The following is a 72,089-nucleotide window of genomic DNA, read 5'->3' as shown; positions in this document are numbered from 1 at the left end:
TATTTAATGGTACCCTCAGGAGGAGGGCTTGTTAGACATTAATCACTCAGCCACTTTTTTATCAATGAGCATATAGAAAATGTACTTGATACATTGATGTGAAGTACTTTAATGCAGGCTTTCTTAAATTTTTCCAATTTATCGCCCCTTTTCATGCAAGAAAATTTTATGTAATCCTAGATATATATATATATATATACATGTATATATATATACATGTATATATATATATATATAATTTTATACAAAATAAACATTTACTGAAAATAAATCACAATTTCACAACATCTGTATTCAGTTATTAGACCCCATATGAGGTTGTGACCCACAGTCTAGAGTTGATCTTGCACTTTTAAAGAAAAGGATCATTTTTGGAATGCCACATAATTTTAAAAAGACACATTGGTCTTTGATCAGATGTCAAAGACTATGAGAAGGGTACAATCCCAATTAGTATAAGCTATAAACCTAGAGGGTTCGTGTTAAAAAAAAATAGACTTACTAATGTTATCATATAATGATTCACTTCAGAACTTTCTGAATTAATTAACAATACTAAAACATGATAGGTTTACTAAACATCTAGTAAAGGCCGCCTACCATACACAGGAGGGAATAAATCAGTAGGAGCAGTGCCACGGCATCCTCCAAAGGTCTTTGTTGCTTGCTAGAATCAATAATTTTTCTATTGCATATATATGTTCCCTGGCCATGTGTTTTCCTTCCATATGTGGCCCCCTCCTCCACAGATACCAAGTAGCCACCCACATTCCCTACACAGCTCTCTACACATGTTACTTAAAGGTTATCTATCCTTCCCACTGACAGTATGTCTATATTTGTTGGTGCTCCATCTTTAAGAAGAAAACATTTTCTTACTATGTTGTATCATTAAGTGCCTTTGCTGAGGACTAATTATGTCCTCTGGCAGACTAGTAAATGTAAACACATATAAAGGAACTCATGAGCTATAATTTTGAATGGCTAGAGATCCATAGAGACTTTGAACTTAAGGTAGGTTCTATTGGAGAACCCTTGATTTGAGGAGAGGTATAGGTGATTATGTGTATATACACATATATAGGTAGAAGTATGTACACCCTATGTCATCGAATTTTCATTCAGTTTGGAGTTAGCATGCCATTTCTGCCTTCTAGCCAACTGGAGGATGCACACCACTTTTTAGAATGAATGGGTTCTTGAACTGGTCTTTTGTTTTTTGAGACCAGAAAATTTCAAGTTATGAGTGGTCAAGGTAGTACCAATTCAGAAATTATGTTACATTTTGCTTTCCCCTTGTCTTGCCTTTCACTCTTTCCCCTTGTACCGGTTGCTAGAAGGCAGGGTGGGAGGGAGAGGGAGGAGGGGAAAACCCAGGACATAATCATTTCCACAGCCTCTGCCTGTTCTGTGTTGCCAATTCCAATTTGCTCAGAGTCCCACAAAGCAGATATAGGAAGGAAAGGGCCTGGGGCCATGGTATTATCACCCCCCCTACTCCCCAGGGGCAGACTGAGAGCTTATGGGGAGCTCTTCTCAGGAAACATGGAAAGTAGCATCTCAAGGGCCCAATTATTCACCGGAGCTGCTGAAATGAGAAGATTTGTGTTTGCAGCCTAGCTGGCCTAGAAATAGTAACCCATTCGTTTACATTTGGATCTATGGGAAACAAATTTTTTCCTTGGAAGGAAAGAAAGCCTGACAAGTGAAGAAATTAAACTCTTATGCATTTTGCGGAAGCATGGGAAGAGACTGTATTCATGTACATGTGAGACAACTGAGTAAAGGGAAGCAGACCTTGAATTGAAATAGAGAATTGAGTTCAAATCCCTGCCCTGCCACATGATACCTGTGGGACCTTGGGCATGCCATTATCCTCTATAGATCTCTAATTGAAGATTATGAATCTGCCCAATGAGGAGCTTGGGCTTCATGGCCTCTAAGATCCCTTCTAGCTTTGCATTACAGTATTAGCCTTTGTGCTTCTCAGACGGCTGTATTCAGATACATGTGAACAATCAAGAGATTCAGGGGACCAGGGTTCAACTAACTACCCTGCCACTCCACATCTGTGTAACTATCTGTACCTTTGTCAGGCAGGCCTCTTTATCTGGAATATCTTCCCCTCCTTCCAGTAGAAGAGGTAGCTTCTCTCAAAGCTTCCCTGTTGCATACCAGATCTTTCCTGATCTCCATAATTTTTTAGCATCTTTTCCCTTTTGAATTTTCCATTTCTCTGTATATATACCAAAAAGTTCTTTAAATCTTATCCATTTTAGATAGGGCCCCAAAAAGTTGAAGTGACTTGCCTGAAGTCACAGAAGCAGTAAAGACCAAAACTGAGATTCAATATTTTTTGGCTCCTCTGCTATAACAAGCCGGAGACTGTAAGCTTTTTGAAGGCAGAGGCTGTTTTGTTTTTGTCTTTGTATCCTCAGTGCCCAGCAGAGTGCCTCTCACATCATAGGTATTGTATAACAGATTTTCACTATTGAATTAAAATGGAGATAATACCTCTCTTCAGCACTATTGATTTGTCGTGGTAATCAAAAGATAATAGATGTGAATTAATTTTGTAAACAACAATGAACCTTTTAAATGTATCATTCTTAATAGTAACAAATGATTGTTTCTGAATGATACATCTATATTTTATTAGTATCTCATGAAGATAAAAGAATATGATCTTTGAAAGCAAAATCCTTATAGTCTTATCTTAGGAGATATTCTGAACTAATATATGGGTAGAAATTAGATTTACTAACTACCAGAAACTTACAGGTTCAAACAAGGTATGTTTGATGAGTATTGCCTATTTACATGATGATGAAATTAAACAATCAATAAACTAGCATTTATTAAGTACCTACTATATACACTATTCTAACCCCTAGAGATTGCTAAGTGGAAGTAAAAAAGAGTTTTCTAGGCCTAAAGTCAGGTGACTTGCATTCCAATCTGGCCTTAGACACTTACTAGCTACATGATCCTATCTATCAGGATAGTTATGGGCATCAAATGAGATAATAATTGTAAAGCACTTATCAAAGTTAAATGCTATATAAATATCTTGTATGATGATGATGATACAAAGACAAAACATGAACAGTTCTTGCTCTTAAGGAGGTTATACATTCATAATGGGATATAACTTATTTGGTAGCTAAGAAAATGATATTTTAGTCTAAACTGTCACAGGGATTGTTGGGGAAATGATATGGTAGTAGATGCCATGCTCTTTCAAGTAGCAATGGTAGCATCAATTTAATCATTATTCCCTGAGTAAGAGCAAGATATTGAAAAGGAGGTGGAACAGCAATATAGTACAAGAGCAGAGACATTGTTAGAAAATCCTGATATATATTGATGAATTACAAGTAGGATGTGAAGTATTTTCTGTAATCAGAATAAAAATTACACAAGTCCCAAAAATGATATAATGTCATAATATGATATTTTAATGATTATTTTATAATTCATGATATTTTTAAATTATTACAGCCTGGACAGAGAATTGTACATACCCTACACTAAATATCCAGAGATATTGATATGCATATTCTTTTAAAAAATGTTCCATTAGATCATACAAAAACAACAACAACAATCAATCAGTTCATTATGTAATACAATTTTTGCTTTGACCTCTAGGAAGACTACAAAAACTCAGCTCTATAGCAACTACATGAAACAACTAAGGTATCACTTATATGTCTGTATGATGACTTGTTCTAAATCTTGAATGATCTCAAACTAGAAGTATTTTGGACACCATCAGCTCAAACATTCCACCACTGGACTACACCACAACCACATGTGTGGTATCCTTTTAATACTATGTGGGCAGTATAATTATCATCTAGCTATAAGACATTTTTATAGTTCTAATAGCTTCTATGCACCATATGGGTGGCATATTTATTTTACTGAAAGCCTATAAGTATCTGTATAACTAGAGTGACTTGTCACTGACTAAATATACACATTAAAAGCAAACTGACTTAACCTATATTGTATTACTTGCTGTCTAGGGGAGGGAGAAGGGGAGGAAGGCAGAAAAATTTGGAACACAAGGTTTTACAAGGGTGAATGTTAAAACCTACCTTTGCATGTATTTTGAGAAATAAAAATTTATTACTGTAAGAAAACTTTAAAAAATAAATAAAAGCAAACTGAAATTAGTCAAGAGATAAAAGAATGATGTTGCCCTCTAATTTCAGCTTTGGGTCTCTTCAGATATATTTACATAAAAGACTAAAACATTTGGGGGTCTTTAAAAATCTTCAGGGGTTCAAACCTATTTATTGCTCTTTGGATTTTCTTTGGAAGAGGTCACATGGTTTGGGATGCAGGATGCCCATGAAAAAAAAAATGAAGGAAGGGGATTTCTAGCTATACATCAGACTGAGTCTTCACAGAAATGTCCCTTGCAGGCAGGAAGTTGAGGATAACATAAGATTTAAACCAAAGAGTGCTATATAGCTATTCAAGGCTAATTTGTATTTCATAGACTTTGGCTCTTAGAATGAAGAATCAATTTCTGGAAAGGGAATCCTGTTTTACCAAGACGGAAATCTGAGGACAGACAAACCTTCCCTCTAGTCTCATGGAGGAGTAGTCATAAAGTTTTTTTTTTTTTTTTCTTTAGGCAAATAAATGATTAAGTGACCAGAAATTTTGACTTTCTTTTTTTTTTTTTTTAGAATTTTTTTCCACAGTATATATGCATGAGCAATTTTTTTATAACATTATCCCTTGTATTCATTTTTTCCAAATTATCCCCCCCTCCCTCCACTCCCTCCCCCCGATGACAGGCAATCCCATACATTTTACATGTGTTACAATATAACCTAGATACAATATATGTGTGTAAATACCATTTTCTTGTTGCACATTAAGTATTAGATTCCAAAGGTATAAGTAACCTGCATAGATAGACAGTAGTGCTAACAATTTACATTCACTTCCCAGTGTTCCTTCTCTGGGTGTAGTTATTTCTGTCCATTATTGATCAACTGGAAGTGAGTTGGATCTTCTTTATGTTGAAGATATCCACTTCCATCAGAATACATCTTCATACAGCATTGAAGTGTACAGCGATCTTCTGGTTCTGTTCATTTCACTCAGCATCAGTTGATGTAAGTCTCTCCAAGCCTCTCTGTATTCCTCCTGCTGGTTATTTCTTACAGAGCAATAATATTCCATAGCCTTCATATACCATAATTTACCCAACCATTCTCCAACTGATGGACATCCATTCATCTTCCAGTTTCTAGCTACAACAAAAAGAGCTGCCACAAACATTTTGGCACATACAGGTCCCTTTCTGCTCTTAAATTTTGACTTTCTAAAAACAAAAGAAACAAACAAAAAAAGCTATGGACAGAAAACCCCCAGATTTAAGCTAAATAAAAGTTGGCAGAGCTGACTTTTCCTCTTGCAGGAAAGAAATAACACCTCAGCTTACAGCAGTAGCCCAATCCAATGGATCTACACCACTACCAAGGATAATGACACTATCAGAGCACTATTGAGAAGTAGCCATGTTAGCCATGACACACTTACAAATCTGAAAAATATTACAAGCCCAGAAAAATAACATTGTTCATGAAACCAGCAAAAAAAATTAGGCATAAAAGGAGCAGCAAAAGAATATTTCCAGAAGGTCTTGGTGAATGTTTAGTGTTGGAACTATGAGTTGATCCTCCACACACTTGCCCTGGTTAGATGTGCTCTCCATGTATGTCCCTCCATGTTTCACACAGTGTTTGCTATGCATGTTTCTCTCCATGCATATTCCTTATATGTGTCCATTCTTTTCACTAATAACATGAATCTATAGGAAAGCATGATCCAGAGTTATAGAGAGAAATGCTTTATTGCTGCTTTTCTTACTATGCTCTTTCATTAATTGACTTCATTTAAAGCTAATTGTGTTTCTGACTGCTTAGTAAAAGTAAACATATCAGTGAGGACCCAAGGGTTATGGTTCTGAGCAGATGCCAGCCCAGAGAGTATTTCTGAACCTTGAATAACTGTATCTGGGAGGACCACTGTCATAAACAAATGAAAGATCTGTGATTTCATCAGTGTGAGAAACCCTATGAAGACAATCCCTCCACCAAGGCAAATCATAGCCCTTCTATGGTTTAGTAATTCTACATAATTGTTTGAAGTATGTAGAGATTCTGGTTTACCCAGGAACATATTACAGAACTAGTAAGTGTTAGTGTTAGAATCTGAACCCAGGTTTTGCTAACTGTAAGTCTGAAACTGAATTCACTATGTTTCTCTTCTTCTTTATCTGATTCTCTCCTTCCTTGCCTTATTTTCTCCCTCCCCTCCCCTCTCTTTCTTTCCCTTCCTAATTGTTTTTTCTTTTCCTCACTACTCTTTTTCTCCCCTTCCTCCTTCTCCTCTCTCAATTTCCCTCATCCCTAACAAATCTTCTGAGAGATTTAGATTTGAGCCCTCTGTTTTTGAAAACAAAAACCTAAAGAATTATCGGATTGAAACAAATATCCCTCCATCTTGGAAGAAGAAGAAATTTTGATCAGAATAGAAGCAACAAAGTTAAAGATTGTAATGGCACATCTAGATAAGAAGGGAGATAATAAAAAAAATATCTAGTTACCAATGAAAAGTTCAGATTATGAGCTCCAAATGAACCAAATCTGAAAAAAATGGAGGATATATAATTGCTGAGCTACATAAGTAATTTGACAATAATGAAAGTTACCATAAAATTGGAGAAAGGAAAATATCACATAGCTAGGCAGCATCAAAATTGGAATTTAAACAAAGAACTCCTGACCCCATGTCCAGTATATTTTTTACTTTCCTAAAATCTCTTCAATAGCTACTGATCAAATGATGCAGAGTAGCCATTAGTAAGTTGATATCAACATAAAATAGAATCCTACAAGACATGTTCTTGGCCTGTGCTTTTAAAAAAATATTTATTATTAACACTAGATGAAGTTATGTTACATTAATATTAAATTTCACATTGATATAGAGTTGGAAATAATAAGTAGCATATTATCAAATAAAATCATCTGTTTAAAGTGCTATGTAAGTGTCAAATCATAAAGTCAGGATCCAAAGAGAATTCAATGGGATAGATCATAAGGATAAATCAAAAACACAAAGTTTAAGGAAGATAATTGTGAAGTCCTACACTTGGCTTTGAAAAAAGTCACAACAATCTGTAGAGAAAAAATCTCATGTATAAAAAGCCTAATATAATACCAAAAAAGCTATTATTATTGTAGGTCAAATTAAGATAGGCAAATTATCATGAATTAAAGAAATAATGGACTCTTTCCACTCTTCTGCCCTAACATAGTCAGAAAAAAGAACATTCATATAAAAATGTGCAACTGGAATATTGTCTTTTAAGGATATTTAACAATCAATTATATTGTCTAGTGAATGACACATTTTTAAAAAAAATTTATTTTTAATACACATTTCTTTATGAATCGTGTTGGAAGAAAAGAATTAGAACAAAAGGGAAAAATTATGGGAGAGGAAAAAAAACATAAAAAAGAAGTAAACATAGCATATGTTGCTTTACATTCACTCTCCATAGTTCTTTTTCTGGATGCAGATGACATTTTCTGTCCAAAGTCTATTGGAATTGCTTTGGATCACTTAACCAACAAGAAGAACCAAATCTTTCATAGTTGATCATTGCATGTTCTTGCAGTTATTGTGTACAATGTATTCCTGGTTCTGCTTGTTTCACTTAGCATCAGTTCATATAAGTCTCTCCAGGCCTTTCTAAAATCAGCTTGTTCATTTTTTATAGAACAATAATATTCCATTACCTTCATATACCACAGCTTATTCAACTATTCCTCAATTGATGGACATCCACTCATTTTCCAATTCTTTATTACCATAAAAAGAGCTGCTACAAACATTTTGACACATGAGGGTCCTTTTCCCTCCTTTATGATTTCTTTGGGATAGAGACCCAGTAGTGGCACTGCTGTAATATCATATCCATATTAATGGATATGCCCAGTTTTATAGCTTTGGGGGCACAGTTCCAGATTTCTCTCCAGAATGGTTGGATCATTTCACAACTCCACCAACAATGTATTAGTATCACAATTTTCCTACATCACCTCCAACATTTATCATTATCTTTTCCTGTCATCTTAGCCAATTTGAGAGGTATGAGGTGGTACCTTAGAGTTGTTTTAATTTTCATTTCTCTAATCAATAGTGATTTAGAGCATTTTTCATATGACTATAGATGTCTTTAATTTCATGACATAAATTCTAAATGATAAATATACTACCTATATCTTGATTTCCATAGGATGCATAAAATTCAGTATTCATTCAACATATATTTATTAAGTATCTCCTTCATGAATCTATACTAAAGTCCTTATTCCTCATCATAGCATGGAGATAACTCTTAGTTGAAGGTTATATGTAGAGGATGAGCTCTGGCAGCTCAAAAAGGAAAAAAAAAATTCATCTGTGGAAGGCAACTTATGTTTGAAAGGGTTCATCTTATGTTATTATTATACATACATAGACACACACACAAAAGAAAAATATTCACACATATATGTACATATATACACATACACATATGCATATTTATATAATGTGTGTGGGTTTGTACATATACATTTAATACATTATATGTATTATATGTGTACAATTGTATACATATATACATGTATGCATATATTTTATATGTGTATATGTATACATACATACATACACATATATACACAGCAATTCTATAATACCGGCTACTACAGAAAGATTGTGATTTGAAGGGTAGGAAATGATCCCTACTAAATATATAATTTCCAAGGATTATATTTATGGACTTGCTCTAGATTTTATTGGTGCTGTTGAGTACATTAAGATACAGTCTCTGTCCTTGGGCTTGAAGACATAATAAAATAGATTGTCATAGAAAAGCCAGAAGTTCTTCAAAAGTCCCAAAGAAATAATGATCATTATGAGGCTGAGGTGATCATGGAAGTCTTCATGGAGTACATGACATTTGAATTGGTCTTTGAAAGATGGATAGGAGTAAAGAAGAAAAGAAGAGGGTATTCTTAGTGGCAGGAACAAAAAGAAGTGTGTCCATTCTGGTTATACCCTAGAATCCATATAAGTGATTAGAAGAAGCTAATTCTGGGAAGATATATTGGGATCAAGTTGTGAAGGGCCTAAAATGTTAGGTTAAAAAATCTGGATTTAATTTACATTGACAATGGGGATTGATTGAAAGTTTTGGAGCAGAGAAAAGGCAGGATTAAAGAGATTTTTTTAGAAAGTTTTACAATTGTCCAAGTGTAATTTTTGGAGTCCAGGGCAACTCTTTAAGACTTTAGCTGGTCTTGATTGCTCAAGGGAATTTCCTTACAGCAATAAAATCATAGGCCTAGATTATATATATATATATATATATATATATATATATATATATATAGGTGTATAAGTATATGTATATATAATATATAGATTTGTGTACATTAAATATATAATATATTGTGCATGTTTACATACATGCATACATACTGCATGTATATATGGATTAAAATGCTTTTCTTTAACCATATCATCATGCTTTCTTTCTATTAAAATATATTAATTTTTTCACAAAGGTTGCAATACAAACACATAAACAATTAATTATTGAAAATAGATATCCCTCTGATATTGAAAGACTTTCTCTTTCAAGCAGGTGATGGATTTATATAACCCCAGAAGGAAATTATGAATCTTCTGGGCCCTTGATCAAAATTTCCTTCTTAATTTGTAATGAATAAAGATGATTCAAACTGAGAGTGATGGGGAGTCTAATGAGAGTTGGCTGGCCCTTCCTCACTTTTGTAGAGAATGTGGATATGAGGAATATTTTCCAATCAAAGGCTATGTCAAGCCTTTGATCTTGCCTCCACCCCTCAAAGTGGTGCTGCTTTGAATTGACTTATAACAATTGGTTGAGTTAGAAGGGATTGTCTTGCACTGGAAGGGATTCGGTGAACATGGATTTAGAGCTAAAAGCGTCACTTAGTTTAACCCACTAGCACAGGAAGAATCTGAAACCCAGAAAAAGTTCAATGATTTTCAAAATTCTCACTGATAGAAAGCAGAAGCACTAGGAATGCAACCCAGATTCTCTGTCTCCAGATCTAGTAGAATTCATGGGAATCCAAACTAAATGCAGTGAACAATGCACCAGGATGAAATAATGTTTGCAAAGCTCTTTGGAATCCCCAACGTATGAATGAAAGTATTCATGATTTCAGTACTGTGGGAAAATCATGGTATGGGAACTGGCTCCACAAATTGTCAGAACTGCATGAAGATTAAGCAACTTAACCAGTGTTGTTATGACGATGATGATTATTTCCAAAACATTTTCAGATTTATCAAGTACTTTCCCTATGATCTCATTTAATCCACCCAATAACTCTGTGATATGATGAAAACTGAAGCTGACTTACTCAAGATCACATTGCTAGTGTATCAGAAGCAAGTAGTCCCAGATCTTCCTAATTTCAAACTTAACTTGTTCTCCATGATGCAACATCATCATATAAAGTGTCACCTTAAGATAATATTTAAATATCATAGTTCAATGAAAATAGTACAGAATTTCTCTTCAAGTGATCATTGATTTGATTTTCTTATCTGAGCCTCAGCTTCCTGACTTATAAAATAACAATATTAGGTTTGATGGCTTTTAATCTAACCAGACTTCTATCTTCCATTTCCCATGGCTGATGCTGCTTTAAGTGAGGCATTCCTTACACTACCCTTATCTCTCACCTATCTATTCATTTTTGTTGTTTTTTTAGCTATTATTTTTTATTTGTTTCTTTGCCTGGCCATTTTAATTCATTTTTACAATTATTTATCTTTCCCTCCCACTGCCTTCCCATTAAAATTTATTGAAAAGAAAAATAAAACCCTTATATTAAATATGCACAATCCAGTAAAGCAAATTACTACATTGGCCATGTCCATAAATATGGCTCATTCCATATTTTAAGACTCATCTTTTTGTCAGGATATAAGTAGAATTCTTCATTTGTTTGGAGTTATGTTTTGTTATTGCATCAATTAAAGTTTTAGTAACTTTCACAGTTGTTTTTTGGTATAACTGTTGTCATTGCATGAATTGTGTTTGTTCAAAAAGAAGTCTTCTCAGTTTCCTCCGAAACTATAAATTTTGTTATTTATTATAGTATGACAGTATTCTACTATATTCATATAATATAATTTGTTAAGCTATTCTACAATAGATAGGCATCAAGATTTTCAGTTTCGGACTATGAAAAAAGAGCTGCTATGAATATTTTTATACAAATGGGTTCTTTACCTCTTTCTTTGATCTTTTTGGGGACAGGCCCCATCATGAGTCAAAAGGTGGGCATAATTGGGTAACTTTGTAAGTATAATTCTAATTAGCTTTTCAGAATGGTTGGAATGACTCAATTTCATCAATAATGCACCAGAATGCCTTTTTTCCCTAAGTTATTCCAACAATGGCATCTTCCTCTTCTTTTGTTTTTGTCAATCTGATGGATATGAGGTAGAATCTTAGAGGTGTCTCTTTTGTTTCTAATCCTTGAAGGCTTCTCCTCTTTTGAATCAAAAATTTCTTCCATCTCAACTCTAATCTTTCTCTTTCTAGACAAGTTCTTTTTTGGCCTTAATCTTTTCCAAATTTTCAAATCTTTTCCCCAAATTCAGTTTCTGGTATTCTTTAAAAGAAACCGTCAAAAATTCTTTGTGATTCTTTCTCCTCCCTTTTCAACTCAGGCTTTTATCTTGCTTCTTCTCCCTCACAACTTTCTCCTACCAAAATTGTAAACAGAATTTCTTAGTGAAATGCTGTCACTGAGTCTCTTGCTACTTATTAGACTGGGCCTCCAAAATTAGAACCCGAACTGTCACTTCATCTAAAAACAAATTCTCAAGCATGAGTGAATCTGTAAAAACTTGTTCACTGGCATCATCTTTGAGAACCAAAGGTGACCTCCAAACTTCAATGAGGTGCTAAAATAGAATTGTCTCTAAGGAATTTATGCCCATCACACCTAGTTGTCATTTCTGATGCTACATAAGGAAAACAAAAAGATAAATTACTTTTTACAATTTGCAAAAGCAAAATCACATGTAAGAATATAATAGTCCTGCAGGTTATTAAAGATGGGAACTGATGACTAAATATCAATGTAAGAAAAAAAAAGTGAAGCACAGATAACCAAGTTTTTGAGCTTAGGTAAGTAGGAAAATAACAGTGTTATGTATGGAGACTGCAAATATGAGAGGAAGAATTGATTAGGAGGAATTAGTTCAATTTGGGAAAAGTACAGTTTAAACTAATGGCTTATTATTTATATTGTAGAAGAATTTATTAGATGGTTGGACATATGCATAAGCTCCATTAAGAGGAAGAGGCTGCAGATGTAGCTTTGGAAACTTTCAACATTAAAATTAGTCATTAAGTGCCTCCTATATATTAGGCACTATGCTATACACTGGGGATACAGATATGGCGATACTCTTTGCCCTCAAGGGCAAATTAGACAAGACAAAACACAAAAGAAAGCTGACAAATGAGGTGGGTTGGACATCAGAGAAGCTACCCAATATGGTGACATGATGGAAATGATCTGTGCTCCCTCTCTAATTTGAAATTCATGGATTGGAATACTAAAGCTAATGGCATCTTGCAGGATGATAAAACTTTACCAACAATAAGTTTTCTGAAACATGGTAGTAAAGTTGGAAAGTCTCAAAGTAGTATAGCCAGGTGAAAAAAAAGAAAAATTAGGTTAAAAAAATAGAGGAGAATTGGATGATGATATGGTGAAGAGAATACAAAGAAAGAAGAGTAAAGAAAAAAGAACTGAGCTTTAGGAAATACCCCTAGCCAAGAGTATAGAAAAAGAAAAGGAGCCACTGAGGGAAGAAATGGAAAAACTTGTTGGAAATATAGAAAGAAAACAAAGATAGAATAATGTTTTAACTGCACTTTTTTTTTACCAACATAGCTATTCTTTTAGTTTAAGCCATTTTGCCATTAACTGTGTTTTGAACATAGCTTTCTAATTGAACTTTTATTTTATAGTCTTTCAGCTTTTTAATCCACTTACCAAATAGCTGCCAAAATAGCTTTCCTAAAGTATGGGTCTTACTATTGACCTGCTCAAAAATGTTGAATGGCTTACTTGTAGATAAAATGTAAATACCGTAATCTGGCATTAAATTTTGTTGCAATCGGGCTCCAATCTACCATTTCATAGCTGTTTCACATTACTCTGATTCACAGACTTTATAGCCACAATTTCCTACATACTTTCTCTTCTTTTTTTAATTGTATTTTATTTTTCCCAATTACATCAAGACAATTTTTAGCATTTATTTTTATAAGATTTTGAATTCTAAATTGTTCTCACTCCCTTCTTCCCCTCCTTTCTTGATAAAATGGTTGGCAATTTGATATAGGTTATACATATAAAACACATTTCCATATTAGTCCATTTGTGAAAAAAGAAACAGGTCAAAAGGGGGAAAAACATGAAAAAGAATAAATTGAAAAAGTATACTTTGATCTGCATGCAAAGTTGTTTATTTGAATATGGATAGCATTTTCCTTCATGAATCCTTTAATTATTTTGGATCATTATGCTGCTAAAAAGAGCTTAGTCACTCATAATTGATCATCACATGATGCTGTTGATCCTTTGTACAATATTTTCCTGGTTCTGCTCATTTTATTTCACATCAGTTCATGCAAGCCTTTCCAGATTTTTCTGTAATCTGCCTCTTTATTGTTTATAATTGCATGATAACATTTTATTATATTTATATAACACAGTTTGTTCAGTCATTCCCCAACTGATGGGCATTTCCTCAATTTCCAATACTTTGCCACCATGCAAAGGACTGCTAGAAATAGTTTTGCACATGTAGATTCTTCCCCCTTTTTATGATGTTTTTGGAATACAGAACTAGTTAGTAGCATTGTTGGATCAAAGGGTATGCACAGTTCAGTTGCTCTTTGGGTCCAAACTCCTCTCCTGAATGGTTGGATCAATTCACAATTCCATCAATAGTTCACTAGTGTCTCAATTTTCCCATGTCTTCTCCAATATTTATTATTTCCCTTCTTTGTCATATTAGCCAATCTGACAAATGTAAGTTGTTTTAATTTGCATTTTTCTACTCAAAAGTTATTCAGAGCACTTCCATAGCTTTGATTTTTAACCCCTTTTCCACAGGACTAGAATGCACTATTCTTTACCTCTACTTCTTTAAATATTTAGCTTTCTTCAAAATTCAGCTTAAATACTACCTCTTACAAGAAGTCTTTCTTGATTCCCTCATTTGATAATGGCTTCCTGCTTCTCAAATCATCATGAATTTATTTATACTCCTATATGTTACACAGTAAAGCACATGAACCTTCTTTGTATCCCCTTTGTATTGCATAGAGAATACAAAGTTTAATAAATCATTGTTGGATCGAATTGTTCAGACCAAGGGAGATTTGGTGAGCCTCGTCAAATGCAGCAGAAAAGTCCATGAAGTGGCCACTGTAAATAAGGAAGAAATTTTTAAATCTTTCCAACCTCAGATCACATTAAGTAATGGTCTCCTTTCCTGAACTGTCTTCTTATCACTAAGATGAGTGAAGTAGATAGATGTTTTCTAGGGTTCCTTCCACTCCCATCATTCTGAAACAATTTTGAACTTGACCCCAATTAAGTAGAAGCAACAGCAATGAAGTTTGTTTTTCATCCCTACTTGACAAATAGTGTCAGGCATGTTTGCAAAGATAGTTGGAACATGAGAGCACCTTGAAAAAATATTTTTGTTCTGGTCAGGGTGAACATATAGTATCAGAATCACTTTCATGTGAGAGCAATGAAATAAAGTTTGCAAAGATAAACAAAAAGATGAGGAAAACTCCTCTTTGTATTTATTTGTATTGGGCTTCCTTTGGACTTTGGACACTGAAAGAATACCACCTGGGTCCCCAAAGGGTGCAGCTGAGTGAAAGAGGGCAGTTTATTCAGCTGATGTATATACACAAAGGGATTGTCGAATAAGCTTGCAGAAAGGTTCTATTTCCTAATGGACCAATAATCTCCCTTTCAAGTCACAAGGGAATAGAATCAAGGGCCAAGAATGAGAACCATGACATTCCACTAGAATCCTGCAAATGTCAAGGGGTTGACTAACAAAATGGACCAACATTTTTCTTGCTGAGAGCTTCAGAAATGTTGTCTTACCCTTACCAATACCATCCATACCCTGTGAGCAAGGGAGGATTAGGAGAGTTTCTGGAATTTCTAAGTTTGCATTAAATTTTATTAGTCAACTAGAAAATGCACTTTCTGATGGTGAAATGTTTTTGAAAATGAATATACATATATATGCATATATATATACATAATCATGCAAAACATACTTCCATATTAATCATATTGTGAAAGAATAAACAGGCCAAAAGAAATTACACATAAAATAAAAATAATATTTTGATCAGAGGGAACAGAAAATCTTAAAATCCCCTAAAATAGCTATCTATAAGTACATCCTAGTGTGTACATTCTAGCCTTCCGTTCAAAACCTGATGTTCTGAACCCAGCATTGCAAGAGTCATGGCCAAGTCCAAGGAAGGGGATAATAAACACCTTTCCATAAATATCTCACCCCATTCACATCATCCTATAAAAGAAGGATTTGCTCTAAAAGACATAACACCTGAGGCATCAAGCTGCCTTTATTTTTTTTTAAAGTTTGAGTTAAGTACAAATGCTTTGAAAACATAAGGATTCAATTTCTTTCAAACTGCACATAGACTTAAAAATGACAATGGAATAGTATTCGGATGAACATATTTGGGGTTTTACTGAACATGAGACATTTGAAAAATAGATTGAGATGTTCAATGATCCCCAAATATGTCCTGGTTCACTCATCCTTGTTCAGGAGCATATGGCATCCTGCCATTAACGTGTAATAAAACATACATGTAGCCTAAGCTTCCAGGGTTGAAAATTAGAGCTCCCAACATTTGTCTTGCTGCCACCCACCTTAGAGTCTCCAGGCTACTAAACAGGAAAACAGCTGCCCTGCCTGATTCTCCCAAGTGTTTCATATTGTATTTTTAAATGATGTACAATTGATTTGGTGCCTTTGAACTTCCTCTAAACATCCAAACCACTTAGGATCATTAAGAAGCTTTCAGAATTCAGCATAGGTACCTCTCAAGTCCTCTTTACTACTCGCTGTCGACTTCAGGCTGCCTCTGACTCACATAGCCGGGGTGTTAGCTCATGGTTTATTACTGTAAATTACTAACATTAGAAATGCTAAGTCAGGAAACTAAAGTTGGATAAAACTTAGCAAACGAGAGTCTATCATTCTGCCCTGTTCAAGTAGAAATGCTCAAGGCTGAAAATGAAAATGGAATCTAGGAACTTCAACAGCATCCTGCTCTCAGCTCCTTTAATAGAAAATGTAATGTTTTTGATTTTTGTTTTGGTTTTTATCTTACTGAAGTTCAGCCATCCAATTTCTAAAAGGCATGGTAAACTCCAATAGCAATACAACATTGACAGCAATATTAATAGCTAGCATTTATAAAGTATTTTAATGCCACCAAGTGCTTTACACAAACAGGTATATCTCATAAATATTGCACATTGGATCCCAGGCCACCACAATGAAATAAAAAGAGCAAAAAAAGCAAGTCATATGAATTTTGGTTTCTCACTGCATTTTAGGTTTATACTATATTGTAGTCTATAAAATATGCAACTAAATTATATATAAGAAGAAATGTACATGCCAATTAAAATACTTTATTGCTAAAAATAAAAATGCTAACCATCATCTGAGCCTTCAATGAATCACAATATTTTGCTGTTGGAGGGTCTTACCTTGATGTTTATGGCTTCTGACTGATTAGAATGGAGGTTGCTGAAGATTAGGATAACAGTTTCTTAAAGTAAGACAACAATGAAATGTGTCACATCATTGTTTTCACTTGAAAATAGAAACCATTGTGGGGTTATTAATTGGCCTAATTTCAATATTGTGATGTCTCAGGGAATAGAGAAACATGAGGAGAGAGAGAGAGAGAGACTGGAACAGCTGGTCAGTAGAGCAATAAGAACACATAACATTTATCAATTAAGTTCACTGTTTTATAAGGACACAGTTCATGGCTTTCCAAAACAATTAAAATAGTAACAACATAGCTCACTGATCACACATCACCATAAAAGATATAATAATAATTTAAAAGTTTGAATTGTTATAAGAATTATCAAAATGTGTCACAGAAACATGATATGATCACCTGCTTTGGAAAAATGGTGTCAGATAGATTTGCTTGAAGCAAAGATTCCACAATCCTTTGATTTTTAAAATCTGCCATATCTGCAAAGGATAATAAAGCAAAGCACAGTTAAAGAAGGCAAATTGTTTATAGGCTATATTATCTCAGAGAATTCTCACAACAACTCTACAAGGTAGGTACCATTAATATTCCCATTTTACAAATTAATATACTAAAGATGAAAGAGATTGACAGACTTGCCCAAAATTACACAGTTACTGTCTGAGGTAGCATTCAAACTTAGACATAACTCTGATTCCCAAGGCCAGGAATCTATCCACTGTGCTACTAAACTACTTTTCCAACTGTTTCCGAGTTGTAACAACACATCTGATGATAACATGACATTTGATCACCATAAAAGAGTCTATTTTGATTTCCACAAACTTTGGGATGGCATTAAAAGGGAACTGTCCAAGGTGCTTCATTTGTTTGTGTTTTGAAACTATCAGGTGAATAGTGACAGGAGGAATATTTGTTCAGGGAGAAGAAGCACCATAAATGAGCCCTTTAGGGAGACAGTGAGAGAAATAAAGGGAGCTAGAGACAAAGAGAGAGGTGAGGGAGAAAGAAAGAAAAAGAAAGAAAAGAGAGAGAGAGAGAGAGAGAGAGAGAGAGAGAGAGAGAGAGAGAGAGAGAGAGAGAGAGAGAGAGAGAGAGAGAGAGAGAACCTGGAAGAAAGAAAGGAAGGAAGGAGAAAAGAATAGAGGAAGGGAAGGAAGGGGAGAAGGAGAGGAGGCAGCGCTAATTATTATCATTATTATCTGACCAGTCTGAAATTTATTAACTTTTCAAGGCCATCTGCCTCATTATTTTTAAAAATCATAACACATATATAGAATGTATTTTTAATCTTCATTCTTAACAAGATAAAATAAATGAAATTGCTCTTCTCTGACCTTTTGTGATTTTCCTTTCTTTTAAGGAAACTCTTAATATTCACTTTGACCTAATTTTGTTCAAATAAAATATTTGTTTAGGGTCAAGGGAAAAAAAGAAGAGAATCTACAATAATCATATACTTATAGTTAGATGGGAACTTTGAGATTCTTCCTTCCATCCACATAGATGCCTTCTAATGTCCCTTGTAGGAGAGGCAGCCTGTAATGCATTGCTACTCTTCAAAAATGAAGGATGAACAACAACATCTGTGCAGAAGGGAACTTAGCCCTCCGGCTAGAAGGAACATTTTCATTAAGGAGAAATCCTCTATCCCAAGAGTCAGTCAACTGGATTGCTGTGCAGATTTAATTGCTGAAGTTCTCACAACCTTGAATACTCTTCCCTATATCTATTGCCCTCCAGAACTATACAGAAAATCTAACCCTCTCTTTCAAAGAACAACCCTTCAGAACTTTAAGGCTAGCCCCCATGGGTTGACTTCTCTAACACCCTAGTCAAATATCCTATACATTTTGGGGCATATGGCTACCTTCAGAGGCCGGCCTGGGAGAAAGGTGGTGCAGAAAAGTTGAGTGAATGGAACTATGTTCTCTACTGAGCAAGTTTTTTAAGAATTGTTGGAATCTGATCCTGACTGCTGTCAGCAGCCAGATCTTCACATTTTCCCCTCACAGCAAACAACTGTCAGAATCATAGACTATCAGACTGGGAAAGGATGTCAGAGGCCATTGAATTCAAGCCCTATCCAAATCACAAATGCCATCTATGACATCCCCAATAAGTCACTATTCCAACAGCATCTATTTTTTAAAAAATAGCCCTCCATTTCCATGGGAAATTTATTCTCTACTAAGGCAACTTATTCCACTTCTGGACAGACTTGATTGTTTGGGAACTTAGTCTGATATGGAATCTAAATTATCCTACCTGCAATATTCACCATTAGTTCTTCCATCTGGGTTCAAACAAAACTATAACATGATTTATATTATCCCTATATAATCCATTAGTGTGATTTTCATAAGGGATGCCTGAATGTAGTGATACTTGGGAGAAAGGTGATCATATCATGTTTCTGTGACACATTTGTGTAATTGTTCATCTTTTTCCAAATCCTAAATAAATCTATATAAATACTAGTTGTTATTATTTATATTGTTGGTATTCATTTGGTAATTAGTCATGTCCAACTTCTTGGACACCACTGGAGTTTTCTTGGTAAAGATACTGGAGTGATTTTCCATTTCCTTCTCCAGCTCATTTTACAGATGAGGATATTGAGGCAAACAGATTTAAATGACTTTTCCAGAGTCATATAGCTTGCAAGTGTGTCTGAGACCAGTTTTGAACTCAGTAAAAGAAGTCTTCCTGTTTCCAGGTCCAGAACCTTATCTACTGCACACTAAACTGCCCTGTGCCAATTGTTTATAGTGTATATTTATCATTCTGCTAACAGATCATAATATCCCAAAGAATAAGCTATATGTTCCATTTGTTTTTTTTTATTCCCCAAGGAGTCTTCCACACAGTATGGGAACATGTGAAAAATCTGTGATTTTCTTTTTGGGGAATACCTGGTATGAAAAGTCCTTCCACCAAAGCAAATGCAATTTATCAGGTAGGACATGAAACAAAAATCTTTTTGACCTACAGGTTACCTCATACTGCTACAAATGTCTATATAATGAATGTATGAATGAATGAATTGTATCTTCACTTTGTGATATAGCCCATACCTATGAATGACTCTAATAATCTAGAATATTTAGAAGGACTTCCAAACAATCAGGCAACAGTAGCTCATAATTAGTAAGAAAAAAAGTGATAAAAAATACTAACAAAGTAATCATCTTATCATCCAGTGTCTTCTTTTGAAGGTTGAAATGGGGGGGGGGGAATGAGATGGGGAAAAATATATATTAAAAAATGCACAGCAGAAAACAAAACAGATGTTAGGTTCTTACTAAGTGCAAAGTCGGTACTTAACAATTCTCTAGTTCACATCTTTGGTTCAGGCCTCTGAAGGGAGATTACACCTTTAAAAGGAGTTCTGAAAAGGAGTTTACACAACTTTTAAAAGGAGCAAGTTCATTGGTTGAAGGAGTTCCCACAACCCCATTCTCTGGGAAGATAAAAGAGGAGGGCAGTCGGGCAAGGGAACAGTCTGGATTGGGGAAGGACAAGAGCTGGAGGAGATTCAGAGCCAGGATTCAGGAAGAAGAAGAGGCTGGCTGGAGGCTCCAGAAGCCTCCCAAGAAACTTGCTCACAGAGGAAAAGATTCACAGAAAAAAGAATCCTCCTCCCAGAGAAGGATTATAATTGAAGAGACAACAGGACCTTTACAATAACCTACAATAACCTACAAGGAAGCAAAAAAAGATGGACAGTCTTGAATATAATCTCTTCTATTAATATATATTCTTTCTTAAAATAAAACTTGTTATATATTTTGAATCCTTCTGTTTGTTTTATTTTTCTTTTGTATCTAGTTTAATAAAAATAATTTTAAAAAGGAAATAAGAGATATATTACACCCAACTTTGTTGAGTAAAAAAAGAAGGTGAAGAAATTTGAGAAATAACAATATTTGAGAATAATGTGGTTATTTGACCCATATCTTATGGGTATATGAATATTTTTTTCATTTTCTTTATGTCACATAGTCCCTACAGTTCCTTTCCACTTATCTATTTATTCCAGTACTTTCTTCCAGACTAAAGAGAAGTCAAAGAAAACAGTTAAGACTAGTATGAGGAAATATCCCCAATAATACTTAACATCCAACTGATACATAGACATCTGGGGAAGAGGAAGGAGTGAAATAAACTTAGATTTTGAGTCCTTTGATCCTAATGAATCATATATTTTAGACTTGTAAAAGTATACATATATGTGAGACTTTAAGATCTATAAGGTATTTTATATAAATGATCTCATTTGATCCAAACTGTTCTGTCAGGTACATAAATGCTACTGGCATTAACATCTTCATTTAATATATGAGGAAAATGAAACTTATAGACTTGAGATAGTCAACAAGAATTTATTAAGTTCTTAAAATACATGCTTTATATTTAATAATGGGGAATAAAAAAACAGCACAAAAATGAAAATAGTTTTCTTTTAAGCAGCTCACAGTGTAATAAAGCAGACAACATGCAAATAGCAACATCTGTACAAAATGTATACAGAGTAGATGGACATCAGTCTAAAAGGGGAAAGTACTAGCAGATGGGAAAAAAAAAAACTTGAAAAGTCTCCTGTATAAGAAGTATTTGGGGATGAACACTAAAGAAATCAAGGGAATCCAAGAGGCAGAGGTGAGGAGGAAAATACTCAAGTTATGGGGTACAACCAGTATAAAGGTACAGACAATTGGGAAATCAAGTGTTATGGACAAGAACAATAAATAGGGCAAAATTTTCTTTTTCAATAGACTGTACCCACAGAAACCAGAACCTTGACAGAGTCAGATTTGGGAAGAAACCTTAAAAGAATTCAGGTTCAATCTTTTCATTTTATAGTTGAGGAAAGTGAGATCCAAACAGGTGACTCCCAGGCCTAGGATTTAGATTAAGGAAGAGTCTCAGAAGAATTGTCATAGGCTGGTTATGTGCTTGAAGAGGCCCTGCCTACAGCAAAGCTGAAGTCTTAGAATATGGTTCCTTGGGATGCTCATGACAACCTATGCGGAGAAATGTATTTGCTTGAAATAAATGTGTTCTGTCTGCCAGCACTCTGATGCACAAGGAAGTGTAAGTTTTGTAGAAATAATTAATCCTCCTTTTCTGCCACTGGGATAAACAAAGAAAGGGGAAAAGAAATGAATGAGATAAAAAAATAAAATTCTAGGCAGATCAAAAGGGATGTGAAACAGTAACTATAACCCTTAAGCAAAGGCCAGTAATGAAGAAATAAGCCTTGGCAGCTCAGTCAATGGAATATTAAATAAATTAATCCAGAAGGTATATAGTGACCTAAAAAAATAAAACAAAGACCATGAGGGTACAAAAACAACAAGAGTGAATGACCAGGTAGGGAATCATTCTGACTATCTGATGTATATCTGATAGAAGGGCTCTGCTCATACTTACTATGAAAAAGTTAATCCAAAAATTGATTTTGCAAAGTAATTTAATTTTTATTATTTCTATTCACTCCATTTTTTTGTTAAAGCAAAGAATAATATTTTAATTTAATGCCCCAAGAGTTGAGCCAGCTATTGACAATAAGAACTATAGCCAATTAGGATGTAGGGAGATCCAGGAGACCCAGGGCTCATTTTCACAGACTTTGTTTCTCCAGTTAAATATGAGCCATGCTTTAGAGTCAAAGACCTTTAGTATAATGTACATTGAGCTTTTTGTGAAATGGACTTTAATGCAATAGGGAATAAAACTAAAATCATTAAATTCATTCCACTTACCACTTTACAGAGCATTTTTCCAGACTGCCTAAGATCAGAGATGCTGTGGCTCAAAGTATAACATCAAAGTCTGCTGTTATCTGAGTTTATTTTTTTCTAATTCATTGAGGAAATTTTCTTTTAAATACTTTAATTTTCTTTTAATTTTACAAACTGGCAAAATATACAAAGTTAACAGGTAGCTATGATGAGAAATCAGAAGACTTGGCATGGAGTAAAAAAAGCATTAGATTTAAAATCATAAGACCTGCCATTCAGCCATGGGTTGACCATTCATATGTGTGTATGACCGGCAAATCAATTTGCCTGTATAAAGGGGCTAGTAATATTTTAAAGTAAAATGCTATATAAACAGAAATTGGTATAATCTTGATTTTTAAAAAATGTTTTGCTGATGTGATATATGAAATTTCCAGGCTATTTGACACTGGTCAAATGACTTAATCTCTTAGTGCTCCAGATAACTCTATCATTCATTCATTTCAAATGTGACTGATTCTTTGTGACTTAATTTAGGGTTTTCTTGGAAAAGACACTATTTGAGCTAGATTTGAACTCAGAAAGATGAGTCTTTATCACTTGAGACCCTGCATTCTATCCACTGTGTCACCTAGTCTGTATTTAAAGATTTTCATAGAGGAGGAGTTCACCATCTGTAGAGGCAACCCATTCCAACCCAGGCAATCCCTTTCCACTTGAATGGTTTGATATGACGGCACCACTTATCTTCCACAATTTAGATTGTAGTATTTTGGTTGATTTTCTGAAGGTTTTGGAGCAGCCTTCATTTTAGCAGATTAATACAAGAATAGCCAGGTATTAAAGTCCAAATCCTTTATTAACTCCTTCAAAGTCTTGTCTCCTTACCTGAGGCTTCAGCTAGTGTGAAGTCTGAGTTAGCTCCCTGTAGACCTCAGGATCAGCCAGAGTCAGAATCAGCAAAAGAATCCTTGGTCTTTAGGGGGAAAAGTGAAGGGAATGGACAACTGCCACAAGCTCTCCACAACCTCCTTTCTCCTCATTCTCCTCCAAAGTGACTCTGGCTTGTTTTACTCCACCCTCTAATCCCTCCTACAATTATCTGTATACACCAAAAGATGGAGCTAGCACAGAATAGTGGGAAGGGCCATTTTCCAAGCATATACTAATAAGAGTATTGTCCAATAGGTAATTAGCCTTAAGGTCTTAGTCTGATTTCAGTGCACTTATTCAAAGTTTCAGCCCTTTACAGGCTTGCTTTCTTGGAAGCCTTCCCGAGTCTTGGTTTCAGTGGAGAAGTTAAAGAGGACAGACTTGCCACCATGATGTGAGATGAAATGAATTTCTCTTCTTGGCTCCAAGAGCTTGAGCTCCCACCTCCAGTCCTCTGTCTTCTCTGAGTCTGACCCTGGCTAAGTTTGTACCACTTTATATGCTCTATTATAATTAGATCATTTACAGTATACTGAGTTTAAACTAATCATTATATCACTGGGGAACCATTATTTGTTGTAAGATTAAATCAGTCATACTGAACTAGAGAACTATTAATCACCATGCTAAACTAGATAAACATTGTCTTATCAATTCCACTGAGTTAGCACCTTGTGAGAATCCTTGTTTCAAGTACAGAGTTCTGGACTTCTTAACTTAGCAAGCATTTCTTGATATCAAGGCTCAATCTGCCTCTTTGCATCTACTCTTGCTCTTCATAGAATAAATTTAAACCTTCTTATAAATTATAGTTTATCAAATACTTCAACATATCTTTCATATCCTCTTTAAGTTTCCTTTTAATCTGATTTTTAAAACCCTCTCCCTTCAACTGATCCTCATAAAATGCACTCAGAATTTCTATTAAAAGGATTCTATCTAAGACTAAACCCAACACTTCAGATATGCTCAGATTACAGCAGAACTTTGGGGGTTCATTCTATTTTTGGTCTAGATTTTTTATTTCATCAATTCAGAGAAAATTTAATGGAAAAAAAAAGCAACAGACAAATCCTTCTACCAATCCAGATAGGGCAGCTAGGTGGTACAATCAATAGATTTCAAAGTCTAGAGTCAGGAAGACTCATCTCCCAAAGTTCAAATACAGCTTCCAACACTTAGAGCTGTGTGACTCTGGATAAGTCACTTAACCCTGTTTGTCTCAGTTTTCTCATTTGTAAAATAAGCTGGAGAAGGAAATGGCAAACCAGGGCAGTATCTTTGCCAAGAAAACTCCAAATGGAGTCATGAAAATTCAGAGATGAGTGAAACAATAGAACAATAACAAACCAATGCAGATCAGAAAATGTTCTTTAACTTATTCTTATAATAGTAGAGAATCAGTTGTCTGAGGGTTTAATTATTTGTTCAGATTGTAAAAGCCAATATGTGTCAGAGGCAGAATTTGAATCCAGATCTTTCTATCTTCAAAGCAGAGTCCCTACCACTCCTGAGTACCTCTCAGAAAGACTTTCCCCCTTCTTATTCTGGAATTTAGGCTTCTCTTAATGCAACCTAAGATTGCATTAGTTTTCTTGGCTGCTATATCCTACTCCATTGTCTTGCTGTTGATTCACTTCTGGCTTTTAGCTGAGCCTCTATTTTTGTAGTCTGTAGTCAGACTTCTTTTCCTGGAAATTTTATTATCACCAGATAGGAGGGAAAATGTTGTCTTCAATCAGCACCCCCTGTGCAAAGGATAGTTTAAGAAAAGGATTCAAATGATCAACAATGTTCCATTGACCTTACAATTTTTACCAAGTAATCAAATCAGCAAGCATTTATTAAGCCCCTTCTCAGTGTCTGACACTATGCTGAGAACTAGGAATATAATATTTAAAAAGGCAAAAACAGTCCATGTTCTAACAATTCAATATCAGGATCCATTCTAGCACCTGCTGTATTTTGCATATACTTGCATGCACTTATAAATTACATACTTATAAGTCTACAAATTTTCTCCCCTTATAGAATGTAAGCTTCTTGAGGACAGAGGGCTGTTTCATTTACATTTATGTGTGTATATGTGTGTGTATGTATGTATGTATGTATATGTGTGTATATATATATATATATATATATATATATGTGTGTGTGTGTGTGTGTGAGTGTGTGTATGTGTGTGTGTGTATGTGTACCCTATGTGCTAGGAATTGTGCTAATTGCTGCTGGGAATTCAAATACAAGCAAAATAAAGTTAGTCACCCCAATGCCAAAGGAAAATATCAAATGAAAACATTTCATAGAATCTTACTGAATCACATAATCTTAGGGGCTCAGTTTGTATAGGACTTCTCTCAACATCCTCAATAAATGGTCAACCAGGTTTTGTCATCTGAGTAGCTACTTCTTCTCCAAGCATCCCAAGGCCTTTCAGAAACCTCTAATCATTCAAATGTTCTTGCTTATATAAACTCTAAATGTACCTATCTATAACTTGCATCCATTGATCAAGATTCTGCCTTCTAGTTATATCAACACAATAAGGCTAATTCCTCTTCCATACTTCCACACTGTCTTGAACAAGACAGTCTATTAAGTACCTGAAAACATCCAGTAGTCATTTAATAAATGTTTGTTGAATTTGGTGCATCCTATATTTTTTTTTCTTTTCAGGGATCACAAATGATATGGTCCTGAGCCCTTCACCATTCTGTTTGCTCTTGACACTCTTAAACTGGTAAATGTGCATTCTAAAATATATTGTCAGTAACTCGAAGTGAACCCCAAAATCCAAATACAGCATGCCTAGGACAGAATCCAGAAGAAATAGCATATCCCTTGTTTTAAACAATATTTCCTATTAACATTAATGAATTCATTGTTCCAATTACTGTATAACATTGCTGATTCATATTGAGCTTATAGTTTATGAAAACCCCCAGATATTTTAAATATTTTTTTTACTTTTACTTCTTAATGAAAAGAGAGATAGACAGAAAGACAGAGAGAGAGACAAAAACAGAGCCAGAGACAGTGGGACAGAAAGATAGCGACAGAGAAAGAGAAGTGGATACAATCAATATAAAACCCACTAAAACCAAAAAAAAAAAAGTACATCAGCTCAGCTCTGCTGCTTCTAGGACACAAAGATGGGAAAACAATGCCTGAGGCAGTAGAATAGGGTTTTATGTTATTTCTAGTGTGTTTATACACACCCTTTACAAAGAAGTATATGACACTAGATTCTGAAATTTAGGACATGGTCTAGAACTCTATTGCAGCTTTTTCTGGGAACAGTTTTATAACAAGACTTCCCCATACTTATTCAAATATGGTACAACAAATATTACTATTAGTAACAACAATAAGAATAGCTAACATTTATACATAGATTACCATGTGCCAGGTGCTATTTTTTTATTGATCCTCACAATAACCCTGGGAGGTAGGTACCAGTATCATCCCCATCTTACAGTTGAAGAAACTGAGGCAAATGGAGATTGAGTGACTTGTCAAGGGCCAAATAAGCAAGGAATGTCTGATTTGGATTTGGATTTGGACTCAGTTCTTACTCATTCCTGGTCAAGCATTGTCTCTATTGAGCCATCTTACTGGTATTGATGCACAACTACTGATAGTACTACTTCCACTACTACTATTATTGTCCACTACTGCTGCTACTGCTGCTGCTGCTGCTGTTGCTGCTACTATTACTACTATTCCCTCTACCACTGCTGCTACTGCCACTACTACTACTGCTACCACCACCACTACTACTAATTAATAATAATGATAATACTAACGATTGCAGATTCCATGTCTATTGTAGTACACACTGCACCACTTCCTAATCCTAATACAAAATATGAGTCCTTTCTGCAATAATTGGAACATGTAGTAATTCAGTCTCCATTTGAACACCTCCAATAATGGAGAGATGACAACTTCCTGAGGTCATTCATTCCAATCCAAAGTTGGACAACACAATTTTTAGGGAGTTTTACAAAGTTAAAACCTGCCTCTCTTTAACTGTCATCCATTGGCTTTAGCAATGCTTTACTTCATCTGACTAGTCATAATATATCAACAGAACCATTCTGACCATTCTTTGCAGAGTTTTTCAATTATCTTTAAGTCCATGCTTGTTAAATGGAGAAATGAATATGCTTCTTTTCACATTATCTGCTATTAATCAAAAAGAGATATTTTATTAAGTGTCTTGCAAAGTAACCAGAGGGCAGCCAAAGAAATTAACCTCGCTTGGAACAGAGAGTTGAGACAAATGCAGCTGTCCAATAGCCTGAGATAGTGGGAAGAAAAGGCAATCTTAGAAGAGGTTAACATTATTAAATGTGTGTATGTGTTTTTGTATGGGTATATACATATGCAATAATTTCAGTTGAAATCAGATATACATGAAAGTGATATATTGACTATGAAATAAGTTTATGAATACTTAGTACATTCATTCATTCACATACCACTCTTAGTTTGATCTATTGACCCACTTGATGGCTTGTAATATAAAGTAGATTTTTATAATAAAATTGCAATTCTGAAATTGTAAATTCCCATTCTAATCAAGATTTTTCATAAATAGTCTTCCAGATTCCCTATAAGAGACCTAAAGATTGATGTTCAAGGTTAGAATGTCTAGGAAATAGTGCTGGCACAGAACTGAGCTCCTAGCTCTGCCTTTAATAATGTAGAGATTCAGCAAATCAAAAACCTTTTAAAAACTTCATTCTCTTAGTCAATTAGATATAAAACTAGGGATGTGTTTGAAAGGGAAAGATATTTGAATCATTTCCAAAAAATATTTTCTAATGGGTTGAGCCTGAGAAATCTTAAATCTGAGTTGAAAATATAATCACAAGGTGGTAATAGCTAGAGAAATCATGCCTTCATGCAGATTACATTAATTTATATGAAGAAGATGAAAATGCATCCAACTTTTGTTTTAATTATCAAAAGATGAGGTTTCCCATCTGTCATAAAATGGCTAACAGTTCTCATCTGGGAAGGTCTTTTTTTATTTCTAACCCCAAAATCACTTGCTTCACAGGATCATAAATTTAGAGCTGAGAGAGACCCCATAGATCACATCCAACTATCCCATTTCAGATGAAGTCCATGCCCTAGGAGTCCAACCATGCTTGAGATGGAAGCCAGCTGGTTGCAGGTCACTTCATTATAACTTCAAAATACTAAAAGAATATTCTTGATCTCTATCCCTTTAATATGTACAAAGTTTTGAGGGCCATTCAATGAAGTATTTATTAATCTATTGGCCTGGGGGGGAAAACCTTAATACAAGTAAAACAAGGGTAGATTTTATGAGCAATGATGGCAGGAGTGACAAATATCAGCTGTGGGGGTCTCAGTATTGGAAAATGTTCTAAGTCTGCAAAAGAAATATCAGCTTAGAAATCAGGCATTAATTTCAGCTGGTATAGATTGCTAATGTAGGAAAATGGTATTCCTGACACAGCATGGACCATCCTCTGAACTCGTTACTTTTTTGTGTGTGTGTGGTAGTACCTCTCCAAATTTACAATAGAAATCAATGATAAAATAAGATTTATTTTATTAAAAGTCTTACAGTCAACTCTTTTAAGACAACTCAACTCACTCATTTCCTGGAACTTTCAGAACAGAAGTTCTTATCTCCTGTTTCTCAATCTCCTTTGTGTGTTACCTCTTTGCATTTGTATAGCCTGTGTTTAACAATGTGCTAGGCAAAATGTTTATTCATTTTTAATAATTTCAGTTTATTGAGAAGCCATCAGCTCCAAGTTGGTTTGGAAACAGTGGGCAGCTTTTTTATTAGCAACGTGGTGCTTTTCGAGTGGTCTCATGAAAACTTTCTTCTTCACAGTTTGAAACCAGCTATGGCCAAATTTGGACTTCGAGTCAATAAACTTCAAGTCATTCTTGTCCAGGGCCCAATATTTAGTCTGGGCCAACAGAGATTTTCAAAGGGTGAGGACATGTTTCATGGTCCCCAAAGCCATAACCTTTCAGCATGATAAAGTCACTGGTCACTTTACCATAGTAGACAAATCTTCCCAGAGGATTAATGCTCTTATAAGATAGGTGGTAATCAGGGAATGTAGTTTTTAAAAATAAATTCCCCATCCTAGATCTGGTAGCCCTTACTAATCTTGCAGATTTTTTTGTTGATCTCAATATGATGGTGATAGCTCGTCCAACTCATCAGGGCCAGAAAGAGTGCAAGAGAGCAGAGTACCAAACTCTGGCTCAGACTACCTTACATAGACCTCCATGGGGTTTCAGAGTTTCTTAATTCACCAGGAGCTGGTAACATCTTTGTAACTCTTGTCATTAGTCAATCTAATGACATCAATCTTCCAATTCTATTTAAATATAGTGGACACAGGTACTTGCTGCTATTGCTTCTTGTTGTCCCAGTCTAGTTTTTCATTCACACTGACACTACCACATCAGGTGAGACTTCTGCCTCAGAGGGAGTACACATATTTAGTGTGGGCAATAACTCAGATCACCTGGCAGTATTTTTTCATTCAGGTGAAGTCCTTCTTTGTTACTTGCCATCATCTTTCAGCACTTGGTAAAAGGTCTTATTGGATTTGTATGAATTCCTCTAGAATCACCTCATACCCATCAATGATATGATCAGCAAAGATGTTTTAGAAGATATGGAGGCTAATAGGATGAGAGCAGGGGGCAAAGTGTTGAACATGGCCCACAGGGTTCACAATGACCATGGAAGCCATTTTCATAGTGGTAACCACCTCAACTACTTACTTCATGTTCACCTTTGAGCCAAATCTGTCTACTTCCTGTACAATGTAACTCAATATCTGCCTTAGAGTTCAGAAAGGCTGTAAGGTAGATGGTCTCCTTGGAGTCATCATGGGAAGCTCTTTACATTCTCCCAGTATATGCTGCTTCACTTTCATGGCAGAAAGCCCAGAGATCCATGCCTAGGAGCAAAAAACTTCTGGTGGGACAGACATATTGCTACAGCTGCTGATGATATGATTCTGATATGATAAGTTCTTCATTAATGTTCATTCATTCATTTATTTCTTTATTTATTCTAGAAAGCTAGGAATACTAGGAAGATGAAGTACTACTTCAAACTTTGGTCTTTTTCCTGCATCTCTGACTGTTATCTGCCATGATTCCTATTCCTCTTCTTGCTTCTTAACTATGTAATCTCCTAAATTTAGACCTTGATCATCTATTATTATATTTCTTTCTGAAAACCCTTCTTTTCTAACAGTTGCCAGTATTAGTTGTGTGATCTAGTCAGGTCACTGAATGGCTTATTTTCCTTACCTATAAAATTAGAGGTTTAGAAAAGATGAAGTCTCCAATCCCTTTCAGTTCTAAAATCCCAGGTTCCTAACCTATCTTAGGTTATTTTTAGCCTCCTCCTTCTCCATTCAAATAATCCTTTTTCCTTGTTCCCTTTTGAATTTCATTCTGGTTGCTGCTGCCTTTGCTGTTTATGAAGGTCATGTTGCATTCTTATATTTTTATATCCTAGTAAAGAGTTACAAGAAATTTATATACTCCCCAAACTCTGGGTTATATTTAAAAGAATTCCAGGTTGGAATGTCACCTATTCGATTGCATTTAATAGGTTTCATTTTATATGTTACAGTAAAAACTTACACCAGGTGTGCTTTAGGCATGAGTATTTTGGAGTTTCCTGCTTGCCCTTTCATATATTGGGATTTACTTGAGGTTTTAATAGTACTTTAGCTGATAGGTTTCTGCCTGCCCAGGCCTGCCCCTAATTCTAATAAAGCTGCCATTATCTGGGTTCCTTTTCTTGGTATTTGATGATTAGTTCTTACCTTATAGGTCTAGGTTTCCACTTGTAAATTATTTGAATGAAATCTTTGTTCCTCTTTGCAGGAAGATAAAATGGTACTGGTGTCCCTGAATTTACACAGTTTATTTTCCTCCCCCCTCTCTTTTTGTAAGGCTTTTAAGTTATTAAGAAATCAACACATTGTGAATTATTCAACAACCTGTGACAAATTCCCTTCCTATCAACTGAAGTCACTAGAGTATGGATTAGAAACAACTATTGAGGTGGGGGTGAAGCAAATCTATTGCTGCACCCATGGCCAATCTTGAGAGCCAAATACCACAATTATCAATGATGCCTCACTTCCCCTTTCTTTCTCCCTCACCACCCACTCTGCAAAAGAAGAAGCAGTTAAGAGATATGCCCAGCTCCAAAATAAATATTTTACGTGACTCACTCTTTCTGCACTCCCAGCTTCTCAACCAGAATGAGCCTCCTGTTGTTGTTCTTTTGCTTCCCCAGGGAATATGAAAGAGAAGTAGCCAGAGAAGTGGCAAATTGTCTGAGACCATCACTACAATTCATTGGAACATGGAAGGAAAACCAATTTACCAAGCTTCAATGATTGGAAAGAATAGCTACTGATGAGGTAAAGGCTCCTTTCTGTCTTGTTTGGATTGCTTGCAAGACTATCCAGAGAACCATAGGTTTAGGGATAGAAGGAAATTTTAGAATCATCTAGTTCAATCCCCTTATTTTATGGTTATAGCCTCTTTGCCTTATGAATAATGGATCTTCACTATTACCAGGAGAATTTTGAAGTAAATTTAAGTTATCCTCTTAAATTCCATTTCTATGTACTGTGTGTTGTCTATGAATTAATCAATAAATTTTAATATTAACTTTTAAATGTTATTTATTTTTATTTAGAGATCTAAATTATACCCCCTTTTATCACCCACTGAGAAGGCAAGCAACATGTCAATTATATATGTGAAGCCATGAAAAACATTTACATATTAGCCATGTTGAAGGGGGGGACAAGAATAAGGAAGAAACACATAGTAAATGAAAAAAATTATGCTTCAATCTGCAATCAGAGTTTGATAGTTCTCTCTTTCTCTTGGGGTGCACAAGATTTTTCATCATGGTTCCTTTGGAATTGCCTTTCATAATTGTATGGCTAAGAATAGCTGTCATTCATAGTTGTTCATTATATAATATTATTATTAATATGTACATTGTTCTCCTCTTTTTCTCACTTTGCTTTGCATCAATTCATATAAGTCTTCCCAGGATTTTCTGAATCTATCCTACCCAATATTTCTTTAGCATAATAATATTTCTATCACAATCAGATACCACAACTTGTTCAGCCATTCCCCAATTAATGGACATCTCCTTAATTTAAATTCTTTGCCACTTCAAAAAAGAGGTGCTATAAATAGCTTTGTACATATACGCCCCTTTCCCTTTTCTTTGATCTCTTTGTATTTCAGATCTAATAATGATATTGCTAGGTCAAAAGGATGTGCAGTTTTAGCCCTAGTTTAGCTTAGTTCCAAATTGTTCTCTAGAATGTTCACAACTTCATTGGCCATGGACCATTTCTGTTTTTCCACTTACCATCCAGTGTCTACCTTTTTTTCTTTTCTCTCATGTCAAACAGTCTAATAGTTGTAAGGAGGTACCTCAGAATGTTTTAATTTGCATTTCTCTTTATCAGCAATTTAGAGCATTTAAAAAATATGGCTTATTCTGAACACTGTTTATTCATATAAATTGTACCATTTATTAATTGAGGAATGGCTGTTATTCAGATACATTTAACTCAGTTCCTTATATATTTGAGAAATAAAGTTTTATCAGAGAAATACGATATTAATTTTTTTTTCTCCCAGAGTCTCACTTTTCTTCTAATTTTGGCTTTGAGGCTTTGGTGTTTGTTAGGATCACAAGGTGATAACTCAGGTTGTCTAAATAATTCTCTAGCTCAGAGTTCACACCTTTAGTTCATATCTTTAAAAGGAGTTTACACCTTTAGACTTCTGAAAAAGAGTTTACACATTTGAAGGAGTTTTCACCTTTAAAGGGAGCAAGCTCATTAGCTGTAGGAGTTTCTATAAGCACCCAGGAGTTCTCACTAGCCCAATCTCTGCTAGGATAAAAGAAGAGGGCAGTCAGGCAAGGAGTTAGTCTAGAAGATTGAATTTAGATGGCAGTCTGGAAGGAGAGTCTAGAAGAACAAGACTTCCCGGGAGAACTTCAGGGAAGCTCAAGGAGATTCAGAGTCAGGATTCAGGAAGAAGAGGATTCAAGAGTCTACCTTCGCTTTGGCTGGAGGCTCCAGAAGCTTCCCAAGAAACCTGCTCACAGAGGAAAAGGTTTTACAGAAAAGAGATCTCCTCCCAGAGAAGGATTATAACTTAGAGAAGACAGGACCTTTACAGGTGTTGTTTGTGAAAAACATTTTAAATAAGTATTAAGGACTTATTCTGTGCCAGACAACTGTGCTAAGTTCTAGAGATAAAAAAAAAGTTGCATACAAGAAGTTTCACAATCAAAAAGGAGAGAAAACATGCAAATAATATAGTATCACATAAAAAAACACAACATAATATGACATGACATGATATCACATGACACAATGCAACATAACATAAGACATAACAAAGGTAACAAAATATAACGTAAAATAAAATCACATAAGGAATAAATGAGGAAGGTGAGTGACTCAAACAAACCAAAACTATCAGCTCAAAAAAAGAGTAAAATTACCTATTTCACTTCCCATTTCCTTCAGGCCCTTTTTAAATTTTATTTTAAGTGAAATAATAACAGAACAGGTAAGGGACCTAATAGTCCATAGAATCCAACCTATACTACAACCATAACATTCCAAACAAGTGAGTTTCCAATTTCTGCTTGAAGACATCTAGTGATTTCTTCTCCAGTGAATTGTTATTTATCTTTTTAGGTATCTCTAACAGTTAGTTACTATCTCTAACAGTTAGAAAGTTATTCCTTAGATCAACTATAATTCTATCTCTCTGCACTAATTACTGACAGTTCTATTCTTTTGGGGCAAGAATAATAAGTCTAATCCCTTTTTTATGTTCCATTTCTTCAAGTATTTGAAGAAAACTGCTACATCTGTGTCAGTGCTAATAATAACCACACAAATATTATTATATTATATTATATAACATGTTAAGATTTGCAAAATGTTTTACAAATATAATCTCATTTCATACAATAATCCTGACGGCAGGTGCTATTATTATTCCTATTTTATAGACAAGAAAACAGAGGCAGACAGAGGTTTAAGTGACTTCTATCAGAGTCACACAACTAGTAATTCCTAAGGTAGAATTTGAACTTACATTTTAGGGATACACTCCAAGTCTCTTCTCCAAGCTAAATATCCCTAATTGCTTCAAGCTATTCCAATATGGCTTCAGTCCTTTATTATCCCAGTCACCCTTTATTGGTCTTTCTGTGTAATATCTATTGCTTTACTAAAATATGACAGTGACAGTAAAATGCTATACTCTAGATGTGGTTTGATCTGGCATAGTACAAATTAATTATATATTACTAGTCTAGTCCTGAATATTCTTCTTATCTTTACAATTTTTTTAAGATAGCAGTAGGCTTTTGGGCATCTTTGTCTTATAAATAACTCCATTATTGAGCTTGAAGTACACAAAGGCCCTCAGATATTTCTCATGCCCATTTCTGCCTGGTCATGCTTGTGTTTCTGTTTGTTTATGAAGATTTTTTTAACCAATTATCAAACTTTACTTTTATAATTTCCTAGATATAATTTGATTTAGATTTTGTTTATGAGTCTAGAGCAAAGCTTCTTAAATTATTGGTCACATAATTGAATGTGAGGAATGTAAAAAACTTGGCAATAGTAAAAGGTATCAAGTATTCTTCCAATATTTAATTCTTTATGCAAAAATAATCAAGCATATCCATCTTATTTGTATGCAGACTTACTTTTGTCTTTAATAAATGGTGAAATTATATGTATATCAAAGAATTATTCTAAAATAAATTTCTTCATGTTTTATTATCAGTAAATGTTTGGTTTATATGCTTATTTTGTATACCTATATGACCAAAGAAGAGAAAAAGACCAAAAGATGTCAGGAGTGGAAAAAGTTAAAGCAGCCTTGGTCTAGAGAACTAGTAAGGTATTTTGACTCTCCATTCTATCATCTGATATGTCAGATATTCCTTCCAAGTTTTTGTCATCTGCAAATCTAAAAAAAGCATGCCTAATAAGCCTTCATCCTAATCAATGATAAGTTAATCCACATGAAGATATGTTGGAATCTATTAACAGAAATAGTCTATTGAATCCTGAAAGTAATAGGCCCTTTTGTTAGAGGAATTTAAGGAAACAATCTATGGCTTAGGTGTTACACACCTAAGGGACTTTAAAAGCCTTCCATCTAGAAGAAAGAACCAGGTACAACTAGAAAATATTACACTGACCTGCCCCTCCCCTCTCCTAAATAAAAACAGAAATGCAAACATACAACAATTGACACCACTAAACTATGTGAGCCCTATACTGCTGTTGCTATTTCATTTTTCTATAGTATCTGAGTATGACCCCATTTGGACTTTTCTTGGCAAAAATAGTGGAGTGATTTGCCGTTTCCTTCTCCAGATCACTTTGCAGATGAGGAAAAAGAGTTAAGTGATCTACCCAGGTCACACAACTAGTAAGTGTCTGGATCTGGATTTGAACTCAAGACAATGAGTTTTCTGACTTCATGTGCCACCTAGGTGCCCCACTGTGCCACTAAATAACGTCAAAGATCCTTTCTATCCCTATATACACGATCCTATGATATAATCAAATGAAATAATGTTTGTAAAGTGATTGGCACAAAGCCTAGCATGTAGTATTTGCTATTTAATTGAATATTCCCTTCTTCCCTTTTCTATAAAACTCCAAAACAAGATAAGGTTGTAAGGGGGTGGTAAGGGGAAGGAAAGAATGGTAGGGGAGGGGATACAATCAGGGATAGCACCAAGGAACTTTGGATTGACTTAGTGATCAGTTAGCTCTAGGTCCTCACTAGGATGCTTGGGTCTACATTCACTTCATGATTCAAGGAGCTCAGAAAAATGAATGGTGTATGCAATTAAGGAGGGAGGTACCAAACATATTTCTCTCAGCTGAAATTGTAGGCAGGGAGACATCAACCAGCTAAGAAATTGGACAATATTTTTCAAAAGTTTCCAAGCATTGAAACTCCAGATATGCAATATTCTAGAAAAGAGGTGAGACCCAAAGGTGAGAGTGCTAGCTAAACAGAGGAGACCTGATTAGGGTTCAGAAAGGGAAATATTAGACAAAAACAACCAAACAGCTTTTTGTTGGATGTTCATTTTCTCTAAGTCAATTTACTTTAAAAGTACATTCCCAGAAACATTTTTACAGTCAAAGGTTCTGATAAAGACCTCATCTCCAAAATATACAGAGAATTGACTCTAATTTATAAGAAATCAAGCCATTATCCAATTGATAAATGGTCAAAGGATATGAACAGACAATTTTCAGATGAAGAAATTGAAACTGTTTCTAGTCATATCAAAAGATGCTCCGAGTCATTATTAATCAGAGAAATGCAAATTAAGACAACTCTGAGATACCACTACACACCTCTCAGATTGGCTAGAATGACAGGAAAAGATAATGCTGAATGTTGGAGGGGATGTGGGAAAACTGGGACACTGATACATTGTTGGTGGAATTGTGAATATATCCAGTTATTCTGGAGAGCGATTTGGAACTATGCTCAAAAAGTTATCAAACTGTGCATACCCTTTGACCCAGCAGCACTACTACTGGGCTTATATCCCAAAGAGATATTAAAGGAGGGAAAGGGACCTGTATATGCAAGAATGTTTGTGGCAGTCCTCTTTGTAGGGCCAGAAACTGAGTGCATGCACATTAATTGGAGAATGGCTGAATAAATTGTGGTATATGAATGTTACGGAATATTATTATTCTGTAAGAAATGACCAGCAGGATGATTTCAGAAAGGCCTGAAGAGACTTCCATGAAATGATGCTGAGTGAAATGAGCAGGACCAGGAGATCATTATATACTTCAACAACAATTCTATATGATAATCCTTTCTGATGGACATGGCTCTCTTCAACAAATGAGATGAACCAAATCAGTTTCATTTGTTCAACAACGAAGTGAACCAGCTACACCCAGCGAAAGAACTCTGGGAAATGAGTGTGAACCACTCCATAGCATTCCCAATCCCTTTATTTTTGTCCACGTACATTTTTTATTTCCTTCACAGGTTAATTGTACATTATTTCAAAGTCCAATTCTTCTTGTGCAGCAAAACAACTATATGGATATGTATACCCATGTTGTATTTAACATATACTTTAACATATTTAACATGTATTGGTCAATCTGCCATCTGGGGGAGAGGGTGGGAAAAGGAGGGGGAAAATTGGAACAAAAGACTTTGCAGTTGTCAGTGCTGAAAATGCTGAATGTTAATGCTGAAAAATTACTCATACATATATCTTGTAAATAAAAAGCTATAATAAAAAAAAGTATATCCCCAGGAGCAATATCCTAACAACCATAACTCCTCTTACCAACCCTCTTTTCTCCTCCAAATGCCTCTAATATCTCTAATATCTAGGAATTTTGGTACAGTGGAAGACCAGCAGTAGAGATATTTTAAAAGTTAGAACTTATAGTACAAATCTCAATACTGTAGGTGTGACTACCTGTTTTCCCTTTCTGAAAGCAATCTTCCCCAGCAAAGAGCCCGAGACTCCTAAATTCCCTAATCAGATAGTGTCCTTCACTGTCTGGTGAGATGATTCCTGAATAGTTTTTCCTCCTCAAATATCAGGCCAGGCTTTTTTTGTAGTATAATTTCCAGAGAGAGAAATAAACAGAAGCAAGACAACATCGTACACCGTAGCAGTAATATTGTAACAGTACTACTCTGATCAACACAATGATATGTGAATATTCCAAAGGACTCCTGATTTAAAAAAATTTTCTAACCACTCTGAGAGAGAGAACTGAAGAACTTTGATTATATATTTGAAACATATTGTTTTGCATTTTATTTTTCTTGCTTTTTGTGACATGACTAATATTAAAATGTTTTGCATGACTTAACAAGTCAAAATAATACTACTAATTTCCAGAAAAAGTATGTCTCTATGATCTCTTATGTTTTTCCAAAAAGAGGTAGATGAATACCCAGGGATACTTAGGTTTTGTTTTCTGGGAATACCTACATTCGATTGTTGCAAATGCCTCCCTGTGTTACAATTCCCATACACAAAAGAAGTCTTTTTAAACATCCTTTTACATTAAAAAAAAAAATGTCACCGGCTAAAGATTTACACTTCGTGAAAGCAAATTAGAAAGATAATAGAATATATTTGAGAAATTGCTAATGCAATCAGATTTTGAGCAGCCTTTGGAAATGCTCCCTATTTCACAGTACCAAGAGTATTTTTTCCTGAACTGCTCATAGCTTCCAAACACCCCATTATAAAAATCAACTCAAAAGAAGAAAAGCGAATTCAGCAGCACCCTGTCTTGTCAAAAGAAGAAATCTGCTGCTGCTTTCAGGAATTTTAGATGCTAAAACACATTATTGATGCTGCATAGTCAGGAGAAGCTTTTTGAGAGGTGGGGGAGGAGAAGTGAGTGGACACTAAACTGATTGAGGCATCTTCCATAACTATGAAACTGGGAAAATAAACAAAATCCCAAATTTAGAAGATTAAATGATAATAATAATTTACAGTGATATTAGATGTAAAGGTCTAGAGAGAGATAGCAACATGTATTGGGCTTAGACCTAAGACACCAGAGTAAACAGAGCACAGTCAAGAAGTGACTGTGGAAGTAACTTGAGGAAGGGAGTAAGGAAAAGTCTACTTAACTTGATGCTCATTTTTGTGACCACTCCAATAAATAATGCCTCTCTTTTAGAATCTTAAAAAAATAAATGAGGGCATGACTCAAAGGCAAAGCATTTGATTATAGATCAAGACCTGGATTCATATATTTTTTCTGACATTAATTTTGTGACTATGGTGAAGTCACATAAGTGACTTAACTCCTTTATCATTCAAATTATTCTTAAATAATATGTATTATAACCTGATCCACTAAAGTTCCTAGATCTCTTTTCCTCCCAATATCTGTCAAGTTATCTAGTCAACTTTTTTTTTTACCTTTTTTAAAATATTTCTCAAACTTCAAAGTTGACAACTTTGACAACGTTGTTATAAATGAATTTAGCTATATATCCACATTTTTCACTTTTATCCTAACTTGGTATTTATTTTGACCTACTCTGAGCAGATTACTGAAATAGATGATTTTTAAATTATTACTATGTCTGTGACTAATTGTTGCCTGTTGATTACAATGAAGATGGTTTCCGAGTTTTTACATGCTATTTGCTGTACATTAGATTTATTGTCTTCAAACATTTTTCTTAAAGAACACATAGAGTACTTTGGTCACCATCATTCTTCCAGTCTCCTAAGTTTTTAAACTCAACATTATCCTCAGCTCCGCATTGTATCCTAAAAATTTAATCAGCAGACAGATTTTATGGTTCAAACCTCATCATCTTATCCAAAGAACAATACCCCCTCTGAATTCCCTCTATCTATTAATAGTACTATCATCCTCCTTCAAAACTAATCATCTTTTACTTTTATTTCTTCCCCCACTACTCTAGTACAGTTTAAATACTACAGCTATCTCAATAGTAACCTCCACCAGGTTTCTCTGGGTAGTATAATGAGAAGACTTATAGATGCTGGAAAACTTCATGAGATTCTTAAATCTTCTAGATTAGAGCACCCATAAGATTCTTTCCTCACTCTACTGTGCAGCTGGAATAGTTCAAATCAGGCTCTATGTTGTTGTTATTGTTGTAGTTATTGTTTTAATCATTACAGTCTGCTGAGCCAGGATGAGAAAGAGCAACGTCATTTACCTTAGCTATAAACTAGAATAGATGAGAAAAGAGTTTTGTATCCATGGCTGGCAGAAGAAAATGACTTCAATCCTATTGCCCTTACATCCAGAAAGTAGTATAATCCATATATGTTATATGAAAGAGTGGTAAGGAGACAAAAAAGAGGAGAGAAGAGAGGAGAGGAGAGGAGAGGAGTAGGGAGGAGAGGAGAGGAGAAGGGAGGAGAGAAGAGGAGAGGAAAAGAGAGGAGAAAAAGAGACAGACACAGAGAACAAAGGAAGGAGAGAGAAAGAGCAAAAAAAGCTGTGCCTCATCTGTTTCAAGGGAAAGTTCTTACTTGGGTCTCCCATACTTAGATTTTTCTAGCATGGAAACTAACCTCTACCTCTTCACTTGCAAGATATACTGGCAAAAACTTTTCAATATTCAGAAGAAAAAAAAAACTCGCTAGGAAATGGAAAAGCATCTCTCTTCCTCTCTGAGCTCAAGCATGCTCCTAAATGGCAGCCTGCTCTTCAACTCACTTAAGGTGACAGGTCAGCCTAGTGGAGAAAACCTTTTTATTACTAGAATGCAGTTCAGGACTAATTTGATGGCCCAAGAGAAACAACCCCAGTGCCTAGTAAATGGAGATTCACATTGCAACTGCTAGCAGCCACTGTTCAACACAGTTAGAAGTCAATTAAGGAAGGCCCAGTATTAAGACATCATGGAGACTGAATTATCTCATACCAGCAGGAAAGAGGGGTTTCTTCAGTTCAAGTTCATGATCTTCAGAGCAGCAGTTGTTTGGGGGAAGGGGAGTTGTGGGCAGAGAGGTGAAATATAGGAGAGCCTTAAATTGAAGTAAAATTTATGAGGAAAGAAAAAGTCTATAGTCCTATTTTAAGTGTATCACCAAGTCTTTGGTCTATGTGATACTTTATATTTTTATAATTTATTGATTCTTGATCTTTTTATACCACTTTCATTTCAAAATTTATTCATCCCCTCCTCATCTCCTAACCAGAGAACTATCCCTTGTAACATAGAATAGAAAAGTAAGGGAGAAAAAAAAAGTTTCACTAAATTAATCCATCAATGAACTTAGACAGCATATGCAATGTTCTTTACCCATAGTGCCCATCCATTGCAGGGATGAGAATGCATTTTCTCATAACTTCTTCAAGATCAAGCTTGTCAAGCATTCAGTTTCTTTTTAACTTCTTGTTCTTTCCATTTGGATTGTTGTAGTTACTGTCCTGATCATTTGATTAGTTCTTCTTAATTTGCCTTGCATCTATTCATATGGCTTCTTGTGATTTTCTACATTCCTCATATTCATTATTTTTTATGGTACAGTAATATTCCATAGCATTCTATGCACCCCAGTTTTGTTTAATTCCCTAAAATGGCTTTATTTTATGTACAATTCACTGCTATAAAAAGAGCTGTTATCCATGTTTTAATGTATGTAGGAACTTTCTATCTTTGGCTTAGGATATATGCTTACCATTTTAGCATTAAATACAACTGCAAATTACTTTATAGAATGTTTTCACCAATTCATAGTTTAACAATAATATGCCTGTCTTTTCATGACCCCTCTGAAACTGACTAATATTCTCCTAATTATTTTGAAATGCAGCTTATATGCCTATTTTAGGGAACTACATGAAAAAAAAAACCTTACCAAAGTAGAACTTCACTATTAATTTACCATTAGTTAATTAATTAATTTGCTAATAATTAAGCTATTTTCTTTTATGCTTACACAACCAAGTGAAATAAGCCAAATTAATCTTAATCTCATTGAATGTATTTTTGTATTAAATAAACATTTATTAAGGAGTTACTATATGCTGAAAGCAATGCTACATACCAGAAATACAAAGCTAAAAATGAAATCAGGCTCTTGTCTCCAGGTGCTTACATTCTACCAGTATGTGTGTGTGTGTGTGTGTGTGTGTGTGTGTGTGTGTGTGTAATTACAAGTACACTGAGAAGTCAATATAAAATATACACAATGTAAATATATATATTATTTATGCATACAAATAAACATTTACATACATGCATATACATATATTTGAGACTATATCAACTTATTTTAATCAGCCTAAAAGTGCATTAGATACTCAGTGTATATATTTTGAAATTGTCAGTGACTTGCCCAAGGTCTCATGTGTTCTAAGTTACAAAGGTGAGATGTAAACTTGAACTGAGACACAAGCCCAAATTCCATTCCCTTTACTACTAGTACATGAGATAGCTTTACATTAAGCTACAATATAATATTATTGATTATCACCACAATACTCAGCAGATCCTTCTCCATATGTTTTTCCATATATTTGGGATAAAAGAGGTGAAATAAAAATAAAAAGTTTAATTGCAAGAAATAAAGACCCAGCAGTGAAGCTCATGGCCAGTTTCTGGTGCTTGGAGTTATTCTGTGGGTTTGTGTGAGACTAGTGTGATGCCATAAAAAGATAAAGGCTTTAAAAGCTGATCAGGATGCAGGTGTTGTGTCATGTTCTCAGGGCAACTTTAGCAGTACTTGGCATGGATTTGATAGATGCAATCCCCAAACCAAAATTCTTACCTAGTGGCTTGTGGCTTTGGATGGAAAACACTTTTGCACACCTGCAGCAATCAAGAAAAACATCATAGGAGGCAAGGAATGGAGGAGATGAACACTTTCCTCTCTTTCAAGGAACACTGAAATATTTTGATGCATTGTTTACTAGAGAATCTAGAATCTAACACTACAGACTTCCACATGTGCCCCATGAATCAAACAAAAACAGACTAGTAGAGCAGGGTTAGTGGAACATGAATTAAATTGGCCTTTAAATCTTTTTTTTTTAACTTTCAAATCTTAATATCACTATTTACCAACTGTGTAATTTCAAATAAGTCATCTAACTAATATAGACCTCAATTTCCTTATCTATAAAATTAATGGGTTGAACTAGATGATTTCCTTGGTTCCTTTCAGCTCAAAATTTATGATCCTATTTTTTTTATTAAAACTTTTTTTTTCTCAAAACATATGCATGGACAATTCTTCAACAACAGCCCTTTCAAACCCTGTGTTCCATTTTCCCCCCTCCTTCCCTCATGCCCTCCTTTAGATGGCAAGTTGTCCAATATGTGTTAAACATGGTAGAAATATATGTTAAATCCAATATATGCATACATATTTATATGATTATCGTGGTGCACAAGAAAAAAAAAGCAAAATAAAATGCAAGCAAACAACAACAAAAAGAGTGAGAATGCTATGTTGTGTTCCACACTCTGTTCCCCTGGTTCTCTTTCTGGATGTATATGGCTCTCTTTATCACAGAACAATTGAAACTAGTTTGGATCATCTCATTGTTGAAGAGAGCCACGTCCATCAGAACTGATTGTCTTATGATCCTGTTGTTGTCATGTATAATGATCTCCTGGTTCTGCTCATTTCATTTAGCATAACTTCATGTAAGTCTGTCCAGGGCTCTCTGAAATCATCCTGCTGTTCGTTTCTTACACCAAAATAATATTCCATAACATTCATATACCATAATTTATTTAGCATTCTCCAATTCAGTTTCCAGTTTCTTGCCACTACAAACACTTTTGCACATGTGGGTCCCTTTCCCTCTTTTAAGATCTCTTTGGGAAATAAGCCCAATAGAAACACTGCTGGATCAAAGGGTATGCACAGTTTGATAACTTTTTTGAGCATAGTTCCAAACTGCTCTCCAGAATGGCTGGATCCATTCACAGTTCCACCAACAATGTAGTGTACCGATTTTCCTACATCCCCTCCAACATTCGTCCTTATATTTTCCTGTCATCTCAGCCAATCTGAGAGAGGTGTATAATTGTATCTCAGGGTTCTCTTAATTTGCATTTCTCTGATTAATAATGGCTTGGAGCACCTTTTCATATAACTAGAAATAGTTTCAATTCCTTCATCTGAAAATTGTCTCTTTATAGCCTTTGACCATTTAAAATTTGGAGAATAGCTTGAATTCCTATAAATTTGACTCGATTCTCTATATATTTTACAAATGAGGCCTTGATCAGAAATTTTGAATGTAAAAATGTTTTCTCAGTTTATTCTAAGCTTCCCTTCTAATCTTGTCTGCATTAGTTTTGTTTGTACAAAAGCTTTTTAATTTGATATAATCAAAATTTTCTATTTTGAGATCGATAATGATCTCCAGTTCTTCTTTGGTCATAAATTCCTTTCTACTCCACAGATCTTAGAAGTAAACTATCCTATGTTCTTCTAATTTACACTCCTATATTCTAATTTGTTTATAAGGGTAGCTATCACAAGAATCGGAAATAAAATAGATGCCCATTGACTAGAAAATGACTAAACAATTTGTGATATGTGGATGTAATGGAATATTTCTATATTATAAGAAACAATGAACATGTTAAATACAAAGAAGCATAAGAAGGCATATGAAATGATGTAGAATGAGGTAAGTAGAGCCAAGATACAAATTGTGCATGTGTATGAGTGCAACAATGTAAAAGGAAAGAATAAGCACAAAACAATTGAAAATTACTGTTGCAAAAATAAATAATGTCTTAACTCCAAGTAAGATGAATGAGAAAGCACTTTCCCTCACACTCATAGCAGAGGTGAGAGTTTTAAGGTTTCACAACATGGTATATCATCAGGTTTCTTCTATATGTTGATCAGTTGTGTTAGGGTCTTTTTTTTTCTTTTTGAGCTTTTCTTATAAGAGATGATGGTTAGGAAGACATGATATAGGGGGAAATCTAGATGATGTTAAAATAAAAGGCATTAATTGAAATCTATCATTTAAAGTGACAGGTCATCCTTCACTTCTTTCATTTGTTTCAAAGATCCATTTCACTGGTCCTCTATCAATAGAAAATCCATCATAATATTTAAACTCATTCCTATGAGTCAAGGAAACTGCCCACCTGCTGGCTAACCTTTCGGTAATGAACATTCCCAAATAGAACCAGTTCAGTCTTTAGATGACAGACATATAGACCTCTACCTGAAGCTTTTCCAGTCTTATAAAATAGTCCTACCTTGTTGCTATATGGTCCAAAGAACTAAGAGTTACTTCACCATCATAAAACCATATAAAATTTTCCTGGTTGTATTAACTACACTTTGGTTCAGTTCATATATCTTCCTATTCTTCTATTTATTCTTTGTATTTTGTTTGCATTTGTATTATTTGTGTTTATTAGTTTATATACATATAAGTACAACTCTATATGTGGATTTGTATGTATGGATAATATGTGTATTTATATACATCTCTGTGCTGTATTTCTGTGCTCTCCCCATCAAGAAATAAGCTCTACTTGATAAACATAAGGGGCCAAAAGATAAGGACTGTTTTTTTCCTTTATATACTAGTATTTAACACAGTGCCCTGTTACATAGTAGTTTTTCTTAAATGCTTGTTGAATTGACTATTTTGAAATAGAGGAGGAGAGGCAGAATAACTATAGTTGCTCTTCTTTGTTACCAGTACTGGTAGATTTTTGACTCCTATCTTTGCTCAGATTGGCCACGTTTAATCTGGGTTTATTAAGTTTATTAAGTCAGATGCTTCGTTCTTCTTAAGCCAAAACCTGTGATGCAATATTCCTCCTTGATAGCAATTTTTTTTTTTATCAATAGTCTACATGCCAGGGCAACTTTCAATACTAGGCTAAGAAATGGAATTATAAAGAAAGACAAAAGACAGTCCATGGTCTTTAGGAGCTCAGAGGGATATGGGGAAAATAATATGCAAATAACTAGAAAACAAGCTTTCTACAGGATAAATTGGAAATAACAATAGGAAGGCATCAGACTTAAGACATATCGGTAGAAAATAAATGTGAAAACATGGGGGCTCTGATTCTCATTCTTCGTGACAGAAACCAATACTCAAGAGAGTTAGAGAGGGAAAGGAGTTGAGCAAGGGAGAATATTCCTGCCTAGGTACCATACTCCTACCATGATATCCTAGGATGTGAGCTTTCCTGAGCCCCTAAGGAAAAAAATTGCCTCCATCAGTAATATGTATCCAATCAGGACTTCTCCATTCTTCCTTATTTATTCCATATGATTGAGAAATTCTATTGATTTCTTCCCAAGATGTGATTTCTTACCTGGGGCCTGTCTTTTTTTCATTTAATTAGCAGAAAGGGAATAGAGTTTAGAGTTTAAAGATGTATTTGAGTGCTGGCTCTATCATTTAGAAATGGTGTAATATTAGACGCACCAGTTCATCTCTCTAATGTTTTACTTCTACAACTACTAGGCAGAGCTGCTGACATATATTGTTATTTACCTCACCAGGTTTTTGTGGGAAGCAAATAAAACAATGTGTATAAAACACTTTGTAGCAATAATGTGATCTGTAAGTGTGACCTATTAAAACTCTTATTAGCATACTAATTCAACAAATCTTTATCAAACATCTGCTGGAGTTTGTCACCATGGAAGATTAAAACAATAATAAAGAAAAATAGGATCGTTGGCTCTACACCTGGAAGAGACTTCAGAGACCACCTAGTCCCATGTATAATTAAAACAATTCGAAAGCATGGCACTTGTCTTCAAGGTGCTTACAACTGAAATGTAAAGAAAAGACTCATAAAACAGAGAAGAAAAGTAAAATCTTAATACTTGTTATCTGCACAATACAAAGATTAAAGAATAACAAAGAAAGAGATCATCACAATGGAGTGCCATTGATCACTAAAATTCTTATACAAGGTAATTCTGAAGCCAAAAAGTGATGGATGTTGGTAATGAGCAAAAACATATCAGGAAGGGGGCAAAACCTAAGCAAGGGAAAGTAGATGGGTTTGAATAAATAAGTCTAGTTCATGGGGGAAAAAAGGAGGTCAGACTATGGAAAAGATAGGAAGAATTGTGATTTTTAAGTTGGAAAAGAAATCAAGGTGGGAATAATAGATAAAAGGCACTGGGTGCCAAATCAGAGTGTATAATAATGAACAATTTAATTTTGTTCAAATTATTCTCCTATGCTTAATTTTAGCTTTAATGAGTTCTTTTTCTCTCCACTGTGATGACTAGCCAGGAATAATGTTCAAATCCTGCAATATGATATACACTGACAGCATAACTCTGTCAAGTCATTTCTCTACCCTGAACCTCAGGGTTTTTTTGTTTTCATCTTAAACAAGATTAGTAGCATCAGGATCTAAGTATGCAATCAAAGATTCTCCATTCTTTCTCTGTCTCTTCCCTTGGAGTTTAAACCCTTGTCTTTGTTATTATTTTAATCTTCTACAATGACAAATTAAGGTGGATATTTGATGAAGATTTGTTGAATAAGTATGTTAATAGAAGTTGTTGCATAGAAATTAAAGATGTTTCCAGAAATATATGATTTAAAGGTTACATAGAATTTTAGCTACACTATCTCATTTGAGCCTTATCATAATGCTGTGACAGAAATAGAGACTAGAAAAGTAAGTACTACTCTACTGGCACAGATTGTTCTGCTGATTTTGACATCTCTGCCATTACCAGTTCCTAGAACCTCACATAAATCTCCTAGCTGCTACCTCTGACTCTGAAGTGATTCTTCCAGCTAGCTGGCCAGGTATCTCCTTTGCTAGCCTGCCCTTCCCTCCCTGGACTACGAGTCCTAGAAGCTAACTTAGTAATCCAGGTTTTTTTTTCTATCATTTTTATTTTAATCCCTTTTTTCAGTCTTCTTACTCTGAATATGTGCACAAAATATTTATTTTAAGAAACTTGTTCTTAGGGCCTTAACCCTTTCCCAGGAGACCGATTCTCTATATGGGTCCCTATAAAATAAATCTCTGAGGGTATTTTAAAGATTAAATGCACCTCTCTTGATTCTTAAATTATACAGAAATTCTTATCCACAATTCCAGATGTCATGGGTAGGTCATCATCATTACAATATTGATAGAAAATAATGGAACTTCTCTTTCTTGTACCATTCAAGCAAGTGTCTTATTGTCAGACAGTCCTGCCAAGCTGCTCTCTCCCTACATTATCTTCTGCTTACACTAGAACCCCTCCTTTGAATTTTGAAGTTTTGAGCAGGAACCCTGCTTGTTTATTCATCCACTGTCTTTTCCAGGGTTTAGGTTTAGGCTATTTAAATTGAGTGGGATGGTTTCTAGAAGGGGAAAGGAAAGAATCAATCACTTCTTGCACAGGTTTAAGACACCAGGAAAGGAAAGTAATTTGTAGTCTATGGTACATTGTAACTATAAATAAGTATTATATTCCAAGTCAGGAAAAATAGAGATCCTGAGCTTCTAAAAATTAGGTAGTGAGTCAAAGAAGCTGCCAGTTAGATTATATGGGGAAGGAAGAAGCAGGCACATTACTCAACTCTTAACCCACACCTCCCAAAAAATACATGGGCTTCATAGGTATATAATCAGATTCAAAATTCCATTACTATTAAACTATCAGAAGAATATGGCTTTCACTTCCTTCCCTTCTCCACAATGCCCTTCTTCCCTTATTTGTTTCAATCAATATCAATTCAAAACAGATTTTATTTATGTATTTCTAGAATTTTAACCAATAATGTAATAATCAATTAACATAATAGCATGATATGACAAATTTCATTAATCATTTTATTGTTAAAATTAAAATTTTCCATTTTTAGTTCTATCTTTGCCAAGGCAAAAAAGAAATCTTCACATGATTATTCTTATATTTAGTATTAATCAGCAGATTATTTTCATTCTAGTACCCTGATGATTAATCATTCCCTTTCAAACTAAAACAGAAATCACAGGAACCATAAAATTCTGTTGCCATTTGGGCATCCATGTATTGTCATACTGTTCTCTCAGCCACCCTGTTAGGGTAGATGATATGGAAGGAATTATTCTTCTCCCCCCTCTTTTTTTTTCTAGATAAGTTACTAGAAATCTAAGAAGACAGAACATGTAGATATAGAAAAGACCTCAGAGGCCATCTAGTCCAACTCCTTCATTTAACAGAAAAGGAAATGGGAGTGAACAGAGTTTAAGTTGGAGTGTTAGCTAGCACAGTGGATCTAGACGCAAATCCAGCCTAAGATATTTTCTGTGTGATCCTGGGTAAGTCATTCTTACCTCTTCTCTAAAATATAGCTACCTCACAAGATTGTTTTTAGGCTGAAAAGAATATTATATTTGTAAAGCACTTTGAACACTTTAAAGCTATATGTGTGTATATATATATATACATATATATATATAATTGTTTGCATATATACACATGTATATATATATAAATGCTAGTTATTATTATAACTTGCTCAATATTACAAAAATATGAAGAAAATAAGATTTGAACCTGTGCTTCTGATGCCAATGGCAGGTGGCTTTAGTCTAGGGAATCTTCAAGATTACTTAATAGAAATAAAGAAAATCATATATGTAGTCAGAGAACAAAATATCTTAGAGAAGGCTTCAAAAGGAGTGTTTCCTTCTGAGTAGAACTTATGTATTTCTGCACATTTCAAAAAAGAATGAAAAAATATTTTTGTTACCTGAGATATTTGAGAGAAACTTCTCTAGCATACATTATCAAGAAGGAGATACTGCCTTGGCTGTCCCATAGCTAAGTGGAAAACAATCCTCACTGAAAATCAAAACAAGTGTAATACAAGAAATTATGAGCAGAATTTACTATCTATCCAAAGTTCTTTTAAAAATCTGTAAATATTGTGCACCCAATCAAAAGGGAAAGGTAAGAATTATCTTACCTTACTTAACTCACTTTCAAATTCTCCAGGCTATTATTGTCACAAGTGTTTGGAGCTCCATTGTTTTCCCATGCACTTACTGGTCTCATTCTTTCACTTGGGGTAGATGACAGGAAGAGTATTGTATTACTCCCCTCTCTTTCTTTTTTCAGATAGGTAACCAAAGATTTGTAAAGAGACAGAACATGTAGTGCTACATGACGAAAAGAACAAAGGATGTGGAGGCAGAGGACCTTATCATAGAGTCTGACCCTCCTAGGATGTGTACATTTTAGAGATAGAAAGACCTAAGATGAAATTTAGTCTCAGACATTGGTATCTATGTAACTTTGAATAAATCACTTAATCTTCCTAAGAGTCAGTTTCTTCATCCCTGAAATAGGGATAATTCAAAAGAATAATATCTAACTCAAATGAATATGAAATAAATACAGAGTTTTACAACTCTTAAAGGAATATATTAATATGAACCATCAGTTTCATCATCATCATTGGTGATGGAGGCAGCAGCATCTACCTATATGATGAAATTTGGGCAGTCTCTTCAACCTTCTCTTGGCCTCAATTTACTCATCTGTAAATTGACAGGATGGGACCAAATAATTTTTAAGGTTCCTTAATAGCTTAAAATCCTATGATCCTATAAACTGATTTGCCTAATATTAAAAAATAATAATTTCCTAGGATTAAGACCCAGGGCTCTTGATTCTTGGTCCAATATTCTTTCCACTGACTCATGTTATCATTATACCAGTCCAATATTAGCTATTAAATTCCAGTTAGTCCTGATTTATAACTCAGCTGCATTTTTTTACCCCACTGAGACTCCAAAGATGTATCTGGAGATAAAGAATGCAGTATGTTTTCTCAAAAGAGAAAGTAAGTCTAAATACAAATATTTCTTGATTCCTATGAATGACTTGAATTCTTTGAATTTATGTAGTATTTTTTCCATAGAGCTGAAAAAGGTTTTAGACTCTCACAATTCCTCACTCCTACTCCATCAAGTAGCTATCGAAAGCCACAATGGACAGCTTTTATCATACCTGGCTTCCAATTATAATTACTAAAGATAGTACAAATGAAAAAAGGTCCCATGTTGGTAAAATGCTTGTCAATTTTGTGCAGTTTCCTATTTAACCACATTTTCTACGGTACCTTGAAAGTTACACCATTATTACACAATCTGGTGTGTCCAAATATTACATTGATTCAATGGATCTATAATAAAATCATAGATGTGGGTATTCTCTGCCATTATGAGAATGCAACCCATCAATGTCTGCTTATTCTGTGCAATTCTGATCAATTTATACCTTAAGTCTTCCACATTAATTGTATAGCATTGGATTTGCAATTTTAATGCAAATGTTCATAGTCACATATTGAAACTATATACACATATGCATATGTATACATATGTAAATGGAGGTGCAAAAGAAATAAAACTATAGCTGAGTAAAATCTTTCATACATTAAGAATTTGACTCAGTGTTCCACAAGACTGTGAACTTGATAAGGGCAGGTTGGTATCTTATTTTTCCTTGAATCTTTTCCTATCACCTAGCACAATGTTTCACCTAGAGAAAGCATTTAACAAGTAGTTGATGGACAAAGAATGAATTAATACAATAATTGTTCAACCTGAGACTCGTTGCAAAATAATACATATCTATAATACTGATAAATATGAGAAATCCTTTACAAAAGTTTGTTAGCTAGTAGAAGACTTTGCACCATTAATGGATAGTTTAAAATTCTAACAAAGAGATTTATGGCAAGACTGCTGAACACGGACAGTAATATCTATAGAATATTGCCTTACTAACAGATTTCTTCACCTTGATTAGGCTCGGGTAAATTGCCTTAACTCACCCCTCTTCTCTATGCAGACACTATAACAGAAGTTTATTTCCACTTAGGTTAGAATTGTATGCCATTTCTAATTGACTAGGTATATTGGACCAGATTCCAATAGTTCATGCTGCTCACATCCTAAAATCTGCAGCTTCTTCTTAGGAACATTGCTAAAAATAGTACAAGCACGAATAGCCTAAATGTCTGTGCTCTATCCCAAGCCCTAGCTGTTTTAAGTGCTTTGAAATGGCTGTCCATATTTTAGTCCTGTCAGGATTCAGTGAATCTAATCTCTTTGATATTGCTGAATGTATTTCCATTAAACAGTTATGAACAAACATGCTATATTGCTGAGAAGGGATTGCTAAATATGGGGGGGGGGGATGAAATGCTCTTAACCTTGATAGGTAGGGGCTGTGCTGCTTTATTCTCATAAGGTTTAATTCCATTATTTAAAACATGCAAAATAAATAAATAAAAATGAACTGACATAAGTGGCAATATAATATTTCTTAATCTGCAGTTCATAGTGCATTTAAAAATAATAATTTTGAAAGGGGGCAGTTGAAAACATCTGATCTGAAAATGCATATTTTGCTTATTCCAGTGTTTGTTGACTTGAAGGCTTTGAGGTCAGCACAGTAAATATTCAGTTTGCCTGGCACAAACTGTGCAGGAATCTAATAGAAAGCAATATTGTTGAAAATGGATATCAATTGAAAACAGAGAGCAGTGTCAACTATTCCCCACTGGGAGCAGACAACAATAAAACCAGCCAAGCATTACACAGCCGAGCCTGCCAAATGTCATTAGAGTGTAGAAAAAAGGGAAGGAGCATGCCAGGGAAAGAAGCACTTTGCTTTATTCCCCCCCCACCTCCAATTTAAGAAGACAAAAATGGGAGGTCGGGTTGGGGAGGAAGTATCAACAAAATCCCTAACACCCTAAAATTATCTGAGTTGCTGTCATTGAAGTTTTGGGACTAGAGTACGATTTTTTTTTCTTTTAGGGCATGGGATGGGGTGGGAAAATTTTCAGGGAATTATTATTTTTTTTTTTGCTGGACTTTTCCTAATAACTCTTATCATTGTACATCTGGAAGCAGCAAAACTCACTCTGCTTAAAAATAACATTTAGTGTCATTACTGGAAGTCTTGTTACCAGTATCATATAAAGAAAATAAATCCAGTCTTCAGCCTACATGCTGAAAAGTTTGTGGAAATAATTTCCCATTTTTTCTTCCTTCTTTCCCTTCTCACTTCCTCTTTTTCTTTCCTTCTTTCTTTCCATCTTATATTTTCTTCCTTCCTTTTCCTTTAATCCTTTCTTTCTTTCCTCTTCTTTTTTAAGCAATCCTCGAAAAATATAATGTTGTGAATCACTTCATATAATACCTGGCAATAGTGGGCCTTTAATACTTGTTCCCTTCTCTTTTCCCCTCTCCTCTCTCATTTCCTCCCTCATTTTTCCTTTCTTTCACCTATCCTTCCTTTTTCCCCTCTTTCTTCATTTTTCCTTCCTTTTGTCTTTCTTTTTTTTTCTTCTTGCCTTCCTTCCCTTTCTCCTTTGCACCCAAACTCCAGTAAAGCCTGGGTTGTGTACAGATTAGGAGATGTTGAATCACTAGGTAACTAGAAGTATTTACACTTACCCTGAAATTTGTTGAATGGAGAGGGTACAAGAAAAGAGCTTCTAGACAAACAAAGGGACTGAGGCCACAAAACCCCTCCCTAAAGGAAAGAAGTATTGTGAGGCACTGACTTCAATCCTAAAACTTTCATCAGAGGCATTTTCATTGATGATTTGTAAATTTTCAAACAAAGAAAAATTGTCTCTAGTAGACAATGGTCAGCATTTGAACAGGCAGCCAAGAGCTCCACCTAGTGAAGCTGTACACAACATATCACTATGAGCTCTCTCTCTCTCCTCTCTCTCTCTCTCTCTCTCTCTCTCTCTCTCTCTCTCTCTCTCTCTCTCTCTCTCTCTCTTTCTCCTCTTTCTCTTCCTTCTCTGTTTCACATACACACATACATATACCTGACTATAAACATATATATATAAGCTTTTTTTATATTTTTTATACTCAAGTGGTACTGTCCAAAATCTTTTTGAGAAAATATCAAAAGAAAAACAATTTCATTTCTGCTTGTCTACCTGCCATGTACTTACTACTTAATGTGAAATCAGTAACCAGTTAGAGAGAGTAAGGATAACTCTCAATCTGCCAATCTGCCCCTCTGGGGGGTATCACTGTGACATCATAATTAAAACAGTGACAACAACAGCAACAACAAAATGCCCTAAGTCAGTTTCAAAGAAATCTGCCTCCTTGAGAAAAGGCTCTCACCTCATATTTACTAGAAGTCCTCAGGGGCAGCATATTAGTATGCAATTAGCATAATAGTAGTATTGCATAAACAACAAAAAAAACCAAGTTTGAATATAAGAAATGTACATTTTTCTGTCCTGTTTGTGCTCCCATAGTAAAAGTCATTGCTTTTTTTTTTCTTTGTTTTTTTTTACCCCATTCATTTCTCTTTGTTGGAGATTTGCATTGATTCACACATATGTATTTGTAAGCTGGGTGTATGAACAGGTCTCTAATACCTATGTAAGATGGTATATTTTATTATGGGAAAAAGCATTATGTCACATTGATTGACCCAATTTGATGTAATGCCAAAATCAGAATTCTCAAACCAACCTTGATTCCTTCAAACACTTTTCTCTTGCTCTAAAAAGAGACTTTATGGATTTTATGAGTTTTCTTGGTACTCTCAAGACAATGTAGATATTCCAAAAGGAAAGGAAGTGGCAAATGTCAAAATAAGATGTAAGGATGAAATGGAATTAATGTCTTCTTGAGAAATATTTTCTGAGCCACATTATAAATTTTATTGAAATATAAATGATTAAGGTTCCTTATTTTCAATGCAAGATATTAACAAAAGCTAGTATTACCATCCTATGTTCCCTAGTTTCTATTTCTTTATTTCTCTAAAACAACCACTTGATAAGAGTTCAAAGGCAAGTCTGTTTCCAAGAAGCATCCCAACATGGAGAAAGTACATGTGATTCCACATATACTCAAGTCTTAAAACAAAAGTGAACCTTAGATATAATCGTTTTAATTACATATTATTGGCTTCATCATTACACTCCTTTGAAAATCATGCCTGCCTTTGGGAAAATAAATCTAGCTTAACCTATTGGCTCACCAACATTGCTTCTAACCTAACAAAATTGGGGAATTAACATTGATTTCTGAACATCTTTAGCAGAAAAAAGGGCCAATAGAAATCTAAATGTTGAAATTTAATTTTGAGGAGTACAATATTTACTGGATATTATTTATTGTTTAAATTAATTTATACTTCTCTTTGTCCTTTACGATATCTACCAAATTAACCATGGAGGGAAGAAAGCTTTGGAAGGGGGGAATCCTGAAGTGTACCTAATTGAATCATGCATCAATGTTAGGAAGGACATCATGGAGTTTTATCTTCATGGCCTAATGATTAAAGTATTCAAATAAGATTCATAAAATACAATTGTATATTGATTTCTTCTACTACCTCATGATATAATTCTAAATGGAAATTTAGCCTTTTGGAACTGAGTTTCTTTGCTCACACAGTGGGAAATCATAATATCTAACACCTTATCTTTTATGTTCAATTAGCTTTTCTTCCACAAGCATGTCCCAAAAGTCTTAGTGAAATTTAAAGCTGTTTAATAGTCTGTACAAGGTACAGAGAATAAAAATATGAAAAAAGTCTTAATAGAGGTTTCCTTAACTTTTTTGTATGCCATGAATCTCCTCTTAATAGTCTTTTGAAGACTTTAGACCTTTTCTCAAAAATATTGTTAAATGGCTAAAATGAAATGCATAGTATTACAAAGGAAACCAATGAGATTGAAATAAAGTTTTATTTTTTTAAATTCACAAATCACATGACATTTATCCAGGGGCTTCCCCTCCCTTCAGAGTCCCTGTACTTTGGAGTATTCTGCAACTAGCTCAAACTATCTCTTTAGAGAGTATTGTTTAATTTTCAATTTGAACATTTATATTTCAAAATTAAGCAAAGACCACAAGTCAAGTCATGATTTGTTATTTTGATTATCTAGAATTAAGAAAATGATGGAGAAAATGTTAATGATTCAAATTAGTCAGCCAAAAATGGTACAATGTGATGATTTATTTATTTATTTTGGGAAGCAATATAATACATGGAGAGAACTTGGTCTCTGGAGTTTGGAACTTAGATTCAATCTTGCCTCCGAAGCTTTGTTGTTCAGTTGCTTTTCAGTCATCTAACTCTTTGTGACCCCATTTGGGGTTTTCTTGGCAAAAACAGTGGCTTGTAATTTCCTTCTCCAGCTCACAGATGGGGAAACTGAGATGAGGTTAAGTGACTTGCCCAGGGTCACACAGCTAGTAAGTAACTAAGGCTAGATTTGAACTGAAGAAGATAAAACTTCCTGACTCCAGACATGGTATTTTATCCACTGCATCCCCTAACACCCCCTCATCTGAGACTTACAAGCTGAGTAACTTTGAGCAAGACACATCCTCCCTAGGCCAGGGGTTGGAGTGAACAGCCTCTGAGACTCTAATCCATTTATTTTGGGAATGAATGGGAAACTCTCTAAACAGAATGTTCAAAGGACTTCAGCCACTTCAGTTGACTAAAGGACTTTGGAGAGTGACTGCTGAAGCTAAGTTGATATTCATTCCTTCAATTTCCTAAACAGATTTTTAGTAAATTTCTAAGTCTCATGGGGATTAGAGAAGGATTTTTCTTTTGAAAAATAAAAGAGAATTTTAATGGTAATTTTCAGTGAAGAGATCTTAACGAATGATATTAGATGAAAAATTGTTTGGGTAATTATTATTCTTTCCTTAGTACTTTGAAGGGTTCTTAACTATCTCTTTAGTTATTAGAAGGTTTTTCTTCATCTGAAAAAGTCAATCAATTTACAATCAAATAGTTTCTGTAGTCAAAGAACTTGTAATTTAATGGGTGGGAGACAATTAAATAAATAAATATATATATATGCAAACATGTACACATATTTCTCATATTATATATATATATATATGTGTGTGTGTGTGTGTGTGTGTGTGTGTGATGCTCTTCAATCATTTTCCAGTTGTGTTTGACTCTTTGTGACCCCATTTGTGGTTTTCTTAGCAAAGACACTGAAATGATTTGCCATTTCCTTCTCCATCTCATTTTATAAATAAGGAAATTAAGACAAATACTGTTAAGTGACTCCCACAATTACACAGCTAAAAAGACTGGAATTGAACTCAGGAAGATGTCTCTTCCTGACTCCCAGCTGTGGCACCCTATCCACAGTACCACCTAGTTGTCCGTGTGAGAGAGAGTGTATGTTTTGTGTGTGTGTGTGTGTGTGTGTGTGTGTGTGTGTGTGTGTGTGAGAGAGAGAGAGATAGAGAGACAGAGAGACAGAGACAGAAACAGAGAGACACAGAGAGAGAAACAGAGAGACAAAGAGAGACAGAATCAGTTTGTGTGTATGTTATATACATATAATATATATGTATGCATAGACACACAAGTTATATAAAATATTGATTGAATAGAGAGAGAAACTAACAGCTGGGAGGAATATGTAAAGCCTACTGCAGAATGTAAGATTTAAACCAAACCTGGAAGGAAACCAAGGAAGCTAAGAGGTAGAGATGAAAGAGCAAAATATTTCTAGGATGGAGGACAGTAAATATAAAAGCAAAAAGACATAGGATGGCGTAGTGTATGAAGAGCTGGTATGGCTGGACAGCAGAGTTCATAGAATGGGGAAAAAGCAAATGACTAGAAAGATAGGAAGGGACCATATTATGAAAAATTATAAATGCCAAATAGGAGCTTACAATTATTCCTAGAGGTAATCAGTAGCCACTGGGGCTCAAAAATTTTCTTTTCAAGGCTAATGACAGTCAAACTGACCTGTAAAACAATTGAGAACCATGTCGCCAAACTTGCAAAGTTGTGCAAACTCTTTGACTCAGGGATACCAATACAAGATATCTAATCCAAAGAAGTAAAAGAAAGAGGGAAAAGACTCATCTACAAAAATACATATGAACAACTAGAAGGTATAATAGAGCACTGAGCCTAGAGTCTGGAAAATTTGAATTCAAATCTGACCTCTGATACTTATTAAACTGTGTGATTTTAGGCAAGTCACTTAATCCTGTTTGACTCCGTTTCCTCATCTAGAAAGTGAGCTGGAAGAAATGGCAAACTATTCTAGTCAAGTAAAACCTCAAATGAAAAGTCTAACATAACTAAAAAATGACTGAACAACATTAAAAAAAATACTTAGAGAAGCTCCTTTTGTGGAAGCAAAGAATTAGATGCTAAGAAGATGCACATTAATTGAATAATGACTGAAGAAATTCTGATATACAAAGAAAAGGGAGCACTACTGTGCTATAAAAATGATGGAATTTTAGAGAAAAGTAAAACAACTTCCCATTTTCCTCAAGTAATTCTGCTTGGTTTCTACTCTAAGAACATTGTGCAGCCCCAGGATTAGGTACTGATCACCTGCAATGTCATCAACATGCCAAGTGATTCAACACCTCAATCCCCCTACTTTTTTCTCCCAGAAAGGCTAGAAGGCAGAGCATTAAACTCTTTCCAAAGTCTTCTTTTCTAGAAAATTCAGGATTTTTCAGGTAACTCTTCATTTTCTACAGCAATGCTTGATTTCAACTCCATGTAATAGTATGCCCTTGCATTAGGCATTCTCTGGTTCCTTCCCTTCCTCCCCACTTATATCTGTATGTGTGTGTGTGTGTGTGTGTGTGTGTGTGTGTGTATGTGGGTTTGTGTGTTGTTTTCCCATATTAAATTGTAAGCTCTGTGAGTGCAGGGACTGTCTTTTTTATTTCCTTACTTGTATATCCAATTCTTAGCACAGTATCTGTCACACAGTATAGCCTTAATAAATGTTTATTGAATTAAATTGGATTGTATGAATTGAATCTGTGAGTAGTATCAGAATAATTTATATGATAAGGGCGATATCATAAAAACAATTGTGAAAGACTTAAGAACTCTCATCAAAGTAACCAACCATTTTTCCTGAGAACTCATACTGAAACATGTATCCCACTTCCTGACAAATGATGAGCTCGAGATAGAGACTGAGGCATATAATTGTTGGACATGACCAATGTAAGAATTAATTTTGTTTAACTATTCAAATTTATTAGAGTTTTTTCTTTCTCTTTTAAGGTGAGGGTGTCCCAAGGAATATAGAAGAGTAGAAAGGAACAAAGATCAGATGTTGTTATTTACTTTACAAAAATCATTGCATTTAATCCTCACAACAAACCTAGGGGATAAATTTCTTATTATCCCCATTTTATATATGAGGAAATGAAGGTACACAGAAATTGTGACTTACAGGGTCACACAGCTTATAAATATGTGATGATTGATTTGAACTGGGGAGTGGAAAAGAAGACAAAAGATATATTTGTGTTAATTGAAAAAATAAAATTAAGCAAAAACATTTAGTGAGAAGCAGCATAGTTGAATGGCATATGTATAGTCAGCAAAAATCTAAATTTAAGTCCAGTTTCTAAAACATTAATTAATAAGCTATAATTATAGCTGTCACTTATACCTTCTATGCCTCAGTTTCTATATGAGTAGAATTAAGCACCTAGAATAATGAAGGGATTCAAAATTAAGCTACTTTTGTGTCAATTGTAGAAACTAGAAATGGTTTGCCTGGACAAAAGAAAATGTGTTAAGGAAGATAATAGCAACCTTTATGTGCTTGAAGAGCTGTACTATATAAAGGGGATTATATATATATATATATATATATTTATATTTATATATGTTTATATATATATATAAATTTTTTGCTTAATTTTATTTTTCAATGAACATAAATATATCTTTTGTCTTCTTTTCCACTCTCCAGTTCAAATCAATCTTCATATAATATATATGTGTGTGTGTGTGTGTGTGTGTGTGTGTGTGTATGTTTGTTTGTTTATTTATTTATTTTTATTTTATTTTTATTTTTTTTGCTTAGTCACAGAGGGCATATCTAGAACCAGTAGCTGGAAATTTCAAATAAGTCAGTTTAAGCTTCATCTAAGGAAAAACTTCCAAACATTTATTTCTATTTAAAAGGAGAGTGATTTGGGATGAACTTGGTTCTCTCCAGAGTGAGGATTTTGAACAAAGGCTGATATTAACCATTTGTCAGATATTTCTTAGAAGGGATCTTCTTTAATTATAAATAGTACTGATGACTTATTAGGTCTCCAATAGAAGATTTTGTGAAAATGGATAAAATAATTATAGCTCATCTTGATGTAGTGCTGTACAAATACTATCTCATTTTATCCTCCCCAAATCCTGGGAATTAGATGCTATTACTATCACTAATTGTCAGGACACCCAACTAGAAACCAATTGAGGCAAGAATTAATCTCAGGACTTGGTATCATTTTATCCACTATAGTACTCAGATGTCTGTATATTTATTTCACAGGATTGTTTTAAAGATTAAATGAAATAATCCATGCAAAACTCTAAGTCAGGAGATCTTAAACTGGTGTCTGACTTTGTGTAGCCCTTCCTCACTTAAACCCAATTCACTTGCATGTCATGGCATTACCTCTCTGATGTCATGGTCCTCATAAAGAATGAAGAAAAAAAATGACCTTTATTTAATATCATGATAATTGTATTTCCTTTGTAATTCTATTTTATTTGATTCATCTAAAAACATTTGTTAGTAGATGTCACCTTTACTCATCTACCAAAAGGGTTCTTGACACATATACGCAACATTAAGAACACCTTATGTTCAGTTCTTATTAAAGAAAGAATTTTAATGTTGGAATCTAATTTTGTTCCTAATCATTTTTACATATTAGGATATTCCCCCAAATGTTGGCCTGACTTCTTACTGCAAGAGATGTGGGGACTTCTTTAGTATTGTCCTAGCCCTCCTGCTCTGTTGCAACATGGAACCACACTTGGATTCTCCTGAACAAGTAGTGATATCTCAGGATATGCTTCAGAAGAAATTCTGTCCTTTAACTGTCTTATAATCAAATCAAAGCAGTTAGCCATCAATTGAAAACAATTCATTGAGAGTTTTTAAACTTGATTTATTCCACCACTTCCCTCCATCTACAGATAATAAAATAGAGATCCAAATGATTTGAGGTGATCTGGGTTATGTCTCTTCCACTAAAGTCAAACTGTAATTTCAATGGGCTATTTAAAGTACTGTTCTGCCAGAATAAAACCTTATTTAAGTAGATTCTCATGGAAAATTTGATTACATCTTTTAAATTAAAAAAAAATAGGTTATCATATTGTACCTGTAAACCAAGGGTTCTCAAACTGTGGCCTGAGGGCCAGATACAGCAGGCTAAGGATGTTTATGCAGCTGCTGAGTTATGGCAAATGGGCTGAGGGGCAGAGATAGAGTGTGAGTTTTTGTTTTTACTATAATCCAGCCCTCCAACAGTCTGAAGGACAGTGAACTGGCCTATTTAAAAAGTTTGAGGACCACTGCAGTGTAAACTATTTAAATTATATAAACTATTTAAATTATATAAACTCAGAAAATATTTTTCTAAGCATTTTTAACAATTAGACATGATTAAAAATACATCATCAATTTATTAAGATGCTTTCACAAGAAGTCATAATCTTTTAAGAGTTCATTTCCCTTTTTTTTTTTTTTTTTTGTAAAGTGAGGGAGTGAGCTTAGATGATATCTGTGGTCTCTTCAGCTCTCAATCTATACTTCAAGAGAAATTTGAGTCTGATGCAACAGTTAGAAATATCTAAAAATGGATTAGGTTAGAACAGATGATAGTGAATATCCCTCCTTGATTAAAAGATCATATTTTGGGTTTGTGAAGAGACTCCTATTTAGTTTTGAGTCTTTTTCATCTGAGATGCCATGAATTTCTTTGTCTCTTTCCTCTACTTTGCTTGTGCCCAACTTTTATTGCCAGTAGCTCATTTTAATTTTTTGTCCCCAGAAATAGAGAAATTTTCTCTCATCAGCGGCTAGTCAGGAAGATGAGGTCAAACCCCACTCCAGTCACTTATTAATAGTATAACACTTTGAAAATCATTTAACCTTTCTATGTCCTTGTTTCTTCATTTTAAAATATTATTTGTACAATCAAAATAGTTCAGAGCTCCCAACAAGGAAAATTTCTAATTTTTAAGATATATGTTCGAGTTTTGTCTTAATCTAAAGATTTATATTTTTCTAACTAACCTCTGGTCTCTTAATATTTGAGGCAAAATCACAGAAAACATTTAGGTAAAAGCCATTACAAAATACATTACAGTGTCTGTTCTTGGACAAGTATGAGGAAGGGAAATATAAGAAAAATTAGATGTTGGTTTATGAGGAGGGGAAGACAGCAGTTGGGAATTTCCCTCAGCTTTTGAAGAGCTAAGTATGAACAATAGATTCAGTTTGAGTCCTCTGTCCTGAGATGTTTGCTGGTTATGATAGCTCACCCTACTGTCATCACTCTAATTTCCATTTCTTCTTTTGGTTGATGTCTCTGAGTTGCAAATATTTCCAGCTTGGCTCATTAAGTCTTCGGCAGGGCATAACTGAGGACCAGCTCTTATATTCTCTGATCTTTTCAGTGTCTTTTAAGAAGCCCTGAGTTTGATTCAAAGATGAAAAATAATTGATCTCAGGGCTGAGAGGCAATGCTTGTCTCTCTGATGCCAGTTGGGGCTCAAATTCCTATTATAATTTCAATGTGTATTTCTTTTTTAATATAAATTTTAAATTCATGTAAATATCTTGTGTCAACAATTCATGTCTTCTATGGTGGAAGCTCAGGAAGTGAGCACTAAATCTCCTCATTTCCCTCATCTTCATCCAAGTTTTGCATTGGAAGTTGTAGGATAAAGAATCTATCTTTGAGATGATAATCTTTAATAGTGGATCTAAAAACTAAATCTTCTTGTCTTCTAATCAAAATTTTAATCTGTATTAGTTTGAGATCATGGAAATTCCTTTTTATAAACATCTATTTTCTATCATAAGCTCTCTGTGTTCTCAAACATCTCTACCTCAAAGATGTCTCAATTTCTCACTTCTCTGACATAGGCCAGACTTTCTATGTCCTTGGAGTTTAAATTTACCTCTACTCCACCCTTTCTACACAAACTAGAAATTAAACCATTTCAATGCAATTACTCAGCACTTACTTTCTTCACAGATGGATATTACTGACAATAGCTAATTGAAAAAGTTATCTAAATCCTTAGGAAACTGGTCTTTTAGGAGATTTAATTAACCCTTTAACAGGTAAGAAAAACAAATATGTATGGTTTCCTTGGGTTTTGAACCCTATACAGATTAACTTTTCTTAGAAGGTAAGTATTGAACCCACACAAAATAATTCTTCTTAGATGGCAAATTATGTTATTCCCCCCCCCCCAATTTAAAGATGTGAAAACAAAGACACAAGAATTAAATTTTTTTACAGTCATTCTCTTGGCAAACTCTAGATCAATTTACATAGTTCTTTATTGAGATGAGAGAGGTCTTACTTGGCATCATTTTGACAACATTTGATATTTAGCATTCACTGGCAGACATGATGGCCATGTAATCATTTCACGGATAATTAGTGGATGGCTGATAATGCTTTCTCCAAGTCTTTCTTAGCAGTTTGACATATTTAAACTCCCTTGACCAAATCTTTCATTCTGCAGGTGGAGAAAGTAGGACCCAAGGAGTGAAATGACTTAATTACTCAAGGCTATACAAATAACAAATACCATAGTCTCTCCCTCTGGGCACCCTGTCTTTCTCTCTGTCTCTGCCTCTCTCTGTGTGTTTCTGCTTTTCTCTGTCTCTCTCTCTGCCTGTTTCTGTCATCTCTCTCTGTGTGTCTCTGTCTCTGTCTCTTTCTGTCTCTCTCTCCGCTTTCTCTCCCCTGTCAGTTCTTTCTCTCTCTGTTTTCTGTTTTACTACTCTCTCTTTCTTTCTCTTCTCCTCCTTATCATCATTGTGTCCAGGGGAAAAATTGAAGTAAATAAGAGTGTAATGTATAGACACAAGTTATAGAAATATCATATACAAAGCACTTTGCAACTTCAAAGGTCTATTTACTTGTCTGTTATTATTATTAATAGTATTCAGCTAGTTGAAATATATGGCATTGATTCACATATTCTAGTAGCAAAAATGATACCATTCCAGACTAAACTGACAGTAACTGAATAAGCTGACAGCTATCTCCCATTAGTATTTCAGTTGTTTTGACAGATACTCAGCTCTTAAATTGTTCTAATAGATTTGAGGAGCTCTGAACTCTAAGATTTTTGTTTTCTACTTGTTTTTTTGTTGTATTGTTTCTTTTGTTAATTTGGACTGAGGGAGTTTCAATAATGCTTGAAAAAATCAGTCAATAAATAAATCACTGGGAGACATTTGAGTGGCTATATATTTCTGTTTGCTGTATTATTAAATTTATATAGTTTAGCAATGTTTAGAGTCTGTCATGAATTGCCACATTTTTTTTTTATTTCCAGAGAAATTATCTGCTTTAGCAAGGAGTATTAGATCTCCTGACTCCACAAGTTTTTCTCCCCATAAAATAACCTCTTTGATTTTCCAAGAACATCATAATCCATATTGTCATCACTGATTCAGTCCCTGCCAGGAACATGGATAGATTTACATATACCCTAATCAAATATTTGGGGATTGGGGATGTTCACTGCCTATCTCTGGATCTGGATTGTGGGACATATTTTGGAATCCAGCCAGCTTGAAGACTTTTCATTTCAAAGACAATAACCACCTGCTAAAAGAAGAAAGAAAGCCTTTTCCTCCTTGACATTCATTAGCTTACGATCAGCAGAATCTTCTTGCTGCCTCAGATTGAAATGTAATCGCTGCAAGGTTGGAAACTGTGCTAAGCGCTTCATTGCTGCTGGCTTGTAATTTTTTTTCTTTTGAAAAATTACGTACATAAAGCACTTTCTGTCTCTGTAATCAGATATTTTGCTCCAGATGACTATATGGTTGTTGAATTTTTTTTCTTTTTGTTTTTGGAGGTATGTGTTTTCTTTGAAAGGACTAGATCTGCATAATCAATGCTTCCAGGATATATATGAGGATCTATATCATGCCAGGTATTAGACTCTATATCTTTTTAAGTGGAGGATTTGGCCAGGTCAAATACTCAAGTTGATATTAACCAACTATCTTAGTGCTGGAAACACTCAACTCAACATAGTCAACCTTTCATCTTAATGGAGGCTTATTAACACCCTCTTTGCATCTAGTCCAGTATGTATTAGGTTTTGAGGGAAATACTTAGGAAGTGGAAGGCATGGTCCCTGCCCTCAAGGAATTGTTTCATTGAGAGCTCAGATATTATAGAGTAATAAATGTCTGAAAACATCTGCAAAGCACAAAGATTTACTGTCTGAACTACTATATAGCTATTTAAGCTGTGGTGATTCACAAAGCTGTGTACAATACTCCATAGTTTCTCTTTGGGCTAAGTCCTATTCTTTTATGTCTGACAGCACCAGGACCAACACTGAGGGAGCCTGCTATCAAAAATAAAATTTTGAATGTTATTTATAAAATCCTAAGATTAGCAACAGAACATTTTTGGGGAAAAGTCACATTTTATTAAGAATAGCTTATATTCCATTTACATATGTTTGCAGTAGAAGAACAAAGTCATTTTTATCCTTTCAAGCATTACTGCTTTGGAACTGGCAAAGAATCTCTTTCACATAACACTTTCCTCACAAAATTTTTATTTATAAATATAGCAAATATCAAACACTTGGCTTTCACTTAAAAAAATTAAGCCCAATATTTATGTATTACATACCTTATCTGCATGATATAGCAAAGATTTGTATTTAAACTCAATATAGTAATGTCCTCCAATTAAATGAAGATATTATTCTGTCAATAAATCAAGTATCAAGCTATTTCATTTTTGAAAGTTCCTTGTGACACAATGAAGAAAGAAAAGACTCCTAGAGTCATAGAACTAGGGTTTAAATCTCATCTGAGATTGTTTCTACCTGTATGACCATAGAGATATCCCTTAACCTTCTTGTTTCAATTTCCTCATTTGTAGGATGAAAGGCGTTTTGTGAGAACAGTGTCCAAACTGAAGGAGGCATCAATTTATATTTATATTCCCCAGAACCAAGGCATAATAACAAAGACTATGTAATTAACCAATCAGAGCATGAGAAATATACCTAATCAATCCTGAGGTTTGCTTCCAATAAAAACACATTTTCCCCTCACTCAGTTATGCAAGATTCCAACCTTCATCCTTCAACCAGAATGCCCTCAAAGCAGTTACAATCTAATCATTATTTGGGTACCCACAACAAGAACTGTGAAGTTGCCTTTGAAAAAAATCCTTGATTTCCTTTCTCCCCAGCCTGCTCACCCCTTGTCCAATAGACTAGAGCCATCTCAGGTTCCCCTCCCAGTTTAATCCATACTCCCAATAGCCAGTGAATGAATGAGATCTTCTACATTTTCATTTGGGGTGACATAGAATGAATAACACAAATTAACATAGCAGTAAATATTATTATTGTTGTTCTGTCACTTCATTGTTCATTGTTCCTCACTATTGTTGTTCAATCATTTCATTCTACCCTACCCTTTCTGATACTATTTGGAGTTTTCTTGGCAAAGCTTGCCGAGTGACTTGCCATTTCCTTCTCCAACTTGTTTTACAGATGAGGAAATTGAGATTGACAGAAATAAATGACTTCCCCAGAGTTACATAGCTACATTTGAATGCAGAGCTTTCTGTCTCCAAGTCAGTGCAATGGATAGAGTGCCAATCTAGATGCCTTATTATTATTACTAGCTAGAATATATAAAGCACTTTAAAATTTGCAGAATATTTAACCTATAGTATCTCATTTTAATCCTCAAACGACTCTATGAAGTCATACATATTATTATCCCCATTTTACAGAGAGAAAAATGAGATAGTGGTTAAATGACTTGCCTAGGGTCACATAACTAGTAACTACCTGGAGTCACTTTCAAATTCAGGTCTATCCCACTCCAAGCCCAGTCCTTTATATCCACTAATCTAGAGGGTTTTTAAACTGTGGGGTCATGTAACTGAAAATGGATGTTGTGAGGGACATGGAATGGCAATGATAAAAGGTTTCTGAATGCAATAACAAATAATTAAGTAAAAAATCCAGGTTGTTTCTGGCAATGCTTGCCCATGCTGCATCTCATGCAGGTTCACTACAGCTTGAACATAATGAACTTTGTTCTGCACACATTCAAATGCTGCCAGAAATACCTAGGCTCAGATTTGAGACAAGATCATGAAAAATTCCTCAAGCAAAAAAAGGTTGCATGTAGAAAAAGTTGCATTATATCAAGCTTCCTCTCAAAGCATCTGTGGACTAGTTGAGATATACATCATAGATTCCCCCTCCTCCAAACATTTCCCTCTTCCAAACTTCCTAATTTCTCTTTTGGGGACCATTAACTTTGTTATCTGATTCCTCATTGTCTCACCCCATGTATCCAATGGTTGTCAAACTCTGCTGTTTCCACCTCCACCATCTCTCTCAAATTCTTCCCTTTCTTTCCATTCAAGCAGCTACCTTGTTAGTTCAGCCTCTTCTCATCTCTCCGTTGATAAACTACTACAATGACCTTCAAACTGATGCCTTTTGCCTCTGTCATTTCATTCTCTATTCTGTCCTCCATATGGCTTACAAGTGATTTTCCCAAAATTCAGATCTAATCATGTCACTCTCTCTCTCTTGTCCCAATACTTAATAATATTATAGTGCTTGCTATGAATGAAGCATTGTGCTAAGTGCTTTATAAATATTATCATATTTGAATCTCACAATAACCTTGAGAGGTAGGGCTATTATCATCCTCAATTTATAGTTGATGACATTGGGATAGAGATAAAGTAACTTGCCCGGGGTCACACAGAAGCTAATAAGTGTCTGAGGCTGGATTTGAACTTCCACACCCAAGCCACTACATCACCTAACTACCTACCAAAACTCCAGTGATTCCCTATTTCCTCTAAGACCTAGTATCAACTCTTCTATTTAGTATTTAAAGCTCTGTGTAACCTGGGCCCAAGTGAACTAGCCAGCTTTACTATACATAATTTTCTTCCTGCGCTCTAAGGTCCAGTCAGACTGGCCTTTTTGCTATTAGTCCTATTTATTCAAAAACTTCCAAACATAAATAGAAAGTTTAGATAAGATATCATCCATTAAAGAGAATTATGAAAAGAAATTGGAATGTGTTTAAGTGGAAAAATTTCTGCTTAGTTGAAATTTGAAATAATTCACCTGGGCATGTTGTTTTTGCATTGTGTGTAATGATTATCTTCACTCAGAAAAATATAATTCCTGCTGAAAAGCTATTACTTATACTGACTACTGTGACCTATTATTTGATGGTTGCATTTGGTATCTTTCATTTTTAAAAGCTTCTTAAAAAAAAAAAAAAGGAAATCCAACTGCTTAGCTAACTAGAGTTGATCAAGTTAACTGAATAGTACATTACAATTAGTATTTACCAGTCTATTTATCCTCCTGTATACATAGTTTTGTTTTTTTTAATAATGAAGCATTTCAATCACATCATTCTCACTAAAATTTTTTAACATACATTATTATTTTAATTTAATACTTAACACTAAATAATTGTAAAAATAAGTATAAGTACATTAATAAAGGTAATACAATATCTATATGCTTATAGTTACCTCTTATCCTTCCTATTTTTATATGTTCTATAATGTACAAATATAAATATAGTGGTATATTATATAATGGTCAACAATGTGTATATATACCATGTGTAGGATAGACACACGTGTATCAATACAAATAATACATATTTTAATAGATAGGGTTTGATAAAAAAAAAAAAAAAAAAAAGAATTGGAGACTTTTGGACTCTCTAAGGTTCCTCTATCTCTGAAAAGGGATCCTACATCATACCAAACACTATACTAAGCACTAGGTTTACAAAAAAACAAAAACAAAATCCCTACCCTAAAGGAGTTCACATTCTATTGAAGGGAAACAACAAATATATACATAATACTTAACATTCATTTATTAAGTATTTACCATATGCCAGGAATTGTGCTCATCACTTTGTAAATACTATATACATATGTATATATGTATGTGTGTATACATATATATGTGCAGGGGGTATGTATATGTGTGTGTGAGTATATACATATATTCTAATAGATGTATATGCATATACAAATTTTTGTGTTATCATCCATTTAGGTGGGAGGAAGGCTCTAGTAACAAGAGCTGGAAAGAAACTTCACATATGTGTGTACACTTATATTTGCATATATAAAATATAAAAATAGATAAAATACCAACGCCTTTAAGGGGCAGCATGTTGAAGAGAAAGAGCTGGTCATTATAAATGACAAAGAAGTTGCTGTGGAGTTAAGAAACCCTGGGTTTAAGTCCCAACTCTATCACATATGGCAGTATAATCCTGAGCAAATCACTTAATGTCTTTGTCTCCCTGACTACTCTCTATAGAATGCTACTGATATTCATTGGTAGGAGAATTTTCCTCAAAGAAAACTCCCTACTGCAGGAAATCTTAGATCTGGTTTAAAAATAAAATAGAAGGGCAGCTAAGTGGCGCAGTGGATAGAGCACCAGCCCTGAATTCAGAAGGACCCGAGTTCAAATCTCCTCTCAGACACTTAACACTTCCTAGCTGTGTAACCCTGGGCAAGTCACTTAACCCCAGCCTCAGGGAAAAATAAATAAATAAATAAATAAATGAAATAGAAGATGTTTCAAGGGTTTCTTGCAAGAATTAAATGAGATTATATATGTAAAGCACTTTTTAGACCTTGAAGTTCAATGTAAATGTAAATGGGATTCACATGGAATCTATTTCCAATGGAATTGGGACAGAGATGCTCCTTGAACAAGTCACTATCCTGCTATTATTCTTTCATACTTAATACTTTGGGGATTATTGCAGATGGATAAAACAGATGTTTTTTGTAACTGAATTATTAGTGGTGGTGGTGGTGTTAGCAAGGACTGGTTAGAGAATTTTAATTTCCTTAAATTGACTCTTGTCACTCAAACTAGTTTAGGTGAGTCACTCATCTGAGTTTCAAGTACAAACCAACCTCTTCTTGGGAATGGTTTGGAGAAATGATTTACACTGTACTGAATATTTTTAAGGCAATGGGAAGGGTCTCATCCATCCTAATCAGCTTTGCCTAGACATGACTCAACTTCCACTGTTATGTCCAATCAGTGAAAGTGTCAGTCACTGGGCTGTGTGTTGCCCATAGCCCTCTGTCCTCATTTCTCCATGGCGGAATGCATGTTGTTCTTTCAGGACAATTTCCTTTCGCCTGCTTTCCCAGTTTTCCTGGCCCTGACAGGTTTGCCCCATTTGTGGCACTCACCATATGGCTAGGCTTAGCTCCACCCTCTCTCGTAATAATTGCATCTTACTTACCAGACCCTTGCACTACTTTCACTGGGGGCATTTAGAGACTCTAGCCCCAAGCCACCAATTCTGACTAGCTCATCTGTGATGATGCTAATGATATTAAAGGTCCTTTTCTATTCACCCACAGACTGTGATGTGACCTTGTTGATTATGTCACATCTCATGTATTTCATCATTGGGATGAACTAATCTTGTATTCACAAGAGTCCTGCTTCTCTGAAATCCATCATGTAAATTATACTTTACTCATTCTTCATAGAAGAATAGGCCAGATCAACCACTTCTAATGTGTCTGATGCTGCTTGTCTCCTTTCTAGCATAGCAAACAACAGGGTACTACAGCTAGGTCTTTATTAGTGAAAATAATGACTCATTGTGCGATTCTTGGTACAATGGACAGAAAGCCAGACCTAGAGTCAGAAAAGACAGAATTCAAATCTGCCCTTACTCACTCCTGGGCAAGTCATTTAATCTCTTTGCCTCAGTTTTCTCATCTATAAAATGAGGGCAATTAATGGCACCTACCTCTTCAATTGGTTGTGAACATCAAATGAAATAATATCTATAAAGTGCTTAGCACAGTTCCTGGTACATTATAAGTGCTATGTAAACATTAAGATTTTCTCTCTCTTCCTCCCTCCCTCTCTCTCTCTCTCTCTCTCTCTCTCTCTCTCTCTCTCTCTCTCTCTCTCTCTCTCTCTCTCTCTCTCTCTCTCTTTCCCTCCATTTGTATATGTGTATGTATAGGTGTGTTTGTAATATGATATCTACTTTCCCACTTCTGAGGTCAATGGGAGAGCCCCTCAAGAGAGCTGTGTAGGATTTAGGTTAGGCTGAGAGAGTATGAGTTCTGGAATCACAAATTTGAGGGAAAATGAGAGACAGATAAAACAGAGAGAAGAACGATGATTCAGGAATGAGACCAGGCATTTAGTACATCCAAACAGGACACCAGTCACCGAACAAACTACAATAGATTTTCTCCCTGTGTGTTACGGAAGTGAGATGTCTTTTTTTCCCTTGTCCCTTCTCTACATTATCCCAACCCCAACCAATCCATGCAAATTTTTGTGTGTTTTTTTTTCCCAGTTATTATCCCATTTTACTGATTATTATTCCCTGTGCACCTCACTGGCACAGTTAATTCTATTGTTGTTATTATAGCCTTTATTCATTTACAATAAAGCTCTTAGTTTGCATTTTTGCTGAGTATAACTGTAAATGCCACCTTAGTATGGCAAGGATGAGGACTATACCACTTTGACAGAGTTTTATATTTCACAGTCTATATAAACTAAGCCTGTGCTTATATATTTTATATATTTTGTAAATATTTTTATTTATATTTTATATAAATATGTTATATATTTTATAATATGTTATATTTTATTTGATTTTTACATATTTTATTTTATATTTTATAATATA

At 34.7% G+C, this 72,089-nt stretch overlaps 1 pseudogene; it reads right to left on the bottom strand.

The window, feature by feature from the left end:
• Positions 1-29,429: 29,429 nt before the first annotated feature.
• On the bottom strand, positions 29,430-65,077 carry LOC141549387 (large ribosomal subunit protein uL3 pseudogene; annotated as a pseudogene).
• Between the last annotated feature and the right edge of the window lie 7,012 nt (positions 65,078-72,089).

The sequence above is a fragment of the Sminthopsis crassicaudata genome, chromosome 1 (assembly GCF_048593235.1).
Source record: "Sminthopsis crassicaudata isolate SCR6 chromosome 1, ASM4859323v1, whole genome shotgun sequence".
NCBI classification, from domain to species: Eukaryota; Metazoa; Chordata; class Mammalia; order Dasyuromorphia; family Dasyuridae; genus Sminthopsis; species Sminthopsis crassicaudata.
Note: the sequence above shows the minus strand (reverse complement) of the source record. Positions and strands in the feature narration are given on the sequence as shown.